The 72089-nt window shown below is 32.1% G+C and overlaps 6 protein-coding genes, 1 long non-coding RNA gene and 2 pseudogenes across 9 annotated transcripts; 1 reads left to right on the forward strand and 8 right to left on the reverse strand.

The window, feature by feature from the left end:
• Positions 1–2415: 2415 nt before the first annotated feature.
• LOC144546806 (1-acyl-sn-glycerol-3-phosphate acyltransferase) lies at positions 2416–4017 on the reverse strand. The gene is made up of 3 exons (XM_078295368.1): positions 3640–4017; positions 3220–3237; positions 2416–2872 (listed from the first exon to the last, which is right to left on the reverse strand). Exons 1-3 carry the CDS (start codon positions 3962–3964, stop codon positions 2679–2681), a joined length of 537 nt encoding a protein of 178 aa, XP_078151494.1. The 5' UTR covers positions 3965–4017; the 3' UTR covers positions 2416–2678.
• A 674-nt stretch (positions 4018–4691) lies between these two features.
• Positions 4692–6062, reverse strand: LOC144546645 (hydroquinone glucosyltransferase pseudogene; annotated as a pseudogene).
• A 2498-nt stretch (positions 6063–8560) lies between these two features.
• Positions 8561–12376, reverse strand: LOC144547105 (F-box protein At5g52880-like). The gene is made up of 6 exons (XM_078295713.1): positions 12153–12376; positions 11814–11965; positions 11224–11311; positions 9964–10100; positions 9168–9319; positions 8561–9053 (listed from the first exon to the last, which is right to left on the reverse strand). Exons 1-6 carry the CDS (start codon positions 12329–12331, stop codon positions 8931–8933), a joined length of 831 nt encoding a protein of 276 aa, XP_078151839.1. The 5' UTR covers positions 12332–12376; the 3' UTR covers positions 8561–8930.
• A 2560-nt stretch (positions 12377–14936) lies between these two features.
• Positions 14937–34610, reverse strand: LOC144546647 (F-box protein At5g52880-like). The gene is made up of 6 exons (XM_078295180.1): positions 34601–34610; positions 17638–17825; positions 17300–17454; positions 16701–16788; positions 15953–16138; positions 14937–15069 (listed from the first exon to the last, which is right to left on the reverse strand). Exons 2-6 carry the CDS (start codon positions 17814–17816, stop codon positions 14937–14939), a joined length of 741 nt encoding a protein of 246 aa, XP_078151306.1. The 5' UTR covers positions 17817–17825; positions 34601–34610.
• On the reverse strand, positions 26550–45741 carry LOC144546648 (F-box protein At5g52880-like; annotated as a pseudogene).
• On the forward strand, positions 34613–37806 carry LOC144547032 (large ribosomal subunit protein eL37y-like). 2 transcript variants are annotated; one of them, XM_078295635.1, is made up of 4 exons: positions 34613–34834; positions 35815–36018; positions 36961–37062; positions 37585–37806. In XM_078295635.1, the coding sequence occupies exons 2-4, from the start codon at positions 35886–35888 to the stop codon at positions 37677–37679; spliced, it is 330 nt and encodes a 109-aa protein (XP_078151761.1). In that variant the 5' UTR covers positions 34613–34834; positions 35815–35885; the 3' UTR covers positions 37680–37806. The 2 variants fall into 2 exon arrangements, 1 of the variants encoding a protein (XP_078151761.1); XR_013508958.1 differs by lacking the exons at positions 34613–34834; positions 35815–36018 and adding an exon at positions 36038–36887.
• Positions 43171–44757, reverse strand: LOC144547033 (uncharacterized). The gene is made up of 3 exons (XR_013508959.1): positions 44668–44757; positions 43960–44096; positions 43171–43296 (listed from the first exon to the last, which is right to left on the reverse strand). It is a non-coding gene; the product is annotated as an uncharacterized LOC144547033 (long non-coding RNA).
• Positions 45742–50343: 4602 nt separating the features above from the next.
• LOC144546649 (F-box protein At5g52880-like) lies at positions 50344–59022 on the reverse strand. Its single transcript, XM_078295181.1, has 6 exons — positions 58959–59022; positions 52501–52682; positions 52163–52317; positions 51564–51651; positions 50860–51001; positions 50344–50442 (listed from the first exon to the last, which is right to left on the reverse strand). Exons 2-6 carry the CDS (start codon positions 52677–52679, stop codon positions 50344–50346), a joined length of 663 nt encoding a protein of 220 aa, XP_078151307.1. The 5' UTR covers positions 52680–52682; positions 58959–59022.
• Positions 59023–69643: 10621 nt separating this feature from the next.
• Positions 69644–71349, reverse strand: LOC144547028 (uncharacterized). Of its 2 annotated transcripts, none has more exons than XM_078295631.1 (2): positions 70427–71349; positions 69644–69885 (listed from the first exon to the last, which is right to left on the reverse strand). In XM_078295631.1, exons 1-2 carry the CDS (start codon positions 71342–71344, stop codon positions 69844–69846), a joined length of 960 nt encoding a protein of 319 aa, XP_078151757.1. In that variant the 5' UTR covers positions 71345–71349; the 3' UTR covers positions 69644–69843. The 2 variants fall into 2 exon arrangements, with proteins under 2 accessions (XP_078151757.1, XP_078151758.1); XM_078295632.1 differs by having other exon boundaries at positions 69866–69941.
• Between the last annotated feature and the right edge of the window lie 740 nt (positions 71350–72089).

Consider the following 72089-nt stretch of genomic DNA (forward strand, 5'->3'; position numbering starts at 1 on the left):
ACATGGAAAAACCACATAGGCATTCTGAACACGGCTGTCGACCGCATACACATATGCGGCCCATGCGGCCGCATTTTAAAACACTGTATATAATCGTGGAATTTCATGAGTATTTGACATTCTGACTCAATATTTGAATTTGTACCGCATCAATCAACAAAACGACCAAGTTTCCAAGTTCTTCATGTGGTATTAAATCTGGTCATGAAAGAAATTCCATTCTTAAATTAAAAAAAGTTGCTACAATGGTCAAAAGGTTGGTAGGTATATACCTCTTGTACAGTTGTACGTACATGCACCAGAAATTCTTGATGGAATGAAACAGATTATTTTTCCTCATTCCCTTTCTTTCTCTTCAATTCCTCAAATTATCAGATGATTAAAACCGATTATGAAGAGATAATTTTGACTGTTGAGTTCTTTTTTCTAAAGAAAACTTTAAGAAATAAATTAAAATATTTAGATGAGTTGAAGGATTTTAATATTCATCTCATACTCAGAGAAAATAAGTTAGAAGATGCCGTTTCGTGTGTCCAAAGTGACGACACATGGGAGAAACGTTTTTCTGTTGATAAAATTTATTCTTATGAAAAGATAGATCAAAGAAATATCAAATAACGACACAACAATCAGAAGAATAATGATAAGGTACCAAATTGAAAATTGCAAAAGTACCGAGGGCTAAGGCCGAAAAATGTTATATAAAGTTAGATCCTACATCCATAATAAAAACATACTATCGAAAATCTAATTATCCAGTTTGTTATCAGACACCCCACCAATTATTGTAGGCAGGAAATCAAACTGCCATTAATTTTTTCTAGGAAGACATTTAATTATTCCGTAACTTTGTTTCACCAGAATCCAGATCCTCTATGTTAACTTATATGTTATCATCCCTGTCACAAGTCATAAAACACTCAGGCCCCACAAGGCCACAATCAACCTACCTAGCTAAGTATAGGTCATCTTGTCAGTAACTTTTTATATATTATACTCAGATAATTCTTGTAAAAGAAAAAAGAAGCTGGAGTCATTTTTATATCATGCCCCCATGTGGTCATGTTACAGTACCGCACGTAACACGGGGAATTAAATACCTCCTGCTTCTGATTAGACATTAGTTCGTCTGTTGTTTCCTGTGCAAATTACACGGCAACTTCTTGACACCCTATTTAATCAATTGAATTACAAGGAAATTTCTCCCTGGCAATGCATGTACTTATGTTTGTTTAACATGTTGACTTGGATAATAATCTCTGTGAAGTCAACTACTGATCCCGGTTTACAATCGAGCACAATTTCAAAATTTCTGGCTTAAAATTCACTGCTATTCATGAGGTTATCAATGAAATTCGGACAGGTTGGACCGTTGGATACGACTGATGGCTCAAACTTATACAGTGTTAACCCACCTTTATGAACTTTTTGGATTGAAAGAAACAAATTTTGTTTCCAAGTCACTTGCATCCTTTAGGGGATATGGATGGTGCACTATTAGTCAGGGAATATGAAGATCAACAAGTTGAAAATCCAAGTGATGGTGATGGTGATGGTGCCAAGGGGGAAGGAATTCGGATCCTCTAAAATAATCCAAAGTTTCAGTTTAGTTCGAGACCGTCCAATCAAAATCCACACAAATATTAAAGTGACCCCGTGAATTCCAACCTCAGCCGAATTTAGGGTTATATGGGGACTCACTCTGCAGTGACTCTGGGGATAGAAAATTCCTGCCCCTAGGGAGGCAGACGATTCGGTTCCTGTGCAAAAACTGGCAAATTGCCAGAGACAGACAAATCTGGTTGTATTGTTTGATGCCTAATAATTGTAGTCTGATTCTCTAATAAATAGAGTGACATTATTCAAAACTGTAGTTTACTGGTACCTGGTTTATTTAATAAAGATCAGCACCAATACACTGCCTTATTGTGATATTAAGTTCGAGTTTGACTGAAGCGCAGGCAATGAGGGACCCAACTAAGGTGCTTGTATTTACTGCTGCTTCTCACTCCCACTGAATTTGGAGTTTAGTTCCAGTGCAGTACCCGACCGAGTAGAATGAGATATGCATCATTATTTTAACATGTCACAAATCTCAAAGCAGACCGACTGAATTCTAAATATGCACTGATATTGTTTTGGCTCAGCTGGGAGATATTCCAGTCTGGGGCTCTTTAAATTTGGGATCCTGATGGTTTTGAGATTGTTTTCATCTTTTATACTGTAGTTGTAATGAAAGCAGGTAGCCAATTGTAGGTTACTTCGACTCAAAACAAAAGCATTTTCTTCAAACCTCTCTAAACTTTTTACTTGTGACAATCACTTCTATATTTTAATTTTGACATAAAGTTTCTTTGAAGTTTCAAAACTTAATTGAGAAAATAACACAACAAATTACCAAAATACCCAGTTGACTGAACTGAAAATCTGGACTCATGCCCACCACTGACCTTCTTTCAAAAATGAGAAATAAAAAATAAGTCCATGCTTTAGAACATTTTTTTTAAAGTAGGTTTAAGCTTACTTTAAACTTTGATCAAACATGTCCAAGAACATTATACAATTCTGGATTTAATTGACAGAGCTGGGGCTCTCTACCAAAATGTATCTACTAACTAAAGATTCAAAATTTACACCAGTCAAATATAACTAAACTAAAATCGTAGAATAATTTACAATTAACTAGACATACTCTTTTCTTTACTATCCGAAGTGATTTGATCGGAAGTAGTTTTCTTTGAATCATCCTTCAATTTCCTCAAGGCCTCTCTCAGGCCAAGCACAATAAACAAATTTGTAAGTGTCAGTAATGATTCAGCGCTTCCATGAAGCCAATCCACATTAGATAATGAGGTCCCGTAGTGCAACTTAGCTGCCAATATCAACACTTTATAAGATTGTGTTTATTAAATGCATTGTTGTGTGTCAAATAACCAAGGGTTTCATTATTATCATATTTTGCCTGGTCAATTAAGCATCATCAAATATCCCTTATTTTTGCAGTTTAAGGCTTAACTAAACCCTAAAACTGATCCTAGATGTGCAATTTGGCCACAATTATCAAGTAATCAACCCCAATTAATGTTCAATTGAACATAAAAATGAATAAGCAATGAGAAAACAAGAGGGAGCATAGATGCACTGGCTAATTATAAAAGGTTACATAAATGTTTGATTTAATTCTTCTTAACAAAGTGGAGACTACAAGAGAAAACTCACCATATATACCCGCTGGAACTTCAAATAGAGCAGGAAGGGAAGGACAAGCAAAGATGAAAAGAAAAGAAAAGAGTCAATTAGGAGAAATTAATATCAACAAACAGATATAAGAAATCAGATAAGCTTATGCATATGACAGCCCACCTTTTGGTTTATTTTTCACATAGATATGTTTATATACACAATTGTTTCTGCAATTACAACAACATTTGTTATCACTATGCCCAATTTTTTGTTCATAGATTGAGGCTTAAATATTAATTTCTGGACAGAAAAAGAAAATCACCAGAATCTAGTGACATAACCAAACCAGCTTGGTACAGTAAATAAATACTAATAGAAATTGAACAGTTTTAGATATACAGTCCCGAGTTTTAAATTTCATAAAGATATTGAGTTTTTAAATAAATAATGACATACTCGTGGCTCCTACAAACGCAAGGAGGAAATAAAACCCAAAAAGGGTGAGCTTTGGCGCAGTCTTGGATTTAGTGATAAAATACAAGAAACCCAGATATGGAAACAGAGAAACAGCGAAGAGCTGAGAAGCAATGCTTTGCGAGTCTATGGTAGGTGCCCAAGGATCTACTGGTAAAAGCCCACACCTTATCTTATTAACGTTGAAAGATCTAACTCTCCTCCTTTGAACGGTTGTTGAAAAAGCATTTCTCTTTTGGTTTCTGGTTTTGGGTTGGGGAAGACGAGTGAGAGAGGCGGTACACCATGGAGAGTGGAGAGAGAGCATTTGGTACAGACAAGTGGTTCTCCGCTAGAAAGCTATCTAGTATTTTATTTCTCAGTTATGTGACTTGTGTCTGATACACTGGTTTTGTTCATTGTATAACTGGGCTTTAGTGACTATGCTCATTTTAATGGGCTTTAGGGAAAATATTTGGGCTAAATAATAAAAGGGTAAACTGGGTCGCTCTTTTCTCCTGTCTTTATTTATTTATTTATTAAAGTTATGATAACGTGCATATTTCGGAATTCGGATCTTCATATCAAATATACTTGGAGAGAAAATTTATATTTTAAAAAAAAAAATAGTATTTTTTAGGTAGTTAGAAACCATTTGATCTAAAAATTCTGGACTATTCAAAAACAGTATTTTTCAATCTTTTTAGAAAAATGATAAAAATATCTGTAAAATATAAAATTTGGTCCCGAAATATATTTTCATGTGTAGTTTTATATTTAACGGTTTGGATTGACTATTTGAATTTTGAAAATATAGCACGGGTTGATCCATAGTATATATGCATATTACCATAGCCTTGCTAGTATTTATTTATCAAGAACTAGTGGTTATTAATTTGATTTTGTTGTGAGGAAATTTTATTAATATACCTGGATCAACATAGAAATTAACTATCTGCAAAAATGAAAGCTAGCTAAAATTCATTCTAATGAGCAAAGTTCAATACATAGTTCACATGCAGAAGCTGATCCAAACTAAGATATAAAACAAGTATTTACATAACAATTGAGCTTTTCCATTTAGCAAAATCCTTGAAGGAAGTTCCATCTTCAGACAAAGCCTTGCCACCGGCCGCCTTCAACTCCAGCGCTTTCTTTCGAGCATCTCGACCACCTTCCCCCTGCATCAGTTCTTTCACAACCGTTGCTATCGCATCTCTACTCACAACACTTCCATCCTTCACTTCCGGCCTAAACGCCACTCCAATCCCGTTTACTAGTTTTTTTGCATTTAATTTTTGCTCAGCATTCAGTGGCCAAGTGATCATAGGTACGCCACTCATGATGCTTTCCAGCACCGAGTTCCATCCGCAATGTGTCAGAAACCCGCCAGTTGATATGTGGCCTAGAATTTCCATTTGTGGGACCCATGCTTGTACAACCAATCCTACTTCTTTGTTTCTTCCGATAAATCCTTCAGGTAATAATGTGGCGTTGCTCGAGTCACTTTGACTTCTAATGACCCATAAAAAGTGTTGCCGGCTTAGCTCCAATCCCCAGGCAAGCTCGACTAGTTGCTCTGATGAAAGGGTCCCTTCACTTCCAAAAGAAACAAATAATACTGAGCCACTTGTTTGATGATCCAACCACTCCAAGCAACCTGACACGTTTACTTGTTGATCCGATATGCTCCGAACAAGTGGTCCAATTGTATAAACTGGCGGGCGGCTAGGATTGTCTTCCTTCAAGATATTAGCTAATGCTGGTTCGAGCTCGCAAAAGCTATTGCTAAGAATGCCATCGGCCTTGCTAATCTGTTTTGCCATGTGCAATGACATCCTATAAGCCTCACTTTTCCTATCTTGAAACGATTCACCAAGGTCGACACCATTAATTGCCACGCACCAGCCTGGCAATTGAATTACAGGCATATCCGGGAACTCTGTTGTGGTCTCATGATCAATTCTGGTTACATTTAGAAGGAAAGATAAAGCCATGAGATTTGTAGGAAAAAATACAAAGAAAGGTATACTGAACTCCCTCGCAACTGCAATTGCATCAACGCTTAAAAAATCAGTTATCAATGCAACAACTCTAGACGAGGATTGCAGCGACCGTAGGGCTTCGCGTAATTCCGGTAGAGAGTTCAATGCGGAAAGGAATACGTCATTTACTTTTAACGAATTGATGGAATTGTCATGATTTGTAGGAAGGAAATCGATGGTCACGGAAGCGGGGAGAGATGAGAGAAAAGATCCTTTATCATTTTCAGATGATGAAACCGTCAGTGCTTTGGTGATTATGGTGACGGTGCAATTGTGTCGAGGCGATGCTAGCAACCTGGCAAGCTCAGACATAGGGATAAGGTGGCCCATGCCGGGGCTTGCGAATAAAACAACACGAGGTTGCATGGTTTCATGTGCCATGGTTCTTGATCAATTTGTAGGATGTTCTCAAGCCTCAGTAGATAATGAAGAAGAAATTATAAATTGGAATTTATAAAATTGAGTTGTCTAGCTATATAATGGATGAGGAGATTGTTTTTTTTGTGTGTGTGTGGTGTCAACGCCTGTGGGTAGGAGGTTCCTATCTATAGATCAGAAAACCATAGCCGATGCTATTTTTTTTTGCCCCAAATTAATCGTGGGGTAAATCCAATAAATATTACATTAAAGAGTAGATTAGTAATGATCACATGTGATTGCAAAAAAAAAAAAGTAATGATCACATGAATTTGCAAATAAGAAAGGTATCATATACCCTCATTCTGTAATACCGTTCATGTACTTGAACACAATTATATAATCAATTATCCTATTACAAAGGCTATATTTTTACCTAAATATGTACCTTCCAGATGCGACCCCAAATTGGTTTCCAGTTAATTTTTTTGGCACTTCTAAACTTCCATAGTTGTTTTCTAATTTGTTTGAGCAATCTCCAATATATTTAGAAACTCCAATAAATTAACCATTGAGAACCATTTCTCCAGATGTTAAAACTAGAGGCTAGCATAGTCTATACTTCGACGGTTTGCAAGTCCTATCAAGCTTACATTATTGGGCATTACTTAACCTTCGGATTTTAGCGACTAGTACAGCTACTAATTAAACATGAGGAGGGATCAAGTTACAACACTTGAAAGTTACAACAAAGTTACAACATCATTTTTTTTCATTTTCAAAGTCCAAATCGTCGATCCAAACCGTTAGATATTCAATCTATATTAAAATGTGCTTACAGACCAAATTTTACATTTTTTGAAATTTTTTTGCTATTTATTAAGATGGGTACAAAATTGCTGTTTTTAATGGTGCAGAATTTTAATAAAAACAGCGATTTTGTACCCATCTTAATAAATAGCAAAAAAATTTCAAAAAATGTAAAATTTGGTCTGCAAGCACATTTTAATATAGATTGAATATCTAACGGTTTGGATCGACGATTTGGACTTTGAAAATGAAAAAAAATGATGTTGTAACTTTGTTGTAACTTTCAAGTGTTGTAACTTGATCCCTCCTCATTAAACATATCCTTTACAAGTCAATAGTGCGCATTATATAATGATCGACTCGTAACTAACAAAGAAAACCATTGTTGGAATATTTATTTTCTTATTCTTGACAATTATTTAGATGTGATATATACAATGAACTAGTAACTAACGAAGAAAACTAGTGTAGGAATATTTGTTTTTTTTATTATTGACAACCACTTTAAAGGTGATACGATATATGATATATTAACATGAAATGTGCCAGACGTTGTCTTTAATTACATTCTTATTTTAGATGTATGGTAGATGTTCATGGTGTGAATTATTTTAGAATGAATTCCGGATCGTGCGATCAGAATTCCGCATCTTTTACAAAGTCTAACGTTGAAGAGAAACAACATTCATGGCTAATTCACTTGTCGTGAATGTTAATTTCAGGCTAAAACAAAAGATTTGACCAAGCACAATTCAAACTAAGAAGATGTCTATGGAATATTTATGGTTTTTGAAAAAGGTATTTTGCAATTCTTTTTATCAATAAGAACGTCCAAAAGACCTATTTATAGGTAAACCAGAGAAATAATAAAAGTTTAAAATCAGATAATCATTACAGCGGTTCCAGTTTTCTTTATAACAGTTTCAGTAACTGTTACAACTAGGGCTGCAAACGAATCAAACCGAATTGAACTTCAATTTGAGTTTGGTTTGAAATAATTTCGAACTAAGTTTGGTTTGAATTAATTTTGAGTCAAATTTTTACGAACTCAATTTTGAATCTTTTACGAATTTTTTTATGACAATGAAGAGTGATCGTAGTCGCCGAAAGCGGGAGATAAAAGTCGTCTAGAATTTTAGAACTGAGAATGAGAGTTATGACTTATAGCTGAGCGGCCTTATGTTTTAACTTTTAAGTCATCAGCGAAAATTAACAATTCACGTTACTTTGAATTTCGAACTAGAATAGTTCGCGAACCTATTTCGAACGAATCAAGTCCAGTTTGAATTTTATTTGAATTAATTTCAAACTATTTCGAATCAATTTTTTTACAAACTTTTTCGAATCAAACTCGAATCGAATCACGAACTACGAATTTTTTGTGCAGCCCTAGTTACAACAGTTTAAAAACGAATTCAACAATCTAGTAAAGTATTCCAACGATTTGTGCAAATTTCATAATATATCAATTTGTTTGTCAGCAAACTAGCTGTTATGTCCAAATATTATAAAAATGACCTTTCTAAAAGAAAAAGAAAGCCAACAAATCAGTGCTGATGATTTATCTACATAGATAAATACTTAGTAACGGTGGATTCTCGAGAGTAGAAAACGACAAAACGGTTTATAAAATCGCTGCCAGGTTCATCATTTTGCTGGCTTAGATAAATGTAATCTGAGCATACCATTAGCAACAGAATAACCAATACAAGTAACAGTTTACAAAATTCGTTGTATAGCAATATCTTGAATAATCCATGGGCTGCTTACTAACAAGCGTTATAAGCGGCATTCAATATTATTTTAAAATCCTTAAAACTTAGGTTCATCAACACAGAGATTATTTACAAGCATTAATTATCCTTTCTTGGACTAAATAAATAAAACAATACCAAAGAAATATAGAAGTTTTTTTTTTTGAAAATCTTCGCAGAAGTTGCGAAATCGTGAGAGGGAATCGAACTCACGACCTTTGGGTATAACAACTCTAAGACGTTTTCCTAGCCAATTGTACTACCTCCCCTTTAAAGATATATAGAAGTTACAAAGGAAATTATGACCCATCACTTAAAAAAGCCTTTACTAGGCCCATAACTTGCGAAACCTGTATTGACTGCGTGAAATTTCATCCGAATCACTATCTTGATCATCAGAATCAAAACCAAGCTCACTCCATAAATCCTCTCCCAGAACATGTTTGGGAAACTGATAATGAAAATATATTTATAGTCAATATGCAGTGCAAAAATGAGATATGTTACCACTAGCTGTTATGTCCCAACTTGGCACAAGATTAATAGGTGTAGAATCCATGAGTACCTTTCTAGGTGATATTAATTTTAGTTTTGGTTCGTTTTGTCCCAACTTGGCACAAGAATGAGGTGCTCTGCTTGTCAATGTGCTGAGCCAAACTACTGAATGACAGTTCATGCAAACTGCTCTATTTGTTGGTGCTCCAACTGCCAACTCAGCTGTAAACAATAATCAATTCAGATTTAATGCTGTAAGAAAATAAACAACGTATAATAAAATTTGACTATCTTTGATCTTATACTTTTAGCCTTTTTCGGTTTATTTGCTCGGTTTGTGTGAGTAGGTATAATCAAGGCCAATCTAAGGTTTAGGCACCACTGTAGAACTACCAACAGCTATGAAATTTCTATCAAGTATCCACATTATGGGACCAAAATTAGGAATTTTGTACAACATTCTCTTTTTGAAAAATAATGGAAAAGAAATGTAGGCTTAAACCCCAATTAAGTAAGAAAATATGGTGCTTTCTGCTAATTCTGCATCCATCTCTGTGTGGTAGTTATAATAGGATCTCTATCCATCTTGGAGAGGTAGTTAAATATTGCACCAATTTGTTATAATTTGGAAGTTAGAACCTTCACAAGCAAATGGGGACGATAACTCACTGAAGTAACAAATCTATTAGAAATATAAGCTACTTTTAGTAACTAAATCTAACAAAAGTGAAACATGCCACTCATATTAATTTATGGTGATTGGGCTCTCCTAGCTTTTCGACCAGATATGGTAAATTGAATTCAAAATATTACATACTTTTGAACATAAACTGACATACCTAAAATTTGGGACAACAGTACCGTACCTTTATATTTCTCTTGAAAACAATCCTGCCAATCAAAATCGTATGGAGTATCAATCTCCTTTACACCGGAACTACCAAAGAAAAGGGAATATTCTATCTTCCAGAGGGTATTTTCTTTGGCAGCAGAGTTCCATGATCTTTGTACGTAGAAGTACAACAATGTTAGTATAGACTTGGATTTATTCATGCTAAATGAAATCAAAGGATTACTCTTGAATTTCTGTATAGTTTCAACATATTTTATTTCACAATCAAATTTCTTCACTATAATGCCCAGAAAACAACCAAAGGAACAATTTTAAATTAGCACCAATAACTGTTGTAATTGACCTAAACCAATTAAATGTTGTCCTATATGGAGCACTGGGTCATAATTTCTTGCCCGGCTGGTGCAACTGGTAGGATTCAATCCAGTGCCTAATTTTACTCCTCTATTAAATGTACACGGAACGCTCAACTTAATGGTAAGAATTTATAAAAGATGACCAAAATGTAATATGCACTCTATGGCAACAGTAAGATTTTTAGAATTTAGCAACAGCAACCTTAACTGTTAGTTTTGGTTACACACACACACATCTTGGCACTCTAGCAGATTGGGTCAGACCTGGCCCACTTTAAGTTGTAAACAAAAGACTGCCATGAAGAGACAAAAAAAAACCTCCACTGTACCTATGCCACCGATAAATTAAGAAAACCCAAAACTCTCCCTTGGTTGGTAGTTTCTTCACAGGCAATAGAGGAGGGTTCAATGCCTCATGATGACTCATATCCTTTATCTCTATTTTCAAATTCCAAACAGTCAATCCGAACTGATCAATATGACTTATTAAAATGTGCTTGGAGACCAAATTATATATTTTTTGGAATGTTTTTACTATTTTTGTAGATAGGGACAATGAGATCAATATGATTTTTTTTTACTATTTTTTTGGAAATTTGTACCTCCTATCAATATGGCTATTTTTTGGAAGTTTTTGGATGGTTCAGACAGTGATTTTATACCTATCTAAAAAAAATAAGAAAGTTTCCCAAAAAATATAAAATTTGATCTCCAAGCACATTTTTATATGGAGATCATGTTGATCGGATCGGATTGACTGTTTGAACTTTGAAATAGAGACAAAGGATGTGAGGCGCGATGATGCATCAAAGACATGAAGCATCTTTACCCTCCTCAAAAGAGAATTACTGCTCCTAAACGAACCCAATTCAACCAAATTAACATATTTGTAAAAACAAGCCAAGGAAAAGACATACTTGCAAACTAAGCCGGCAGCCACTAGCGATCGCATATCAAGGAAACTGAATAAACAAATGAGCACGTCTTGTGACAACTCCACCGTATCTGACGTATACAAAACATATTATCAAACAGAAAAATAAAAGAGAAAAACATCCCATTATTCTTGTAATAAAAAGTTTCATGCTCTTCGGATAATAGTAAATGCCTTTTAAGTATAACTTATTGGGTACCAGTAGGCAGTTTTTACAGAAAGACCAATTAAATAATAGAATCTCCAATTGCTTGTTGAATTTGTGAATTTATATGGGTTATGTAAATTAAAAACTGATCACTCCAGCACAACTTCAGGTTGTTTGTTTGTCCCATGATAACATTTATCCAGTATTTATCTAATTACCAGTTGTACCAGCTCAAGTAGAATACCAGAAACAGCACGGTATGATAATTTACTGTACCAGCTCAAGTAGAATACCAGAAAAGTTGCTTCAAACCTAAGCTCAAATTTTCCTGGGATTTTTCTATTTTATCTTTTGCAAGATTAACTGTGCCTCAATTGAACCTTAATTGCCAGCAAACCAAAAAGACAAAATAACACAATTTGTACCTCCATCATAGTTAGACTTAGAACGTCTCTTGTGTGCGACAACTGAACGCTTGAACTCTGAAACAGCAGCTGCCTTCTTCTGTTTTGGTAAAACAGCTTCTGCTGCTTGCAAAAGCGAATTAGTAGCTGCAACTCCATATCCCGTCTGTATACTGCAACATTCATCTTTCAATCAGCACGAGTTCTCTTAAAAAATGTATATTAATTTTGATAATTTTTGCCAATTCTTACCAATAATTGCAATCTAAAACTTCACTACTATCTTAGAATGTTGAAATTGGCACAGAAACAAGGAAACAAATAAAAGAATAAAAAAGAGAGAGCAATTTGGGAGTTTACTCGGGGAGGATGCGAAAGGCGAGAAGCGTGTCTTGAAAAACGAGAAATTGGAGGGGCTTTGAGAGATGGGAATAGCCGAGGCGAAGCATGGCGCTGAGTTCGTCGCAAGCCGTGGGGTAATCCCACGGCCGTGAAAGCGCTGCTGCTATTCCCAGCTCTTCGTATCCACCACTTTCCATTTCCTTTACTCTACCTTCACCTTCTGTCCTTCTCGCTCTTCGAAAAACTCGGCTGTCAGATGCTCCCTCTCTCTCCCGGTACCGCAAAAAGGAATCTTTTACAATTAGTTGATCTGGAACGTTCTTTTAACTTTACACGAATCACAATCACAAATAGGCACCGGCTGAGGAGTAATCTGGACCGTTATTATGGTACTTGTAAAAGATTACCTTTTACGGTACCGGGGAGAATATGGATTCCTATCTCTCCGCGCCGATCGATGGCAGAGTATTTTGAATATTGAGAGTTTAGATTATTTTTCTCTTTTTATATTCATACTAATTTCTAATTTTATAATTTACTCAAAATGAATACAACATAAAAGGAAACAAAAAATATATTATAATATGATTAAAACAACATTTTACAAGAAATAATGCACCTTAAAAAAACAACTAATTAATGCACCTTAAAAAAATAACTTAAAGAAAATAGTTTACAATGCAAAATTAAAAAGATAGTAACATTTTCAGAGTAACAAATAGAGAAATTTCTCTATTCATATCCAATTTACTTTTTTATATATTTCTCCTAATTATGATAGAAATTTAATAAAAGCTTGTATTATATATGTAAAAAGAAATTATTAAAAGCTATTAAAAGAGAATAAACGATTTTTTTAGCTTATTGTTTATTTTTTTTCTTTTTTATTCTTTTAAGGTGATATTGTTTTTTGAGAGTTGAACTGAATAAAAAGTAATAAGTAACTTCAGAAAGAAAGAATAAATAGAATACATTTTGCTGCAAATACTAAAAACATTGTCTATGTAAAAAATATGACCTCATCTATGAAGTTTAGATGTCCAAGTTTAACATTAACATCACATAATGAAGTAACAACTTACTAAATTGAAGGAACAAAATTCCAATTTGGAAAACATCAGGGTTATGTTGTAATACATTATATTATAACTACAGTTTTTTCAGTTGTGTTAAATGTGCAGTCGTAACCAATGTTATCAGAACTGGATCGGACATTGAACTAGTAAACTTCCGGGTCAACGATTTACTAGTCGGACCAGTGGGTCAACTGGTTGAACCGCTGATTTTTTAAATAATTACAATTTATTAATTTATAATCTGAAAATCCAAAATATCATTTATTGTAATATACTTGAGACATTTAACATGACCATACCACGTTCAAGCTCATCAAAAATTCACTTGTAAGTCGAGTTCGTAATTTTTATGGCTAATGAACAGACTTAAATAATCATATTAACGTAATATAACGTAAAAAGAAACAGAGAAAGTTAAAAATGTAAAGGTCTGAACCATTCAACAATTTTTAATTCCTCTAGAGCTAATTCTGTTGTTAATTTAAAATGTACATTTGATTAAAATTGAGTTTCGGGTCATTTGTTTAAATGTACATTTTCAATAATTTAATTTATAATTGAGCTTCGGGTCAATTGATAAAATTGCTAAAATGGCTTCGAGCCAATTGAAATTTGAGAATTTATTATTAGCAGATGGCTTCGGGCCATTTTGATTAGCATGATAAAAATAAAATATTAACAAAATATAGTATAAAGGTAAATAATTAAAATATCAAAATGTTACCTTGAATCTTTAATTAGTAGAGCTCTCGTGCTGATAACGTGTTATAAAATAAAGTAAAAGAATAATAAACAAGATATTGAGAATGTATAAAGATGGTTATGCTTTATTCATATGCTTTTGTTGTGTGTAATACATCCATACAAAGCCTCTATTTATAGGCTAGAAAATGTAAATTACAAGCCATCTAATATTAACTCTATTGATAAATGTGGGAGAGAAATGTACTCTTTTAAAGAGAAGTTTTGAAGTAATTGCTCAGAAAAGTTGCAACATGCATGGACATCCATAAATACTTTATTCATAACAACCTCCTTTTTTTCTTGTAAATATATAGTTTATTATCCATTACCATAGAATGAAATGAGAATATGAATGCTCAGTTTGTTTTTTCCCTCTCTGTCTGTATGTTTATTTTCAAGCTCTCTAAGAAATTACATTGGAATTTTGTCTAACAGGAATCGTGGCGCTAATCATCAATTAAAGTTATTTCAAATTTCCAATATGATATGTTTATGGAAGAACGATATATTACAATTAAAATTTTGTTAGAGATAAACGGAAAGCTTATAAATCCAATGCCATACATCCAAATTATTATGTTTTCAAAATTAAATCCTGAAATATCCAACTTATCCTTGATTTCATATAATTGTTCTCAGATAATGCCTTATTTGAATTATTTCTCATCTAATTAATTAAGATCGTATATGCTTGTGCTCCTGTCAACGGATTTGTAGAAGAATGAAAAAAAAAAAATCTAAGATTAACAAATAATACAAATAACATATATACATTAATTGAGGATGGATTAGAAAAAAAAAAAAAAAAAAAAAAAACCCACCTTTGGACTTCCTTTTGAGGCTTCGTTCAATATTGTTTTAAAATAATTAAAACTTGAGTTTATCAACACAAAAAAAAACTTACAAGCAGTATCCTTTCTTGGACTAAATAAATAAAACAATAGCAAAGATATATAGAAATTACAAACAAAATTATGAACTATCACTTTGAAAACTCTTGAGTAGGCCCACTTGGGAAGTTGGTATTGACTCCATGATGGTTCCTCCGAATCACTTTCAGCAGTATCAAAACCAAACTCTCTCCATAGAGCCTCTCCAAGAACATGCTTGGGAAACTGATCATTCAAATATATTTGGACTCAATATGCAGTGCAAAGTATGACATATGTTACCACTAGCTCTGATGTCCCAACTTGGCACAAGAATACCAGGTGTAAAATTCCCGAGTACCTCTCTAGGTGATATTAATTTTAGTTTCGGGTCCTTTTGTCCAAACATGGAACAAGAATGCGGCGCTCTGCCTGTCAATGTGCTGAGCCAAACAATTGAATGACAGTTTTTGCAAACTGCCCTATTCGTTGGTGATCCAATTGCCAACTCTGCTATATATAAATAATAATCAATTTAAATTTTAATGTTGTAAAAAAAAAATTTGTATTATAATTTGATTATTTTTTATCAGATACTTTTAGTCATTTCTGATTTATTTGCTCAGTTTGTGTGAGAAAGTATAATCAATGCCAATCTAGGGTAAAGACACAACCGTTGAACTACCAACCGCTATGAAATTACTATCAAGTATCCACAATATGGGACCAAAACTAGGAATTTTGTACACCATTCTCTTTTTGAAAATAATGGAATATAAATGTAAGCATAAACGATAAACCCCAATAAAGTTAGCAAATCTGGTGTGAATTTTTTTTTCTCTATCCATCTCTGTGGGGTAGTTAAATAGTATCTCTTTCCATCTCTCTGAGAATGTTGCACCAATTTGACATAATTCGGAATCATCACGAGCAGATGGGAAAGGATAATATATGAACTAGTATTATAACTAACTGAAATCACATTTCTATTAATTAGATATATAAGACCATTTTAGTAACTAAATCTAACACCAAGTGAAACATGCCACTCATATTGATTTAGGGGGGCGACCAGACTCATATAGCTTTCAAACCAGATATGGTAATTTGAATTCAAAATATTACATACTTTCGAACATAAACTGGCATATCTAAAATTTGAAACAAAAATACCATACCTTTATATTTCTCTCGAAAAGTTCCCTTCCAATCAAAATCGTATGGAGTATCAATCTCCTTTACATCGGAACTACCAAAGAAAATAGAATAATCTATCTTCCAAAGGGTAGTTTCATTGGCAGCTGAGTTCCATGACCTTTGTACAAAGAAGTACAACAAATGTTAGTATAGACTTGGATTACTATTTATGAAAAATGAAATCCATTGATTACTTTCAAATTTTTGTATAATTTTGAACAAATCGGCTTTCACATTCAAATTTCTCCACTATAATGTCCAAAAAAACAACTAAAGGAACAATTTTAAATTAGCACCAATAACTATTGTACCTGACCTAAACCAATTAAATGTTGTCCTGTATGGAAGGATTTGACCCAGTGCCTAATTTTACTCCATTAAATGTGCAAGGAACAAACTCTCAACTTACTATTCAAAATGTATAAAATATGATCACATGCAATATACACCATATGACAACAATAAGATATTAGAATTTAGCAACAGCAACATTAACTGTTAGTTCTTGATATAAAATACATCTTAGTAAATTGTCACCATGCCACCAATAAATTAAGCAAAACCAAAACCCTCCGTTGGTTGGTGGTTTCTTCTCAAGCAATAAGAGAATTACTGCCCCTAAATGAACCCAATTGAATAAATTAACATGTTTGTAAAAACAAGCCAAAGAAAAGACGTACCGGCAAACTAAGCTGGCAGCCACCCATGACCGCATATTAAGGAAACTGAAAACATTAACAAGCAAGTCGTGTGGCAAATCCACAATATCTGACATATACAAAATATATTATCAAATTAAAAGAGAAAAATTTCCTACTATTCTTGTAATATAAAGTTTCATGCTCTTCGGGTGATATAAAGTTTCCGACTATTCTTTAAGTAGACAACTTATTGAATACCAGTAGACAGTAAGGATATTCATTTTTTACAATTACTTGTTGAATTTGTGAACTTTATCTGGGTTATATAAAAACTGATCACGCCAAAACACAATTTTGAGTAGAATAATCTCTCACTATGAAAATATAAACGAAGGTTGTTTGTCCCACGAAAAGCTGTATCCAGTATTATCTCATCTGTACCAGATCAACGAAAATAGCAGGATCAACAAGATACAATGATTTTCGTTACAGCGCCCAGACAAAGAAGACTTTCTTCAAACCCAAGTCGAATTTTCCCACTGATTTTTTTAATCTTACCTTTCTAGGTCAGATTAACTGTGCCTCAATTAAACTTAACTGCCTGAGAACCAAAAAGACCAAAATATCATAATTTGTACCTCCATCGTAGTGATGAGATTTACAATGTCTCTTGTGTGCAATAATCGAATGCTTGAACTCTGAAACAGCAGCCGCCTTCTTCTGTTTTGGTAAAACAGCTTCTGCTGCTTGTAAAAGCGAATTAGCAGCTGCAACTCCATATGTCGTCTGTATACTACAACATACATCTTTCAATCAGCATGAATTCTCTTGAAAAACGTTTATTAATTTTGATATTTTTTTCTCCAATTCTTACCAATAATTTCAATCTAAAACTTCACTACTATCTTAGTATATTAAAATTGATACAAAAACAAGGAAATAAAGAATTAAATAGAGAGAAATTTTGGAAGTTTACTCGGGGAGGATGCGGAGGGCGAAAAGCGTGTCTTGAAAAACGAGAAATTGGAGGCGCTTAGGCAGATGGGAATAGCCGAGGCGAAGCATGCCGCTGATATCATCACAAGCCGTGGGGTAATCCCATGGCCGTGAAAGTGCTGCTGCTATTCCCAGCTCTTCATATCCACCACTTTCCATTTCCTAACTCTTACCTTCGTCTTCTCTCTTCTCTCTTTTTGAAAAACTTGGCTGTCAAGTGCACCTACTCTCTCTGCTCTTTTCAGAACGATGCTAAGAGTATTTTGAATATGGAGAGTTGAGACTAATTTTCTCTTTTTATATTCAGACTAATTATCTATTTTTATATTGTACGTACTATTTATTAATTTTTTTTTCTATTTTCTATTTTATTTCAATATAGACACAACAGAAAAAAGAAACAACAAAATATAGTATAATGAGACTAAAAATGCACTTTTAAAAATTAATTATTGTATCTTAAAAGGAAACAACTACTGCAACTCAAAACAAAATAACTATATAAAAACATTTACTAATGTAAAATAAAATAAAACTGTGTTATTTTGAGAACAATAATTAGATTATTGAGTGATGACAATTTTTTTCTCTATTCATACCCAATTTAATAGTTTTTTCTTTTATATATAGAATTTTTCTAATTATGGAGAAACTTAATAAAAGCTTGCATTATATATGTAAAAGGGAACTATTAATTAAATGTTACTGAAAAAGAATGAAAAAATTTCTTAAGCCTTTTTTATTTTGTTCTTTAAGGTGACATTGCTATTTGGCGAGTTGAATTGAATAGGACAAGTCATTCTTCCAATCTTTAATGAATTGAACAAAAATTTATAAATAACTTCAAAAAGAAAGAATAAATTGAATAAATTTTGCTACAAATAGTAAAAAGTTGTCTATGTTAAAAAATATCTATCTTTATAGAATAAATTATTTTTGTTGCAAACAGTTGTCTATGTAAATAAATTGTATATGTGAATAAATTTTGCTGCTTATTTTTGTCTATCCGGAAAGATTTGAAACCCGCAATAATTTGAATAATGGAATCATAATTATATGGTTCATAAGGAAGCTGAAACAACCGAAACACGAGGATCAGAACGACGGGATCTAGAAAACAATTTTTTTATTCTAGATACCGAAAAAAAAATGCAGTATTGAGCTTAAAGAATGTTTATTTATACAATATTATCATTAATCTTGTTATATTTATTTTTCTTATATATTATAATCAGAAGAATCTTATTTTTCATATTTTTTATTTAAAAAATATGTAGGGTTTCGACTGTTCGGATCCCAATCTAATAAATTTTAGAGTTGAGTTCACAAAATAATTTGATTTGATGAATTTAAGAACATCTTAGTTTTGATATAATTTAGTATAATTAATTTGGGAGGTATTTAAATATGAGGAGGGTTCAAATGTCTCCATTTTTTGTGTTTCCATCATGCCTCTATTTTTAAAAACTTAAATAACTCAACGTTTAAAACTTAAAATTCAAAATAAAACCGTTAGATGTGATCTATGTTATTTTATCTGTGTGCCCATAAAAAATTATCACATTTTGATTTTGCTTTTATATGAATCAATAAGTTGAAAAATCAACGTCTATAAATCATCCACAATAGTATAGATTTTTACAAGCTCAAGATGACAACCAAAACAACGTTGAAATGCCATAATTTTTTACACGTGCATAGATAAAATGATGTTGTTCATATCTAACGGTTTTATTTTGAATTTTAAGATTTAACTTTTGAGTTATTAAAATTTTTAAAAATGGAGGCATGATGGAGGCACAAAAAATGGAGGCATTTGAACCCTCCTCTTTAAATATTGCACCAATTAATTTGATATAATTTGGATCTTTCACAAGCAAATGGAGAAAGGATAATTTATGAACTATTATTATTACTAATGTCAAATATCTATTAGAAACATAAGATAATTTTAGTAACTAAATCTAACAGAAGTGAAACATGCCACTCATATTGATTTACTGTGATTGGGCTCTCCTAGCTTTTCAACAAGATATGGTTATTTGAATTCAAAATATTACATACCTTTGAATATAAACTGGCATATCTAAAATTTGAAATAAAAGTACCGTATCTTTATATTTCTGTTGAAAAGTTTCCTTCCAATAAAATCCGTATCAATCTCTTTTAAACTGGCCAAACTACCAAAGAAAGGGAATATTTTATTCTATCTTATTCCCATTAGCAGCAAAGTTCCATGAGTCCATGACCTTTGTACATAGAAGTACAACAATGTTAGTATAGACTTGGATTACTATTAATGCAAAATAGAATACAAGGATTACTCTTTAATTTCTGTACAGTTTTAGCAAATTTGCTTTCACATTCAAATTTCTCTACTATAAGTCTATAATACACAGAATAATTACTTAAAGGGATAATAAATTAGCGACAACAACTACTTTACCTGACCTAAACTAATTAAATATTGTCTTAAATGGAGCACTGGGTCATAATTTCTTGCCCAGCTGGTGCATTCAGTGGCGAAGCTAGAAATTTTGTCAGATCGATCAGGTAGGTGCATATTTGTGACATGTAGCAAAACCTAGTTTAAACAAGGATACAAGGGTATGAATAAACAATGTAGAAATGTATTATTGTAACATTTGCATGCCTCTCTAGAGAGATTCAATACTACACCAATAGATAAATTAATGAACGAAAACACAACATTTTTTTTATTGTAACATTTGGCCAATGCTCACACCAGAATGAATTAGACCATTGCAATAATATATTAGAATTAACAAGTGACCCAGGAGCCTTGTACAATTTGATATGACAATAAATTCTTCAAACTACCTTGATCTGTGATTGCTACTATAATTCTCAATCCAATAACAAAGAAGCCATCAAAAGCAAAAATGTTGGCCTGATACTAACATTGAAGCATTATTATTATATTTGTTATACCAACTAACATATTTTGTTTCATATGAAACCAATAAAATATGATTTTATATAATTATGTAATGATTGCTTACAATATATAAATCACATTCTGTCATATGAGTCTATAAAGGAAAAGGAGAGAAATATCAATTGAAGTCGACAAATTTAATATAGCTGCATGGCTATAAATCCATTAAAATTTATAATTGTTGCTTCTTGATTTTGTTATTTTGTTTCTAGAAAATTGATCTTCTTCATCAAAGTGAAAAACTAGCTTTTGATATCGATACCAGTGGTGAAAGACAGAGAGCAACTTGTGCTACTAATTGACTTTCAAAATAGAAAATAAATAATAAAGCAAGAACTAGAGTAATTGAGAATTGAGATGGATAAAATAAAAAAATTGAGAAGATGAAACAAATCTCTGCTCTGATATTAAGAAAAATCAGATATCAATGACCTTGATTTAGATTTCTAGATTTTGATTGAAAAATAAATTAGCAACAAAACTTACTATAAATCAAATATGAAATTGACTTCAGCGACAGACAAATAAAAATGAAAATCTTTTTCGAGAGTATACAGGCGGCAATCAGCGGCTAGGGCTAGCGGGCACAGGCGGCCATCAACGGGCATAGGCGGCGAATTGGTGGCGATCCTTCTCCTTCACACAGTGGCGATCCTTTCTTCTTTCTCCTTCGCGTATTGCGCACTGGAACGCATACTCTTAACACAGCGGAGGAGGGTTATTATTTTTTTTTTTTCTGAATGATCTCCCTTGTTTGGGCGCTAAATCAAGGGTAGGCAACTTCATTATTCAGGGATAAGCAAGTTCAATAAAAAGTCCGGTCCAAAATAAATTTTTCTTCCAAGAGTAGACAAATGCCTACCCCCGTTCTATGATAGCTTCGCCCTTGGATGCATCTGGATCAATCCAGTGCCTAATTTACTCTTCTATTTAGAAGGAACAAAATCTCAAATTACTGGTGAGAATTTATAAAAGATGACTAAAACGTAATATACACCATGACAACAGTAAAAATTTAAATTTAGGAGTATATAAAACACATTACTATTTAAAGAGTGTTATGTCAAATAAATGAAAAAAGAATGCAGTCCCACAGTTTCTTTGTTGCATGCTCACCTAAATAAATTGAAATATTTAATTCGAAATCCAAAAAAAAAAAATTTAATTCATGACTAAATTATTTCACGTGCAGAAGTTGTCATTTCCGGCCACACAAATAGATGCATATTTTCACTAGGTCATGCTTATATCATAATTTTGCTATGTTTCCTTCAAATTTATAGAATGGTGATAGTAAAATATACACAAGTATTAAACCCATTCAAAAAATTTAACTCATGTTGTCAGTTACCAAGGCATAAATGAAAAAAAAGGAGATCAAATTAAAATACAAATACACGCACAAATAAATAGTATGAAAATTTTGCAAAAAAATAATTATAAAGGAGATGCCATAAATCATAATGACACTAACATGATAATACCTCATACAATTTAACATCTATACAAAATTACTTTGATATTTTTTTAAAATTATTTATTTGTCAAAGGAAAAATGACAGTGGCATTTGACTAAACTAGTATGTTATAGAGAAGATCTGAGAAGATTTAGAATAGCACCACAAAACATTTTATAAGATAAAATTTGACATTAATTCAGAAATTATTTAAATTCTTTATACTTCAAATTTTTAATTAACTTAGATAAAAGCAGAAGGGCGCAAACAGAAATATCGCCAAATAGATATAGTAGCCAACCTGGCCTCTCATTATCTCATAAAAATATATATGTATACATATATATGTATACATATAGAGATGAGCTATGGTGCATTGCAATGCATGGAGGGGTTTGTGCATTGAATTATAAATATAAAATTCAAAATCCAAATGACCGATCCAAACCGTTCATCTTGTTCTCCATATTAATATGTGCTTGGAGACCAAATTTTACATTTTTCTGATTTTTTTTACTATTTATTAAGTATTTTACAAAATTGCTGATCCAACGGTAACTTAACAAAACAGTAAAATCAGCAGCCACCGTTGGATCAACAATTTTGTAAAATACTTAATAAATAGTAAAAAAATTCAGAAAAATGTAAAATTTGGTCTCCAAGCACATATTAATATGGAGAACAAGATGAACGGTTTCGATCGGCCATTTGGATTTTGGATTTTGGATTTTGGATTTTAGATTTATGGTCCAATGCACAAATCCCTCCATGCATTGCAATGCACCATAGCCCATCTCTATACATATATATGTATACATATATATCTATATATGTATACATAGAGAGAGAGAGAGTGGCTAATATGCATTCCGTTGCATATGGACCGAAGTGTTACCGGTCCAAATTTGATTTTTCAAAATCCAAATGGTCAATCTGAACCGTTCATCTTGTTCTCCATATTTAATATGTGCTTGGAGACAAAATTTTATATTTTTCTGAATTTTTTTTACTATTTATTAAGTATTTTACAAAATTGTTGATCCAACGGTGGCTGCTGATTTTACTGTTTTGTTAAGCCACCGTTGGATCAACAATTTTGTAAAATACTTAATAAATAGTAAAAAAATTCAGAACAATATAAAATTTGGTCTCCAAGCACATATTAATATGGAGAACAAGATGAACGGTTCAGATTGACCATTTGGATTTTGAAAAATAAAATTTGGACCGGTAGCACTTCGGTCCATATACAACCGAATGCATATTAGCCCCTCTCTCTCTCTCTCTCTCTCTCTATATATATATAGTTGGAAGAATTAATCCAGTTCTATATCCGGTGTGCCTATTATAGGAATCCGGACCGTTCAAGTCCCATCTTATGAATCTTTGCTTAGAAGTACTAGAGCAAACTGCGGCAACTTTGGAGGCGATCAAACCTATTTTTCCAAGGAAAAAGGTGAGAAGTGAGAGCGTTTCCTCTGTGATATCTCATATTTTGCGTGACCGACGTGTCCGGTGCTTATTCGGGGATAGCGCAGGGCTAGAATTATATGAGCATTGATATTCGTGCAGAACATGTTTGAACGGTTGAAACTTTCCAAAAATTCACGCAAATTAAATATGAGATATCTCAGAGGACGTGAATTCGAATTGAGAAGCAACACGGAATCAGATCTCCTGTCCCTGGGTGCAGGAAATACCTGCCCCCTGGCAGAGTCACTGCGAGGTGGGCCCGGTTACTGTTAAAGGGTTTAGGATTAAAATAGTTTTGGGTTTAGGTTTTAATGGGGACTCACAATGTAGTGACTCTGGGGGCAGACGATTCGGTTCCGAAGCAACACCATTTGAGGTCTTACATGATCTCATATGATCAACCTTATAAAAGATCTGTCGAGTTGTGGGCTTGTGGATATTATCTGTTTGCATGAATTGCTCGTTTACAGATAGCTTCCCAGGATATGTAACACTCTTATTTAGAAAAAAGAAAAGAAAAAGAGAAATATATTATATGGTGGTTAGAGCATCTACATCCCTAAAACTATTAGAGTTTCTAATATGACGTGGCAGTTTCTAATCCAGTTTCAGGGATGTGGGAGAGTTTCTTATTTAAAAACTATGCAGGAACGTTTCTTATTAAGAAACTGTTTATAAACTCTATGTTGGCCAAATTATTGGCTCAAATTGTTTTTCCTTTTTAATTTGTTGCTGACGTGGCTTAATAGAAACTCTAAAATGAGTTTCATGGATGTGAGAGTTAAAAACTTTAAAAACCATAATTTCTAAAAAATAGTTAACAGTTATTTAGAAATCCTGTTGAATTTTAGGGATGTAGATGCTCTTAGAGTGGAAAAAACGTGTACTGCCATACCGTGATTAATACGCTGTGACTTTAGTCTCGTGCCGTGCCGTACCAAGCATGCCGTGATCAAGTGAACAGTGACACGTGTCGTGTCGTGCTGTGACCAAAATGTTGAGGGGTGGTCACGGCACGCAAGTCACGCCGTGACTATTCGCGTGCTGTGTCCAAACGTAGTTGGTCGCATTTCTCACGTATAACTATTTTTTCATAATTTAAGTTAGTTTATTTAAGATTCATCATTTGATTGAGACCTAACGGTCCTAATTACACGTGACTTGCGTGATTACGTGTAGTGCCGCAGCCGGATCTTTCGCATGAAGTGCCGCACCGTGTTGAATTTTCAAGGCTGGTCACCGTACGCGAATGATCACGACACGGAACACACGAGTCACAGCACGGAACAGTTACACGTACCGTGCCGTTCCGTAACGGAGCCGGATCTGCCATGCCATTTTCCCACTCTAATGGTGGTACCTTTTAATCTTCCAAGTTCCAACCAGATAATAACTTGTTAATCTTAAAATCAGTAGCACATCAAAGGTTTTTATTTAAATTTTTGCTGGAACGACGAGGCTAGCTGTACATAAATGCGCAGATGATGACTACTAAATATGAAAGTTTCTTTGAGCTACGCATTTAGCTATCAAAATAGCAATGTTACCATAAGAAAAAAAGAAAAAGGCACTAATTTGTTTTATTCTCTCTCCATAGCATTTAAGAGCTAGTTTCCATTTACATATTTGATACAAGATTTTATTAAATTTCTACCATAATTAGGAGAACAATTAGAAGAGTATTTGGGTATAGGAAGAGAGGAAATATTCTCTGCACTCAATAATATAATTTTTTACTCTCAAATTAGCACAGCCCAATCAAAAATACACAAGCAAAAATTAACAGTATACTTAGTTCTGTTTTTCTGTCAGTATGTTTTTTCAAGCTATTTTTTAAATTATATTGAAATTTTGTCTGAGAGGGAATCATGGTCCTAATAATCAATTAAAATTATTCAAATTTTCAATATGATATATTTAAGTAATTAAGAACAATATATCACAGATAAATTTTAATTAGAGATAAACAGGGAAGTTTATAAATCCAATGCCACTAGGGGTGGCAACGAATCAAACCAAATCGAACCTATCCTAGTTTGAGTTTGATTTGAATAAGATTTGAATCGAACTGGGTTTGATTTATTTCGAATCGAATTAATTGCAAACTACATATTTTTCGAATCGAATTACGAACTAAATTTTTTTTAGCAATCCCAGTTATACTAGTAGTTTATACATTAATTTTCTTCTCGCGGGACAATTCAAACAGCTTTCTTTTACCTTTCACGAATTCACACTAATGGATTATGGGCTAGTTTATTAGCTGTTAGCTGCTATAATCCTACCAACTGGGCATAGATAAGTGCAAGACTGATAGCTACTACATTAACTCTCACAATTGCCACTACGGTACTCAAAAAAGAGCTTCAGTGTGACATCAAAGTATGAAATGTGTGTTTTTAAGTTGAAAATTTATTCATGAAAAAAATACATCACAACAAATAATCGTAAAAAGATGATTAAATATAAGAACTGAAATATGCAGTAAAACAAGTAATCGTACAAGAACTGGGTGTTTTGAGAACCAGGGAGTGTCGGCTAGGTTAAATTATGATTCTCTATCTTGAGTTCTAGTTTTATCAGGTAAATGAATGACCGATGTTATTAGGAGATTCGAAGCATAAAAGTTTGCGAACCCATTTCGATCAAACCAGACCTACTTTGAATTTGGTTTGAATTAATTTCGAACCGAACCTGGTTTGGTTCGTTTTAGTTTGAACTAATTTCGAATCGAATCACGAACTACGAATTTTTTTGCCAGTCCTAAATGCCACATACATACGTCCAAATTATTATGTTTTCCAAAATTAAATTCCGAACAAAGTTATCCTTGATTTTCTTATTCTTGTTCTTAGATAATGCATTATTTGAATTATCCATCCAATGATTATATATGCTTGTGCTCCTGTCAATGGAGTTGTAGGAGTGAAAAAAAAAAAATCTAAGATGAGCAAATAATGCAAATAACATATATATACATTAATTAAGGATGGATCTGAATCACTATCTACATGATGGTTCATCCGAATCACTTTCAGCAGTATCAAAACCAAAATCTCTCCATAAAGCCTCTCCCAGAACATGCTTGGGAAACTGATCATTCAAATATATTTGGACTCAATATGCAGTGCAAAGTATGACATATGTTACCACTAGCTGTGATGTCCCAACTTGGCACAAGAATACCAGGTGTAAAATTCCCGAGTACCTCTCTAGGTGATATTAATTTTAGTTTCGGGTCCTTTTGTCCGAACATGGAACAAGAATGCGGCGCTCTACCTGTCAATGTGCTGAGCCAAACAATTGAATGACAGTTTCTGCAAACTGCCCTATTCGTTGGTGATCCAATTGCCAACTCTGCTATATATAAATAATAATCAATTTAAATTTTAATGTTGTAAAAAAAAATTGTATTATAATTTGATTATTTTTTATCATATACTTTTAGTCATTTCTGATTTATTTGCTTGGTTTGTGTGAGAAAGTATAATTAATGCCAATCTAGGGTAAAGGCACAACCGTCGAACTACCAACCGCTATGAAATTACTATCAAGTATCCACAATATGGGACCAAAATTAGGAATTTTGTACATAATTCTCTTTTTGAAAATAATGGAATATAAATGTAAGCATAAACCCCAATAAAGTTAGCAAATCTGGTGTGAATTTTTTTCAGTATCCATCTCTGTGGGGTAGTTAAATAGTATCTCTTTCCATCTCTCTGAGAGGTAGTTGAATGTTGCACCAATTTGACATAATTCGGAATCATCTCAAGCAGATGGAAAAGGATAATATATGAACTAGTATTATAACCAACTGAAATCACATTTCTATTAATTAGATATATAAGACCATTTTAGTAACTAAATCTAACACCAAGTGAAACATGCCACTCATATTGATTTAGGGGGGCGACCAGACTCACATAGCTTTCAAACCAGATATGGTAATTTGAATTCAAAATATTACATACTTTTGAACATAAACTGCATATCTAAAATTTGAAACAAAAATACCATACCTTTATATTTCTCTTGAAAAGTTTCCTTCCAATCAAAATCGTATGGAGTATCAATCTCCTTTACACCGGAACTACCAAAGAAAATAGAATAATCTATCTTCCAAAGGGCATTTTCATTGGCAGCTGAGTTCCATGACCTTTGTACAAAGAAGTACAACAAATGTTAGTATAGACTTGGATTACTATTTATGAAAAATGAAATCCATTAATTGATTACTTTCAAATTTTTGTATAATTTCAACAAATCGGCTTTCACATTCAAATTTCTCCACTATAATGTCCAAAAAAACAACTAAAGGAACAATTTTAAATTATCACCAACAACTATTGTACCTGACCTAAACCAATTAAATGTTGTCCTGTATGGAAGGATTTGACCCAGTGCCTAATTTTACTCCATTAAATTTACAAGGAACAAACTCTCAACTTACTATTCAGAATGTATAAAAGATGATCACATGTAATATACACCATATGACAACAATAAGATATTAGAATTTAGCAACAGCAGCTTTAACTGTTAGTTCTTGATATAAATACATCTTGGTAAATTGTCACCATGCCACCAATAAATTAAGCAAAACCAAAACCCTCCCTTGGTGGTTTCTTCTCAAGCAATAAGAGAATTACTGCCCCTAAATGAACCCAATTGAATAAATTAACATGTTTGTAAAAACAAGCCAAAGAAAAGACGTACCAGCAAACTAAGCTCGCAGCCACCCGTGACCGCATATCAAAGAGACTGAAAACACTAACAAGCATGTCGTATGGCAAATCCACAGTATCTGACGTATACAAAACATGTTCTCAAACCACTGTACTTATTTGATTTTCTCAAATATCCTAATATATAAAATCATGTTTGAAGAAACAAGCTCTACTGTTGTATTAATTAAGTTGCTCTGGTGGATATCGTGTATATAGAACACGTTACTATTTAAAGAGTATTATGTCAAATAAATGAGAAAAGAATGCAGTCACACAGTTTCTTTGTTGCTCACCTAAACAAATTGAAATATTTAATTTATGACTAAATTATTTCACATGCAAAAGTTGTCATTTCCGGCCACAAATAGATGCATATCTTCACTACGTCATGCTTATATCATAATTTTGCTATGTACACAAGTATTAAACCCATTCAAAAAATTTAACTTTGTTGTCAGTTACCAAGGCAAAAATGAAAAAAAAGGAGATCAAATTAAAATACAAATACACGCATAAATAAATAGTATGGAAATTTTGCAACAAAAAAATTATAAAGGAGATGCCATAAATCATAATGACACTACCATGATAATACCTCATATAATTTAACATCTATACAAAATTACTTTGATATTTTTTTTAAATTATTTATTTGTCAAAGGAAAAATGACAGTGGCATTTGACTAAACTAGTATGTTATAGAGAAGATCTGAGAAGATTTAGAATAGCACCACAAAACATTTTATAAGATAAAATTTGACATTAATTCAGAAATTATTTAAATTCTTTATACTTCAAATTTTTAATTAACTTAGATAAAAGCAGAAGGGCGCAAACAGAAATATCGCCAAATAGATATAGTAGCCAACCTGGCCTCTCATTATCTCATAAATATATATATATATATATGAGTTAGGCTGGGGTGCTATGGATAGCATAGTGGCCTCCCGTGCTACGGCTCAATATTCAAGTTTTCAAAATCCAAACGGTCGATCCAAACCGTTCATTGTTTAATCCATATTGAAATGTGCTTGGAGACCAAATTTTACATTTTTTGAAATTTTTTTGCTATTTATTAAGATGGTTTAAAAATCGCTGTTTTTATTAAAATTCTGCACCACTGGAAAACAGCGATTTCAAACCATCTTAATAAATAGCAAAAAAATTCCAAAAAATGTAAAATTTGGTCTCCAAGCACATTTCAATATGGATTAAACAATGAACGGTTCGGATCGACCTTTTGGATTTTGAAAACTTGAATATTGAGCCGTAGCACGGGAGGCCACTATGCTATCCATAGCACCCCAGCCTAACTCTATATATATATATATATATATATACAGAGAGAGAGAGAGAGAGAGTGTGGCTAATATGCATTCGGTTGCATATGGACCGAAGTGCTACCGGTCCAAATTTGATTTTTCAAAATCCAAACGGTCAATCTGAACCGTTCATCTTGTTCTCCATATTAATATGTGCTTGGAGACCAAATTTTATATTTTTCTGAATTTTTTTACTATTTATTAAGTATTTTACAAAATTGTTGATCCAACGGTGGCTTAACAAAACAGTAAAATCAGCAGCCAGCCAGCCACCGTTGGATCAACAATTTTGTAAAATACTTAATAAATAGTAAAAAAATTCAGAAAAATATAAAATTTGGTCTCCAAGCACATATTAATATGGAGAACAAGATGAACGGTTCAGATTGACCGTTTAGATTTTGAAAAATCAAATTTGGACCAGTAGCACTTCGGTCCATATGCAACCGAATTCATATTAGCCACACTCTCTCTCTCTCTCTCTCTCTATATATAGTTGGAAGAATTAATCCAGTTCTATATCCGGTGTGCCTATTATAGGAATCCGGACCGTTCAAGTCCCATCTTATGAATCTTTGCTTAGAAGTACTAGAGCATCCTGCGGCAACTTTGGAGGCGATCAAACCTATTTTTCCAAGGCAAAAGGTGAGAAGTGAGAGCGTTTCCTCTGTGATATCTCATATTTTGCGTGACCGACGTGTCCGGTGCTTATTCGGGGATAGCGCAGGGCTAGAATTATATGAGCATTGATATTCGTGTAGAACATGTTTGCCGTTGAAACTTTCCAAAAATTCACGCAAATTAAATATGAGATATCTCAGAGGACGTGAATTCGAATTGAGAAGCAACACGGAATCAGATCTCCTGCCCCCAGAGTCACTGCGGGGTGGACCCGGTTACTGTTAAAGAATTTAGGATTAAAATAGTTTTGGGTTTTGGTTTTAATGGGGACCCACTCTGTAGTGACTCTGGGGGCAGACGATTCGGTTCCAAAGCAACACCATTTGAGGTCTTACAGGATCTCATATGATCAACCTTATAAAAGATCTGTCGAGTTGTGGGCTTGTGGATATTATCTGTTTGCATGAATTGCTCGTTTACAGATAGCTTCCCAGGATATGTAACACTCTTATTTAGAAAAAGAAAAGAAAAAGAGAAATATATTATATGGTGGTTAGAGTGGAAAAAACGTGTACTGCCATACCGTGATTAATACGCTGTGACTTTAGTCTCGTGCCGTGCCGTGCCGTACCAAGCATGCCGTGATCAAGTGAACAGTGACGCGTGTCATGTCGTGCTGTGACCAAAATGTTGAGGGGTGGTCACGGCACGCAAGTCACGCTGTGACTATTCGCGTGCTGTGTCCAAACGTAGCTGGTCGCATTTCTCACGTATAACTATTTTTACATAATTTAAGTTAGTTTATTTAAGATTCATCATTTGATTGAGACCTAACGGTCCTAATTACACGTGACTTGCGTGATTACGTGTAGTGCCGCAGCCGGATCTTTCGCATGAAGTGCCGCACCGTGTTGAATTTTCAAGACTGGTCACCGTACGCGAATGATCACGACACGGAACACACGAGTCACAGCACGAAACAGTTACACGTACCGTGCCGTTCAGTAACGGAGCCGGATCCGCCATGCCATTTTCCCACTCTAATGGTGGTACCTTTTAATCTTCCAAGTTCCAACCAGATAATAACTTGTTAATCTTAAAATCAGTAGCACATCAAAGGTTTTTATTTAAATTTTTGCTGGAACGACGAGGCTAGCTGTACATAAATGCGCAGATGATGACTACTAACAAGAATGAGGCGCTCTGCTTGTCAATGTGCTGAGCCAAACTACTGAATATTATAGTTCCTGCAAACTGCTCTATTTGTTGGTGCTCCAATTGCCAACTCTGCTGCAAACAATAATCAATTCAAATTTTAAAGTTGTAACAAATTAACAACTTGTATTATAATTTGATTATTCTTTAATAGATACTTTTAGTCATTTCTGGTATATTTGCTCGTTTGTGTGAGTGGGTATAATCAATGCCAATCTAGGGTAAGGCACAACTGTTGAACTACCAGCAGCTATGAAATTACTATCAAGTATCCACATTGTGGGGCCAAAATTAGGAATTTTGTACAACATTCACTTTTTGAAAATAATGGAAAAGAAATGTAAGCATAAACCCCAATAAAGTTAGCAAATCTGGCATGAATTGTTTTCTGTATCCATCTCTGCGTGGTAGTTAACTAGTATCTCTTTCCATCTCTCTGAGAGGTAGTTAAATGTTGCACCAATTTGATATAATTAGGAATCATCACAAACAGATGGGAAAAGATAATACATGAACTAGTATTATAACTTACTGAAATCACAATTCTATTAATTAGAGATATAAGACCATTTTAGTAACTAAATCTAACACTAAGTGAAACATGCCACTCATATTGATTTAGGGGGGCGACCAGACTCACATAGCTTTCAAACCAGATATGGTAATTTGAATTCAAAATATTACATACTTTCGAACATAAACTGGCATATCTAAAATTTGAAACAAAAATACCATACCTTTATATTTCTCTTGAAAAGTTTCCTTCCAATCAAAATCGTATGGAGTATCAATCTCCTTTACACCGGAACTACCAAAGAAAATAGAATAATCTATCTTCCAAAGGGCATTTTCATTGGCAGCTGAGTTCCATGACCTTTGTACAAAGAAGTACAACAAATGTTAGTATAGACTTGGATTACTATTTATGAAAAATGAAATCCATTGATTACTTTCAAATTTTTGTATAATTTCAACAAATCGGCTTTCACATTCAAATTTCTCCACTATAATGTCCAAAACAACAACTAAAGGAACAATTTTAAATTAGCACCAACAACTATATATTGTACCTGACCTAAACCAATTAAATGTTGTCCTGTATGGAAGGATTTGACCCAGTGCCTAATTTTACTTCATTAAATGTACAAGGATCAAACTCTCAACTTACTATTCAGAATGTATAAAAGATGATCACATGTAATATACACCATATGACAACAATAAGATATTAGAATTTAACAACAGCAGCATTAACTGTTAGTTCTTGATATAAATACATCTTGGTAAATTGTCACCATGCCACCAATAAATTAAGCAAAAGCAAAACCCTCCCTTGGTTGGTGGTTTCTTCTCAAGCAATAAGAGAATTACTGCCCCTAAATGAACCCAATTGAATAAATTAACATGTTTGTAAAAACAAGCCAAAGAAAAGACGTACCGACAAACTAAGCTGGCAGCCACCCGTGACCGCATATCAAGGAGACTGAAAACACTAACAAGCATGTCGTATGGCAAATCCACAGTATCTGACGTGTACAAAACATGTTCTCAAACCACTGTACTTGTTTGATTTTCTCAAATATCCTAATAAATAAAATCATGTTTGAAGAAACAAGCTCTACTGTTGTATTAATTAAGTTGCTCTGGTACGGTGGATATCGTGTATATAGAACACGTTACTATATATTTATTTAAATAGTATTATGTCAAATAAATGAAAAAAGAATGCAGTCACACAGTTTCTTTGTTGCTCACCTAAACAAATTTCAAATATTTAATTTATGACTAAATTATTTCACATGCAAAAGTTGTCATTTCCGGCCACAAATAGATGCATCTTCACTACGTCATGCTTATATCATAATTTTGCTATGTACACAAGTATTAAACCCATTCAAAAAATTTAACTTTGTTGTCAGTTACCAAGGCAAAAATGAAAAAAAAAGGAGATCAAATTAAAATACAAATACACGCACAAATAAATAGTATGGAAATTTTGCAACAAAAAAATTATAAAGGAGATGCCATAAATCATAATGACACTACCATGATAATACCTCATACAATTTAACATCTATACAAAATTACTTTGATATTTTTTTTAAATTATTTATTTGTCAAAGGAAAAATGACAGTGGCATTTGACTAAACTAGTATGTTATAGAGAAGATCTGAGAAGATTTAGAATAGCACCACAAAACATTTTATAAGATAAAATTTGACATTAATTCAGAAATTATTTAAATTCTTTCTACTTCAATTTTTTAATTAACTTAGATAAAAGCAGAAGGGCGCAAACAGAAATATCGCCAAATAGATATAGTAGCCAACCTGGCCTCTCATTATCTTCAATATATATATATATACAGAGGTAGGCTAATAAACAATCGATTGTTCCTAGCCTCCCGTGCAACCAAGTCGTTTTTCAATTTTTAAAGTCTAAATGATCGATCCAAACCGTTAGATGTGATCTCCATATTAAAATGTGCTAGAAGACCAAATTTTATCTTTTTTGGAATTTGTTTACTATTTATTAAGCCACTTTGAAAATCGCTGATCCAACGGTAGCTTCTGATTTTACTATTTGGTTAAGCCACCGTTGGATCAGCGATTTTCAAAGTGGCTTAATAAATAGTAAACAAATTCCAAAAAAGATAAAATTTGGTCTTCTAGCACATTTTAATATGGAGATCACATCTAACGGTTTGGATCAATCATTTGGACTTTAGAAATTGAAAAACGACTTGGTTGCACGGGAGGCTAGGAACAATCGATTGTTTATTAGCCTACCTCTCTCTCTCTCTCTCTCTCTCTCTGTATCTCCCTACCTTATTAAGGAGCTTAATGTCTAGATCCTGCAAGGGTTGTAATTAAAAGTTAAATTTTCGGAATTAATATCAGCCATTCAATTTTCAGATCAGATACAGCAGAATTTTCTAAATTTTACTCTTCAACACTTAAGACCCCACTGTTCGCGCCACATAAGATCCCTAAAAACCTAAAACAATTCCTGGCGCTCCATCACTTCACCAGCGAAATTTCTCTCTCCATCCCCGACCCTCTCTTTCTTTCTCGCCAGCGAAACTTTTCTCCCCAGCCCCGGCCTTCTCTTCCTCTCCCAGTCCCGACCTAACCCTCTCTTTCTCTCTTCCTCACGCAATTTCACATACCTCGCCGCCACCTCCAGCCTGACCCCTCTCTTTCTCTCTCACGAACCCCATGCCCAAACCTCCTCTCACTTGTCAGATCGGAAGAGGAAACCCTAGATTCGGAAGAGGAAATTTAGAGGCGCAGCACAGTCAGATCGTTCAAAGAAGAAACAATCCCTCTGCCTTGCGATCAGGAAATCAAGGAGGCTTCTCAGTTTTCTCTCAAGAAAGCCTAGATTGGATCTGTACAGGTAATCTTTTTGTTGATTTTTTCTTTTCTTTTTTTCCGAATTGACTGCATGATTAAGTTGAACTCCTTGAAGTATCAATTGTACCAAAAATTAGTAGAATTGTTTTTTTTTACGAGATATAGATATTTGATTCATATAAGTATTAGCAACCATACTTAGTGGCATGATATAAAAAATAACATTGAAATATTCAATTTAGATAAGACCGGATTAGCACAACTGACAGAAAAAACAGAAGCAAACTTATCTTCCTTCATCAGTCATATTATGTTGCCTTCTCTGTGTGGTTCATGTCTGCCACTGCAAGGGTTCTATTCCTTTGGCAGATTATTTTGAAGTGTTTGGGCACGGTGCCATTAGATTCATGTGTTTTTCCTCACTGCAAATGGGTCACTTCTGTCAGGTTGAAATGTTGGTTTGGGGTATTCTGATAGACTATGGTTTGATGTTTTTGTGATGCTTTGACTGTATTCTGATAGGTCCAGTTTTTAGTATTAATCAATCTAAATTTCAGTTGTTAAGTTCAGCAGGGTATGCATTGTGAATTTGTCAAAGACCTTGAGTTTTGTTAGAATTCTTGCATTGAAATTTCAATTGTTTAGTCTTAATTTCAGAAGGATTTTTTATTAATTAGTTTGACCATGTGTGTGTATTTTGTGCTTAACTACTATATGGAAATATAAAACGAGTACCAAGTAGCAGTTGTTGTTTCATAATGTTATGGTGTAGCTCAACGGTATACAACTCATGTGGTATTAATATGGAAATGGCACAAGGTACTAATACATGTAGTTGAATCTGTCCCTGGTATGCGACTCATGTGGCATTAAAGTTTTATTAAGTTGTCTTGGTTGTTATGGGTTTATTCTTGCTTTTCTTCAAACATTGCGAAGAATCTTGGTTACTAAGATAATTCAATTGCAAGATTAAAATTTGAGGCTATATAAATAATATTATTTGTATTTGTTTGTTTGCACTAGACCCAGAATAGGATTTCGGGGAGGGGTATGAGGGGAAGGATGTCGTAATAGAAAATTTGCGGCAGCTGTGTATGCACCGTGTGGCAAATGAGAGTGGTCGGCTATGGCCGTGGTGGGATTTTGTGGTCGATTATAATGCGCGCTGCTCTATGAAGGCGAAGAAGTACAGCAAGGAATGTGCTGAGACTGTGGTCAGAGATCTTGGTAAGTTTTAACTGATTATTGGTGCAAGTTCGACTGGTACATGTTGTACTTGTTCAGTTTTGGTACATACTATACCAGTCATGATGTCCCTACCATAAACTTGGTTGGTATGAGTGAGGAGTCTATGTGCAATTTTGAATTGAAGCGACACATTAAAACAAAATGACAAATTGGGTACAGTGAATCTGACCTAGCTATAAAAGACGACAATATAAAAAATATAAGAAATTGGGTATAGTAAATTCTATAATTACCTAAATATTAGTAATATTTCTCTGGTTTACCTGTGGATAAAGTACAGAAATGCATGGGTGATCCAGAAGCTAATACTGAGAACGCCATGTTAAAGAAAGAACAGGAAGATCAGGTTACTCAATACTTCTAAAAAATCATATATGTCTGTACAAATAAACAATTTTCATTCCAAATTTCATTTAAGCCAATAAGGAATTAATAAACCAAAAGAGCATGGTAAGAAACAGTCAATAGCTACTGACATCGAAGCCAAGAAGGTATTAATAAACCAAAAGAACATGGTAAGATACAGTCAATAGGTACTGGCACCTGAACCTGGTGTGTCTATATCTGTAATTATTTTGAATAAGATAATCTCCATGTCTTCACAACAATAAATAATTTGAAACATAGATATATATGGTGTAACTGGAGAGGATCACTGGTCCTTTGGCTTTGGCTGGTACAGTAGTTTGATTTCGTGTATTCTATTTTAATTTTGCAAACTTAAACACCCCTACTTACTGAATTGCAACTTAATATCTTTTGTATTATTTGCAAGAGTTACCACTATGTTTTAGAAGATTGAATATCTTGTACATTGTCCTTGAAAAAAATGTGCACTTGAAATTAAGGTTTTCACCCATCTGATTGGCCTTCTTCTAAGATTTTTGCATTTATTTGAAGCTAATTTAATTCATTGTGCAGATAATTGGAGTGTGAAGGCAATCAGGAGGAAGACAACTGGCACGGGAAGGATGAGATACCTTCGTCATTTGCCTAGGAGATTCAAGAGTAACTTCAGAGAAGGTAAACTCCATTTTTTTTCATTGAGGTTTTGTAAATTGTGCATAATCAAGTACATGAAGACTTGACCAAGTTATTGCCGCTGTAAAGTGGTATTCGTTTAAGCTGAAACTGAAGTGAATTGAAGCCAAAATATTTTTCAGAGTTTGCATTAACAAATCTGGGGCAATTCATCTTGTCAATATGAACCCAAATTCCAAGTCATTTTATTTTAGACTTAATATTAATTTAATTAATTGTCACATGTACAAGTTTTTATAAAAAGTGGGATCTAGTTGGCAAAATGTGAGGTTGCCCTAATGAAGCAATATAGTTATTAGAATTGTCCCAGAAAATTTTCCGAATTGAATTTGATAAAGCACTTAAATTTCTTAAGCAAATTTAATTTGATAAGATTATTCCATCTTAATCATATTTTTTGTTCTTATGTCTCCCCGTGTATTTTGTAAAAGCTTTTGCACTTAGGTGACAGGTTATCAGTTTTTGAAATAGAAAATAAAGTGATTTTTCATTGAAATGTTACAGGAGCGGAGGCAGCACCAAAGAAGAGAGCTGTTGCAGCTTCTTCAAGTTATATTTTGGATCTATATTGCACAAAGCTCAGAAGCATTTTGTTTTGATTCTGTTTGGGATTTGCGAAAATCTGTATTAGTTTTTTTTAAGATGATAGTAACTATCATTTTTTTTCTTTTTATGCTCCATCCCAAAAGTTTTGACTTGCATGAATTTGGGTGAATTTATTTCTATGCAAGTGTATGTGTTACTGTTATGCCAACACTTGGTTTGTTGTTTTGCCACCCCGAGTAAGTACTCCACTCATCCTCTGCAGTTAACTATTTAAGTGAAGATGCATTATTTGCCTGAAGCAAATTGTGGTTGTATGTATAATATTATATGTATAAAAAAATACTTTAGTAAATTAGATTTTCTACTACATAATTTGCTCCCGTTGCTGTGCACGGGCACGATTACTAGTATATATATATATATATATATATTAATATGCTAGCATGCTATGCATAGCATAGAACCCCTCCATGCAACGGTTTGGATTTCAAATCCTAATGGTCGATCCGAATTGTTCATCTTGTTCTCCATATTAATATGTATTTGGAGACCAAATTTTACATTTTTTGGAATTTTTTTACTATTTCTTTAGATTTATTGAAAATCGCTGTTTTCAGCAAATCTGGACCATAAAAAAACAACGATTTTCAATAAATCTAAAGAAATAGTAAAAAAATTCCAAAAAATGTAAAATTTGATCCCCAAACACATATTAATATGGAGAACAAGATAAACGGTTCGGATCGACCATTAGGATTTTGAAAACTCGAAATCCAAGGCATTGCATGGAGGGGCTCTATGCTATGCATAGCATGCTACCATATTCCTATATATATATAGGAATATGCTAGCAATAGCATGCTACGTGTAGCACAGCTCCCCACCCTGCAATGGCTCAATATTTGACTTTTCAAAATTCTAACGGTCGATCCGAACCGTTCATCTTGTTCTTCATATTAATATGTCTTTGGAGACCAAATTTTACATTTTTTGAAATATTTTTACTATTTTTTTAGATTTATTGAAAATCGCTGTTTTTTGTGGCCCAGATTTGCTGAAAACAGCGATTTTCAATAAATCTAAAAAAATAGTAAAACAATTCCAAAAAATGTAAAATTTGGTCTCCAAAGACATATTAATATGAAGAACAAGATGAACGGTTCGGATCGACCGTTAGAATTTTGAAAAGTCAAATATTGAGCTGTTGCAGGGTGGGGAGCTATGCTACGCGTAGCATGCTAGCATATTCCTATATATATATATATATATATAGAGGAGGGATCAAGTTACAACAATTTTTGAGTTACAACAAGTTACAACAAGTTACAACAAGCATTTTCTACATTTTCAAAGTCCAAATCGTCAATCCAAACCGTTAGATGTGATCTCTACAATAAAATGTGTTTGGAGACCAAATTTTACATTTTTTGGAATTTTTTTACAATTTATTAAGATGGGTACAAAATTCAATGGTCTGAATTTGACTAGTTTTTGTACCCATCTTAATAAATAGTAAAAAAATTCCAAAAAATATAAAATTTGGTCTCCGAGCACATTTTATAGTAGAGATCACATCTAACGGTTTGGATCGACGATTTGGACTTTGAAAATGTAGAAAATGCTTGTTGTAACTTGATCCCTCCTCATATATATATATATATATATATACAGAGAGAGAGAGAGAGAGTGGCTAAGCTCAAATCGTTTGTTCCTGGGCTCAGGAACAAACGATTGGGTTCTCCAATTTCTGAAGTTCAAACGGTCGATCCAAACCGTTAGATGTTTAATCTATATTAAAATGTGCTTGGAGACAAAATTTTATATTTTTTGGAATTTTTTTACTATTTATTAAGAGGGTTTGAAAGTCGCTGTTTTTTTATGGTGCAGAATTTTAATAAAAACAGCAACTTTCAAACCCTCTTTATAAATAGTAAAAAAATTCCAAAAAATATGAAATTTTGTCTCCAAGCACATTTTAATATAGATTAAACATCTAATAGTTTGGATCGGTCGTTTGAACTTCGGAAATTGGAGAACCCAATCGTTTGTTCCTGAGCCCAGGAACAAACGATTTGAGCTTAGCCATTCTCTATAGATATATATATATATATATATATATATAGAGAGAGAGAGAGAGAGAGTGGCTAAGCTCAAATCGATTTTTCCTGAGCCCAGGAACAAACGACTCGGTTCTCTAATTTTCAAAGTTCAAACGGCCGATCCAAACCGTTAGATGTTTAATCTATATTAAAATGTGCTTGGAGACAAAATTTTACATTTTTTGGAATTTTTTTACTATTTATTAAGATAGTTTGAAAGTCGCTGTTTTTTTATGGTGCAGAATTTTAATAAAAACAGCGATTTTCAAACCATCTTAATAAATAGTAAAAAAATTCCAAAAAATATAAAATTTGGTCTCCAAGCACATTTTAATATAGATTAAACATCTAACGGTTTGGATCGACTGTTTGAACTTTGAAAATATGAAAACCGAGTCGTTTGTTCCTGGGCCCAGGAAAAATCGATTTGAGCATAGCTACTCTCTCTCTCTCTCTCTATATATATATATAGAGAGAGAGAGATAGACTAATGTGCTTTCAATAGCATATGGGCCAAAATACACACGGTCCAAATTTGAAATTTCAAAATCCAAACGGTCGATCCGAACCGTTCATCTTCTTCTCCATATTAATATCTGCTTGGAGACCAAATTTTACATTTTTATGAATTTTTTTACTATTTATTAAGTATTTTACAAAATTGTTGATCCAACGGTGGCTGCATAAAACAGTAAAACCGTTGGATTAGTGATTTTCAAAGTGGCTTAATAAATAGTAAAAAAATTCAGAAAAATGTAAAATTTGGTCTCCAAGCAGATATTAATATGGAGAATAAGATGAACGGTTCGGATCGACCGTTTGGATTTTGAAATTTCAAATTTGGACCGTGTGTATTTCGGTCCATATGCTACCAAAAGCACATTAGCCTATCTCTCTCTCTATATATATATATAGAGTGTGGCTAATTTGCTACCTGAAGCACTTCGGCCGAGGTGCTTCCGGGGTTATATTTTAGTGTGTGATGATCAAACAACAAATCTAAACCGTTAGATGTTCAATCTATTATAAAATCTGCTTGGAGACCAAATTTTACATTTTTTTGGAATTTTTTTACTATTTATTAAGATGGTTTGAAAATCGCTGTTTTTATTGAAATTCTACACCATTAAAAAACAGCGATTTCAAACCATCTTAATAAATAGTAAAAAAATTCCAAAAAATGTAAAATTTGGTCTCCAAGCAGATTTTATAATAGATTGAACATCTAACGGTTTAGATTTGTTATTTGATCATCACACACTAAAATATAACCCCGGAAGCACCTCGGCCGAAGTGCTTCCGGTAGCAAATTAGGCACACTATATATATATATATATAGATATATATATATATATATATATATAGATAGATATAGAGTACGGCTAACGCGCTTCCTCTAGCATATGGGCCGAAATGCTTCCGGTGGAAAGTTGAAATTTCAAAATCCAAAAAGTCGATCTGAACCGTTCAACTTCTTCTCCATATTAATATCTGCTTGGAGACCAAATTTTACATTTTTCTGAAATTTTTTACTATTTATTAAGCCACTTTGAAAATTGCTGATCCAACGGTGGCTTACCAAACAGTAAAAATCAGAAGCTACCGTTGGATCAGCGATTTTCAAAATGGCTTAATAAATAGTAAAAAATTTCAGAAAAATGTAAAATTTGGTCTCCAAGCAGATATTAATATGGAGAAGAAGATGAACGGTTCAGATCGACTTTTTGGATTTTGAAATTTCAACTTTCCACCGGAAGCATTTCGGCCCATATGCTAGAGGAAGCGCGTTAGCCGTACTCTATAGATATATATATATATATATATAGTTGGGCTACGGTGCTATGCATATATAGTGTCATCTTGTGGTATGCAATTTTTAACCGTCTGATCGGCTTTAATAACCGTGCTGAGATGGAACGTTGATACGCTGAGGTAACTTCCCCAAATTCAAATCTGCAACGTATTATCTATCTGCATCAATTGCTCGTTTACAGATAGCTTCACAGGATATGTAACACTCTTATTTAGAAAGAAAGAAAGACAAAAAAAAAAAACAGAGAGAATTATATTCTATGGTGGTACCTTCTAATCTTCCAAGTTTCAACCAGATAATAACTTGTTAATCTTAAAATCAGTGGCACATCAAAGGTTTTTATTTAATTTTTGCTGGAACGAGGCTGTACCTAAATGCGCAGTTGATGACTACTAAATTTGATATAAAACTATAAAAGTTTCTGGGAGCTACGCATTTAGCTATCAAAATAGCAATGTTACCATAAGAAAGAAAAGCCAATAATTTTTTTTATTCTCTCTCCATAGCATTTAATAGTTTCCATTTACATATTTGATACAAGATTCTATTAAATTTCTACACTAATTAGGAGAACAATTAGAAGAGTAAATTGGGTATAGGAAGAGAGGAATTATTCTCTCTGCACCAAATAATATATTTTTTTTTACTCTCAAATTAGCACAGCCCAATCAACAATGCACAATAAAATATTAACAGTATACTTAGTTCTGTTTTTTTTTCTGTCAGTATTGTTTTTTTCAAGCTCTTTTAGAAATTATATTGAAATTTTTTCTGACAGGGAATCATGGTCCTAAATCCTAATTATCAATTAAAATTATTTCAAATAAATATATCACAGATAAATTATCAATTATCAATTAAAATTATTTCAAAATTTCAATATGATATATTTAAGTAATTAAGAACAATATATCACAGATAAATATTTATTAGAGATAAACTGCAAGCTTATAAATCCAATGCCATACATCCAAATTATTATGTCAAAATTAAATTCCGAACTAAGTTATCCTTGATTTTCTTATTCTTGTTCTTAGATAATGCATTATTTGAATTATCCATCCAATGATTATATATGCTTGTGCTCCTGTCAATGGAGTTGTAGGAGTGAAAAAACAAAACTAAGATGAGCAAATAATACAAATAACATATATATACATTAATTGAGGATGGATCAAAAAAAGAATAAAAAAAAAAAGACCTTTCGACTTTCTTTTAAGGCTTCGTTCAATATTGTTTTTTAAATTCATTAAAACTTGAGTTCATCAACACAAAAAACTTATTTACAAGCAGTATCCTTTTTTGGACTAAATAAATAAAACAATACTAAAGATATACAGAAGTTACAAAAAAAAATTATGAACTATCGCATTGAAAACTCGAGCAGGCCCACTTGGGAAGCCGATATTGACTCCATGATGGTTCATCCGAATCACTATCTCCAATAGCAAAACCAAGCTCACTCCATAAATCCTCTCCCAGGACATGCTTCGGGAACTGATCATTCAAATATATATGGTGTCAATATGCAAGCCAAATTACATATGTTACCACTAGCTGTAATGTCCTAACTTGGCACAAGAATATCAGATGTAAATTTTATGAGTACCTTTTTAGGTGATATTAATTTTAGTTTCGGTTCCTTTTCTCCGAATATGGAACAAGAATGCGGTGCTCTGCTATTCAATGTGCTGAGCCAAACAATTGAATGACAGTTTCTGCAAACTGCCCTATTTGTTGGTGATCCAACTGCCAACTCTGCTATAAATAATAATCAATTCAAATTTTAATGTTGTAAAAAAATAAATTTGTATTCTAATTTGATTATTTTTATCAGATACTTTTAGTCATTTCTGGTATATTTGCTCGGTTTTTGTTAGAAACTATAATCAATGCCAATCTAGGGTAAAGGCACAACCGTCGAACTACCAACCACTATGAAATTACTATCAAGTATCCACAATATGGGACAAAAATTAGGAATTTTGTACAACATTCACTTTTTGGAAATAATGGAAAAGAAATGTAAGCATAAAACCAAATTAAGTTAGCAAATCTGGCGTGAATTGTTTTCTGTATCCATCTGTGTGGTAGTTAATAGTATCTCTTTTCATCTCCTTGAAAGGTAGTTAAATGTTGCACCAATTTGATATAATTCGGAATCTTCACAAGCAGATGGGAAAAAGAAAATACATGAACTAGTATTATAACTTACTGAAATCACATATCTATTAATCAGAGATATAAGACCATTTTAGTAACTAAATCTAACACCAAGTGAAACATGCCACTCATATTGATTTAGGGGGGCGATCAGACTCACATAGCTTTTCAAACCATATATGATAATTTGAATTCAAAATATTACATACTTTTAAACATAAACTTACATATCTAAAATTTGAAACAAAAATACCATACCTTTATATTTCTCTTTAAAAGTTTCCTTCCAATCAAAATCGTATGGAGTATCAATCTCCTTTACACCGGAACTACCAAAGAAAATAGAATAATCTATCTTCCAAAGGGTATTTTCATTGGCAGCAGAGTTCCAAGACCTTTGTGCAAAGAAGTACAACAAATGTTAGTATAGACTTGGATTACTATTCATGCAAAATGAAATCCAAGGATTACTCTCAATTTTTTGTATAATTTCAACAAATCTGCTTTCACATTCAAATTTCTCCACTATAATGCCCAAAAATACAACTAAAGGAACAATTTTAATTAGCACCAACAACTGTTGTACTTGACCTAAACCAATTAAATGTTGTCCTGTATGGATGGATTCGATTCAGTGCCTAATTTGCCTAATTTAACTCCTTTACTAAATGTAGAAGGAACAAACTCTCAACTTACTGGTGAGAATGTATAAAAGATGACCAAATGTAATATACACTATATGACAACAATAAGATATTAGAATTTAGCAACAACAACCTTTAACTGTTATTTCTTGATATAAATACATCTTGGTAGGCTGTCACCATGCACCAATAATTTAGGAAAAATCAAAACCCTCCCTTGGTTGGTGGTTTCTTGTCAAGCAATAAGAAAATTACTACTCCTAAACGAACCCAATTGAATAAATTAACATGTTTGTAAAAACAAGCCAAAGAAAAGACTTACCGGCAAACTAAGCTGGCAGCCACCCGTGACCGCATATCAAGGAGACTGAAAACACTAAGAAGCATGTCGTATGACATATCCACAGTATCTGACGTATACAAAACATATTATCAAACATACAAAAATAAAAGAGAAAATTTTCCTACTATTCTTGTAATTATATAAAGTATCCTACTATTTTTTTAAGTAGAAAACTTATTGAATACCAATAGACAGTAAGGATATTTATTTTTTACAATTGCTTGTTGAATTTGCTAATTTTATCCGGGTTATATAAAAATTGATCATGCCAAAACACAATTTTGGGTAGAATAATCTCTCACTATGAAATAGAAACGAAGGTTGTTTGTCCCATGGAAAGATGTATCCAGTATTATTTCATCTGTACTAGCTCAAGTAAAATAGCAGCAACAGAAATGTACGATTATTTCCGGTACAACACCAGACAAAGACGACTTTCTTGAAACCCAAGTCAAATTTCCCACTATTTTCTTTTATCTTATCTTTCTAGGACAGATTAACTGCCCGAGAACCAAAAAGACCAAAATATCACAATTTGTACCTCCATCATTGTGATGAGATTTAGAACGTCTCTTGTGTGCAATAATCGAATGCTTATACTCTGAAACAACCATTGCCTTCTTCTGTTTGGGTAAAACAACTTATGCTGCTTGTAAAAGCGAATTGGCAGCTTCAACTCCATATCCCGTCTGTATACTGCAACATACATTTTTCAATCAGCATGAATTCTCTTGAAAAATGTTTAATTTTGATATTATTTTGCCAATTTTTACCAATAATTGCAATCTAAAACATTACAACTATCTTACAATGTTGAAATTGGTAAAGAAACAAGGAAATAAAGAATTAAATAGAGAGAAATTTGGAAGTTTACTCGGGGAGGATGCGAAGGGCGAGAAGCGTGTCTTGAAAAACAAGAAATTGGAGGCGCTTAGGCAAATGGGAATAGCCGAGGCGAAGCATAGCGCTGAGCTCATCGCAAGCCGTGGGGTAGTCCCACGGCCGTGAAAGTGTTGCTGCTATTCCCAGCTCTTCATATCCACCACTTTCCATTTCCTTCGCTTTCTCTCTCTCTCTTTTGGAAAAAATTGGCTGTCAAGTGCGCCTTCTCTCTCTGCACCTTTTCGACCGATGATAGAGTATTTTGAATATGGAGAATTGAGACTATTTATTCCCTTTTTTATAATCATACTAATTTTCTATTTTTATATCCATACTATTTTTTATTATTTATATTTTATATTGTACTCAATATAGACATAATATAAAGGGAAACAACAAATTATAGTATAATGAGACTAAAAATATATTTTAAAAGAAAATAATTGTAGGAAACAACTACTGTAGTTTAAAAGGAAATAACTATATAAAATAGTTTACTGATATAAATTAATAAAAAAAGGTGCTATTTGGAGAGCAACAATTAAATTATTGAGGCAGGGAATTTCTTTTCTCTATTCATACCCGGACAATTTATTTGTCCACAAAAAATTCTAATTATGGTAAAAACTTAATAAAATCTTACATTATATTTGTAAAAGGAAACTATAAAATCATTTTGCAAAATAATGAAATTTTTTCTTAACTTATTGGTATATTCACTTCTTGACTGTAGTTGTCGATCCAATAAAAGATAGCGATCAGCTAAAAAAAAAGACAATTAGCAAAAATAAAGAACCACCACCAACATATAATCAACAACTTGAGTCTAGTTTAGGCTTTAATCATTCTCATGAGGCTGAATTGTTGGATCTATTGAAAATTTTGTATTTATTTTTGGAATGTTGGACTTATTAGGTCAATAAATAAATTATTAAATTTATCGAAATTTTCATATTTATTGTTGATTTTTGTTATGTCAAATCTTGACTCAAATTTTGACTATGTCACTGAAAATGTACATATGATGACTACTAAAAATGATATAAAAATATTAAAGTTTATTTGAGTTGTGCATTTAGCTCTCAAAATAGCGGTGTCATCGTAAAAATAAAATAAAATAATTGGAGGTTATTTTCAGTGTCGTATTCTTAATTTTAAGAGCACAGAGAATTTTTTTTGTTTGCTATACCAATATTTTCTCTAATTAACACTCTCTTGTAATGTCATCCAAATTTTGTTATTTTATTGTCTGGACTCTATTTATTAAATGCCCTTAAAAAATGGTTAGTTTGCACAATTTATTCCGAGGGGGAGCACATGCAACTAGCTAAAGGTTGCGGGAATGATGTTAAAGGTCACATGTTTATTTTTTTTTAATATGGATTAAGTTAATTACTTTATCTTACTTTTATATTTTATATCATGATTTAAATTATTGTTTAGATTAATCAATATAGAAGAGTAATATGTTAGAAAATGATTGTCTATGACAGTGAGCTCTATATACAAAGTAAGTATGGAGTAAATTAATCTATCCAAAGAGCAAAATAATTTATTGCAGATTAACTCATATTTTTATCTATGTTGTTCCTTCTGTTTTACTTCATATTGATTGTGGAGTAAAATTAATGTGTATTAAATTGCTTGCTCTATTTTATTTCTCATAATTTACATCTCATGAGTAGTTTTAAGTTATAGTATAAATTAATGCACTTGAAATAGTAAAATGTTGGTAAATATTTTTTTTTCCTATGACAGTGGGTCTTATAAGTGGAGTAAGTGTGGAGTATGTTAATCCACTGAAGTAATTTAATTAATTCACATTTTACTCTATCTTATTCTTATTTTACTCCTCATTTGACTACTTAGGGTCTGCTCTAGAACATCATCATTAAAGAGAATGAAAGGGAAGGGAGGTAGCACATGCTCAGATCGGAGCTGCTCGGCATTCACTCGCTCCACAAGCGAGGAGATCGGAGAGAAAAGGAAGGAAAATGTCACTGTCCCATGAGGAAGTGAATCTGCTGCTAACTAGTTTCCAAAATTATAGCTTAAGGTCTGTTTATAACCTTTAGAACAAATAAATTTGAACTTTTATAAAATTTATGATTTAGAGCAAATAAAATAAAGTTTAAGATTAAGTTCTATAAAAAATTGAACTTTTATAAACAGAGTTCTAGCCGCATAGTTTCAAAGCAAAAATCACTCTCTATAGTTCATAAAATACCACAAAAAAGGTACAGAATCATAATTCTGAATAGTGATGCATAATATATATACATGTATAGGGAAAAAAACTGAAATTTTCAAATATGCCCCTACCAAAAAAAGATAAACAAAAAACTACTAAATTCTGAGAATTCCAAATTTAGCACGTCCGTCATTTGAGGTTGCAGATACCAAAGGGGTGTCCGTCATTTCAAATAGCGGACATCCAAAAAAACTAAAAAAATTAGAATTCAACAGCCGAATGAATTTATTTGTTTATTATTTTTCAAAAAAATATATAATTTGAATATACTTGAACTTAGAAGGAACATCAAACAAAATATATAAAGTATCTTGCTATACTAGAAGCACTACGAAATATTTTTCAGGCAAGATGTTTTCCGGCTGTAAAAATAATAAATTATTTTTTGGTGTGTTACTGGAAAAAAAAATTAAAAACTGTTTTGAATATGAGTTATTGATCTTAGTTCAAAAGTCACTTTTAGGTAAATAAAGAAATTATCGTGATAGATGGAGTGCCTTATAATTTAAATGTACTAGAATGATCACGATAATTTCTTTATTTATCTAAAAGTGACTTTTGAACCGAGATCAATAACTCTGATTCAAAATATTTTTAATTTTTTCCAGTAACATACCACGAAATAGTTTTTTTTTCAATTTTTGCTGGAAAGAGGCTGTACCTAAATGCGCAGATGATGACTAGTAAAATTTGTTTGAGCTACGCATTTTAGCTATCAAAATAGCAGTGTTACCAAAAAAGAAGAAGTAATAAGCCAATAATATTTTTTATTCTCTCTCCATAGAATTTAATAGTTTCATTTACATACTTGATATAAAATTTATTAAATTTCTACCATAATCAAAATCAGTCTTTGGTCTAGCAGCAAAGATACATGATCTCTATGTAAGAGGTCATGAGTTCAAAATCCGGACGGAGGAAATCCTTTGTTATTACAAGTTGGGTGACTTGACCTCCAACCTTTACTCAAAAAAGGTTTTCTACCATAATTAGAAAAATAAATAGAAGAGTAAACTGGGTATATATAAAGCGAGCAAATATTCGCTTTTCCACTTAATAATCTAATTTCTACAAGATATAGAAATATGAACCAATTTCAATGAAAAGACATAATAAATTAGATCGGTAATTAGTAATACTACACCTAGACCTCCGAATGCAATAACGGATCCCAGAAATACCACAAAAATATCATGTATTGGTCTAGGTAAATTCATTATGCATAACAAAAAAAAAACAAAGAACGAAAAAGATATCATGACCATACTAAAAGCTCAAGGAAAGGAAAAGGGGTTACCTCCTTTTTTTCTTGTAAATATATAGTTTATTATCCATTACCACAGAATAAAATGAGAATATGAATGCTCAGTTTTTTTCTTTCCCCTCTCTGTCTGTATGTTTATTTTCAAGCTCTAAGAAATTACATTGGAATTTTGTCTAACAGGAATCGTGGCGCTAATCATCAATTAAAGTTATTTCAAATTTCCAATATGATATGTTTATGGAAGAACGATATATTACAATTAAAATTTTGTTAGAGATAAACGGAAAGCTTATAAATCCAATGCCATACATCCAAATTATTATGTTTTCAAAATTAAATCCTGAAATATCCAACTTATCCTTGATTTCATATAATTATTCTCAGATAATGCCTTATTTGAATTATTTCTCATCCAATTAATTATGATCGTATATGCTTGTGCTCCTGTCAACGGAGTTGTAGAAGAATGAAAAAAAAAAAATCTAAGATTAACAAATAATGCAAATAACATATATACATTAATTGGGGATGGATCAGAAAAAAAAAAAAAAAAAAACCCACCTTTGGACTTCCATTTGAGGCTTCGTTCAATATTGTTTTAAAATGATTAAAACTTGAGTTCATCAACACAAAAAAAATACTTACAAGCAGTATCCTTTCTTGGACTAATTAAATAAATAAAATAATACCAAAGATATATAAACAAAATTATGAACTATCACTTTGAAAACTCTTGAGTAGGCCCACTTGGGAAGCTGATATTGACTCCATGATGGTTCCTCCGAATCACTTTCAGCAGTACCAAAACCAAACTCTCCATAAAGCCTCTCCCAGAACATGCTTGGGAAACTGATCATTCAAATATGTTTGGACTAAATATGCAGTGCAAAGTATGACATATGTTACCACTAGCTGTGATGTCCCAACTTGGCACAAGAGTACCAGGTGTAAAATTCCCAAGTACCTTTCTAGGTGATATTAATTTTAGTTTCGGTTCCTTTTGTCCAAACATAGAACAAGAATGCGGCGCTCTGCCTGTCAATGTGCTGAGCCAAACAATTGAATGACAGTTTTTGCAAACTGCCCTATTCGTTGGTGATCCAATTGCCAACTCTGCTATATATAAATAATAATCAATTTAAATTTTAATGTTGTAAAAAAAAAATTGTATTATAATTTGATTATTTTTTATCAGATACTTTTAGTCATTTCTGATTTATTTGCTCAGTTTGTATGAGAAAGTATAATCAATGCCAATCTAGGGTAAAGACACAACCGTCGAACTACCAACCGCTATGAAATTACTATCAAGTATCCACAATATGGGACCAAAACTAGGAATTTTGTACACCATTCTCTTTTTGAAAATAATGGAATATAAATGTAAGCATAAACGATAAACCCCAATAAAGTTAGCAAATCTGGTGTGAATTTTTTTTCTGTATCCATCTCTGTGGGGTAGTTAAATAGTATCTCTTTCCATCTCTCTGAGAATGTTGCACCAATTTGACATAATTCGGAATCATCACGAGCAGATGGGAAAGGATAATATATGAACTAGTATTATAACTAACTGAAATCACATTTCTATTAATTAGATATATAAGACCATTTTAGTAACTAAATCTAACACCAAGTGAAACATGCCACTCATATTGATTTAGGGGGGCGACCAGACTCATATAGCTTTCAAACCAGATATGGTAATTTGAATTCAAAATATTACATACTTTCGAACATAAACTGGCATATCTAAAATTTGAAACAAAAATACCATACCTTTATATTTCTCTCGAAAAGTTCCCTTCCAATCAAAATCGTATGGAGTATCAATCTCTTTTACATCGGAACTACCAAAGAAAATAGAATAATCTATCTTCCAAAGGGTAGTTTCATTGGCAGCTGAGTTCCATGACCTTTGTACAAAGAAGTACAACAAATGTTAGTATAGACTTGGATTACTATTTATGAAAAATGAAATCCATTGATTACTTTCAAATTTTTGTATAATTTTGAACAAATCGGCTTTCACATTCAAATTTCTCCACTATAATGTCCAAAAAAACAACTAAAGGAACAATTTTAAATTAGCACCAACAACTATTGTACCTGACCTAAACCAATTAAATGTTGTCCTGTATGGAAGGATTTGACCCAGTGCCTAATTTTACTCCATTAAATGTGCAAGGAACAAACTCTCAACTTACTATTCAGAATGTATAAAAGATGATCACATGCAATATACACCATATGACAACAATAAGATATTAGAATTTAGCAACAACAACATTAACTGTTAGTTCTTGATATAAAATACATCTTAGTAAATTGTCACCATGCCACCAATAAATTAAGCAAAACCAAAACCCTCCGTTGGTTGGTGGTTTCTTCTCAAGCAATAAGAGAATTACTGCCCCTAAATGAACCCAATTGAATAAATTAACATGTTTGTAAAAACAAGCCAAAGAAAAGACGTACCGGCAAACTAAGCTAGCAGCCACCCGTGACCGCATATTAAGGAAACTGAAAACATTAACAAGCAAGTCGTGTGGCAAATCCACAATATCTGACATATACAAAATATATTATCAAATTAAAAGAGAAAAATTTCCTACTATTCTTGTAATATAAAGTTTCATGCTCTTCAGGTGATATAAAGTTTCCGACTATTCTTTAAGTAGACAACTTATTGAATACCAGTAGACAGTAAGGATATTCATTTTTTACAATTATTTGTTGAATTTGTGAACTTTATCTGGGTTATATAAAAACTGATCACGCCAAAACACAATTTTGAGTAGAATAATCTCTCACTATGAAAATATAAACGAAGGTTGTTTGTCCCACGAAAAGCTGTATCCAGTATTATCTCATCTGTACCAGATCAACGAAAATAGCAGGATCAACAAGATACAATGATTTTCGTTACAGCGCCCAGACAAAGAAGACTTTCTTCAAACCCAAGTCAAATTTTCCCACTGATTTTTTTAATCTTATCTTTCTAGGTCAGATTAACTGTGCCTCAATTAAACTTAACTGTCTGAGAACCAAAGAAACCAAAATATCATAATTTGTACCTCCATCGTAGTGATGAGATTTAGAATGTCTCTTGTGTGCAATAATCGAATGCTTGAACTCTGAAACAGCAGCCGCCTTCTTCTGTTTTGGTAAAACAGCTTCTGCTGCCTGTAAAAGCGAATTAGCAGCTGCAACTCCATATGTCGTCTGTATACTGCAACATACATCTTTCAATCAGCATGAATTCTCTTGAAAAACGTTTATTAATTTTGATATTTTTTTCTCCAATTCTTACCAATAATTTCAATCTAAAACTTCACTACTATCTTAGTATATTAAAATTGATACAAAAACAAGGAAATAAAGAATTAAATAGAGAGAAAATTTGGAAGTTTACTCGGGGAGGATGCGGAGGGCGAAAAGCGTGTCTTGAAAAATGAGAAATTGGAGGCGCTTAGGCAGATGGGAATAGACGAGGCGAAGCATGCCGCTGAGATCATCACAAGCCGTGGGGTAATCCCATGGCCGTGAAAGTGCTGCTGCTATACCCAGCTCTTCATATCCACCACTTTCCATTTCCTAACTCTTACCTTCGTCTTCTCTCTCCTCTCTTTTTGAAAAACTTGGTTGTCAAGTGCACCTACTCTCTCTGCTCTTTTCAGAACGATGCTAAGAGTATTTTGAATATGGAGAGTTGAGACTAATTTTCTCTTTTTATATTCAGACTAATTATCTATTTTTATATTGTACGTACTATTTATTAATTTTTTTTTCTATTTTCTATTTTATTTCAATATAGACACAACAGAAAAAAGAAACAACAAAATATAGTATAATGAGACTAAAAATGCACTTTTAAAAATTAATTATTGTATCTTGAAAGGAAACAACTACTGCAACTCAAAACAAAATAACTATATAAAAATATTTACTAATGTAAAATAAAATAAAACTGTGTTATTTTGAGAACAATAATTAGATTATTGAGTGATGACAATTTTTTTCTCTATTCATACCCAATTTAATAGTTTTTTCTTTTATATATAGAATTTTTCTAATTATGGAGAAACTTAATAAAAGCTTGCATTATATATGTAAAGGGAACTATTAATTAAATGTTACTGAAAAAGAATGAAAAATTTTCTTAAGCCTTTTTTATTTTGTTCTTTAAGGTGACATTGCTATTTGGCGAGTTGAATTGAATAGGACAAGTCATTCTTCCAATCTTTAATGAATTGAACAAAAATTTATAAATAACTTCAAAAAGAAAGAATAAATTGAATAAATTTTGCTACAAATAGTAGAAAGTTGTCTATGTTAAAAAATATCTTTCTCTATAGAATAAATTATTTTTATTGCAAACAGTTGTCTATGTTAACAAATTGTATATGTGAATAAATTTTGCTGCTTATTTTTGTCTATCCGAAAAGATTTGAAACCCGCAATAATTTGAATAATGGAATCATAATTATATGGTTGATAAGGAAGCTGAAACAACCGAAACACGAGGATCAGAACGACGGGATCTTGAAAACAATTTTTTTTATTGTAGATACCGAAAAAAATGCAGTATTGAGCTTAAAGAATGTTTATTTATACAATATTATCATCAATCTTGTTATATTTAGTTTTCTTATATATTATAATCAGGAGAATCTTATTTTTCATAGTTTTTATTTAAAAAGAGGAGGGTTCAAATGCTTCCATTTTTTGTGCTTCCACCATGCCTTTATTTTTTAAAACTTTAATAATTTAAAATTTAAAACTTAAAAGTCAAAATAAAACCATTGGATATGATCTACATCATTTTATTTATGCACGTGTAAAAAATTATGACATTTCAATTTTATTTTGATTGTTATCAAGAGCTTATAAAAAATGCACTAATGTGGAAAAAGAAATTCTAATTCAATACAATTCTAATTGATTCTTAATTAAGCTTAAGAAAGAGATATTCTAATACTTGTGACAAGAGATCCTCTAGAATTGATTATTGATTTTTCATGCTGGTTCCATAGATACAAAACCCTTGCATAGGCGATACAATTTTAATTCGAAATATCTAATTTCACTTGGTAATTAACACTATTCACTCATTAATCGTCTCTTACGGTGAATCGCCTATACAAGGGTTCTAGTGAAATAACACTATTCACTCATTAATCGTCTCTTACGATGTATCGCCTATACAAGGGTTGGCTACGTATTTTTTGAATTTGAGGAAGAAGACGCTGAAATAAGATAAAAGAAGTTAACAGAGACGGAGAGGTTGATTTTAAGTTTTCGTTCCGTCAGCGCATCAGCGCTCCATCTCAGCACGGTTATTAAAGCCGATCAGACGGTTAAAAAATACATAGCACAAGATGACACTATATATGCATAGCACCGTAGCCCAACTCTCTCTCTCTATATATATATATAGTTGAATTAATCCAGTTCTATGTCCGGTGTGCCCATTATAGGAATCCGGACCGTTCAAATCCCATCTTATGAATCTTTGCTTAGAAGTACTAGAGCATCCTACGGCAACTTTGGAGGCCATCAAATCTATTTTTCCAAGGAAAAAGGTGAGAAGTGAGAGTGTTTCCTCTGTGATATCTCATATTTTGTGTGACCGACGTGTCCGGTGGTTATTCGGGGCTAGAATTATATGAGCTTAATTTGATATTCATGTAGAACATGTTTGAACGGTTGAAACTTTCCAAACATTCACGCAAAATATGAGATATCTCAGAGGACGTGAATTCTAATTGAGAAGCAAACACCATTTGAGGTCTCACAGGATCTCATATTATTCTCATATGGGGGGGATTATCTGTCTGCATCAATTGCTCGTTTACAGATAGCTTCACAGGATATGTAACACTCTTATTTAGAAAGAAAGAAAGACAAAAAAAAAAAAGACAAAAAAAACAGAGAGAATTATATTCTATGGTGGTACCTTCTAATCTTCCAAGTTTCAACCAGATAATAACTTGTTAATCTTAAAATCAGTGGCACATCAAAGGTTTTTATTTAATTTTTGCTGGAACGAGGCTGTACCTAAATGCGCAGTTGATGACTACTAAATTTGATAAAAAACTATAAAAGTTTCTTGGAGCTACGCATTTAGCTATCAAAATAGCAATGTTACCATAAGAAAGAAAAGCCAATAATTTTTTTTATTCTCTCTCCATAGCATTTAATAGTTTCCATTTACATATTTGATACAAGATTCTATTAAATTTCTACCCTAATTAGGAGAACAATTAGAAGAGTAAATTGGGTATAGGAAGAGAGGAATTATTCTCTCTGCACCAAATAATATTTTTTTTTTTTACTCTCAAATTAGCACAGCCCAATCAACAATGCACAATAAAATATTAACAGTATACTTAGTTCTGTTTTTTCTGTCAGTATTGTTTTTTTCAAGCTCTTTTAGAAATTATATTGAAATTTTGTCTGACAGGGAATCATGGTCCTAAATCCAAATTATCAATTAAAATTATTTCAAATAAATATATCACAAATAAATTATCAATTAAAATTATTTCAAATTTTCAATATGATATATTTAAGTAATTAAGAACAATATATCACAGATAAATATTTATTAGAGATAAACTGCAAGATTATAAATCCAATGCCATACATCCAAATTATTATGTCAAAATTAAATTCCGAACTAAGTTATCCTTGATTTTCTTATTCTTGTTCTTAGATAATGCATTATTTGAATTATCCATCCAATGATGGTACATCCTTGTGCTCCTGTCAATGGAGTTGTAGGAGTAAAAAAACAAAACTAAGATGAGCAAATAATACAAATAACATATATATACATTAATTGAGGATGGATCAAAAAAAGAATAAAAAAAAAAGACCTTTCGACTTTCTTTTAAGGCTTCGTTCAATATTGTTTTTTAAATTCATTAAAACTTGAGTTCATCAACACAAAAAACTTATTTACAAGCAGTATCCTTTTTTGGACTAAATAAATAAAACAATACTAAAGATATACAGAAGTTACAAAAAAAATTATGAACTATCGCATTGAAAACTCGAGCAGGCCCACTTGGGAAGCCGATATTGACTCCATGATGGTTCATCCGAATCACCATCTCCAATAGCAAAACCAAGCTCACTCCATAAATCCTCTCCCAGGACATGCTTCGGGAACTGATCATTCAAATATATATGGTGTCAATATGCAAGGCAAATTACATATGTTACCACTAGCTGTAATGTCCTAACTTGGCACAAGAATACCAGATGTAAATTTTATGAGTACCTTTTTAGGTGATATTAATTTTAGTTTTGGTTCCTTTTCTCCAAATATGGAACAAGAATGCGGCGCTCTGCTATTCAATGTGCTGAGCCAAACAATTGAATGACAGTTTCTGCAAACTGCCCTATTTGTTGGTGATCCAACTGCCAACTCTGCTATAAATAGTAATCAATTCAAATTTTAATGTTGTAAAAAAATAAATTTGTATTCTAATTTGATTATTTTTATCATATACTTTTAGTCATTTCTGGTATATTTGCTCGGTTTGTGTTAGAAACTATAATCAATGCCAATCTAGGGTTAAGGCACAACCGTCGAACTTCCAACCACTATGAAATTACTATCAAGTATCCACAATATGGGACAAAAATTAGGAATTTTGTACAACATTCACTTTTTGGAAATAATGGAAAAGAAATGTAAGCATAAAACCAAATTAAGTTAGCAAATCTGGCGTGAATTGTTTTATGTATCCATCTGTGTGGTAGTTAATAGTATCTCTTTTCATCTCCTTGAAAGGTAGTTAAATGTTGCACCAATTTGATATAATTCGGAATTTTCACAAGCAGATGGGAAAAAGAAAATACATGAACTAGTATTATAACTCACTGAAATCACATATCTATTAATCAGAGATATAAGACCATTTTAGTAACTAAATCTAACACCAAGTGAAACATGCCACTCATATTGATTTAGGGGGGCGACCAGACTCACATAGCTTTTCAAACCAGATATGATAATTTGAATTCAAAATATTACCTACTTTTAAACATAAACTTACATATCTAAAATTTGGAACAAAAATACCATACCTTTATATTTCTCTTTAAAAGTTTCCTTCCAATCAAAATCGTATGGAGTATCAATCTCCTTTACACCGGAACTACCAAAGAAAATAGAATAATCTATCTTCCAAAGGGTATTTTCATTGGCAGCAGAGTTCCAAGACCTTTGTGCGAAGAAGTACAACAAATGTTAGTATAGACTTGGATTACTATTCATGCAAACTGAAATCCAAGGATTACTCTCAATTTTTTGTATAATTTCAACAAATCTGCTTTAACATTCAAATTTCTCCACCATAATGCCCAAAAATACAACTAAAGGAACAATTTTAATTAGCACCAACAACTGTTGTACCTGACCTAAACCAATTAAATGTTGTCCTGTATGGATGGATTCGATTCAGTGCCTAATTTGCCTAATTTTACTCCTTTACTAAATGTAGAAGGAACAAATTCTCAACTTACTGGTGAGAATGTATAAAAGATGACCAAATATAATATACACTATATGACAACAATAAGATATTAGAATTTAGCAACAACAACCTTTAACTGTTATTTCTTGATATAAATACATCTTGGTAGGCTGTCACCATGCACCAATAATTTAGGAAAAATTAAAACCCTCCCTTGGTTGGTGGTTTCTTGTCAAGCAATAAGAAAATTACTACTCCTAAACGAACCCAATTGAATAAATTAACATGTTTGTTAAAACAAGCCAAAGAAAAGACGTACCGGCAAATTAAGCTAGCAGCCACCCGTGACCGCATATCAAGGAGACTGAAAACACTAACAAGCATGTCGTATGACATATCCACAGTATCTGACGTATACAAAACATATTATCAAACATACAAAAATAAAAGAGAAAATTTTCCTATTATTCTTGTTATATAAAGTATCCTACTATTTTTTTTAAGTAGAAAACTTATTGAATACCAATAGACAGTAAGGATATTTATTTTTTACAATTACTTGTTGAATTTGCGAATTTTATCCGGGTTATATAAAAATTGATCATGCCAAAACACAATTTTGGGTAGAATAATCTCTCACTATGAAATAGAAACGAAGGTTGTTTGTCCCATGAAAAGATGTATCCAGTATTATTTCATCTGTACTAGCTCAAGTAAAATAGCAACAACAGAAATGTACGATTATTTCTGATACAACACCAGACAAAGACGACTTTCTTCAAACCCAAGTCAAATTTCCCACTATTTTCTTTTATCTTATCTTCCTAGGACAGATTAACTGCCCGAGAACCAAAAAGACCAAAATATCACAATTTGTACCTCCATCATTGTGATGAGATTTAGAACGTCTCTTGTGTGCAATAATCGAATGCTTATACTCTGAAACAACCATTGCCTTCTTCTGTTTGGGTAAAACAGCTTCTGCTGCTTGTAAAAGCGAATTGGCAGCTTCAACTCCATATCCTGTCTGTATACTGCAACATACATTTTTTAATCAGCATGAATTCTCTTGAAAAATGTTTAATTTTGATATTATTTTGCCAATCTTTACCAATAATTGCAATCTAAAACATTACAGCTATCTTACAATGTTGAAATTGGTAAAGAAACAAGGAAATAAAGAATTAAATAGAGAGAAATTTGGAAGTTTACTCGGGGAGAATGCGAAGGGCGAGAAGCGTGTCTTGAAAAACAAGAAATTGGAGGCGCTTAGGCAAATGGGAATAGCCGAGGCGAAGCATGGCGCTGAGCTCATCGCAAGCCGTGGGGTAGTCCCACGGCCGTGAAAGTGCTGCTGCTATTCCCAGCTCTTCATATCCACCACTTTCCATTTCCTTCGCCTTCTCTCTCTCTCTTTTCGAAAAACTTGGCTGTCAAGTGCGCCTTCTCTCTCTGCACCTTTTCGACCGATGGTAGAGTATTTTGAATATGGAGAATTGAGACTATTTATTCCCTTTTTTATAATCATACTAATTTTCTATTTTTATATCCATACTATTTTTTATTATTTATATTTTATATTGTACTCAATATAGACATAATATAAAGGGAAACAACAAATTATAGTATAATGAGACTAAAAATATATTTTACAAGAAAATAATTGTAGGAAACAACTACTGTAGTTTAAAAGGAAATAACTATATAAAATAGTTTACTGATATAAATTAATAAAAAAAGGTGCTATTTGGAGAGCAACAATTAAATTATTGAGGCAGGGAATTTCTTTTCTCTATTCATACCCGGACAATTTATTTGTCCACAAAAAAATTCTAATTATGGTTAAAACTTAATAAAATCTTACATTATATTTGTAAAAGGAAACTATAAAATCCTTTTGCAAAAGAATGAATTTTTTTCTTAACTTATTGGTATATTTTTCTTTACGGTGACATTTCTATTTCAGAATTGAATTGAATAAGCCAAGTCTTTCTTGTATAAATTGAATGAATTGAATAAATTATTAAGTAACTTCAAAAAGAAAGAATAAATTAAATTAATTTTGCTGAAAATATTAAAAAAATTGTCTATGTGAAAAATGTAACTTTATCTATGAAATTTAGATGTCAAAGTCTAACATCACATAATGAATTTTTTTATGTCTTCTACCATAAATACTTTTATTGATATCCTCAGTGCATTGTTAAAAAAAAAAAGGTAAAATATGATATATGAAATAAAGTATTCTTATTTTTGACATTTAATGGAGATATATTAATTTGTAACTTTTCTTCTAATTTAATATGAAAAAAAAATCTTTAAAATGCACAGAGACGGAGCTGATATTTAGCAGGGCAGCTGGAATTTGATTTTTATTTTTTGATTAATATGCTAATTAATTATTGCCCCACCCTAAAATCCGTTTGCAACATTAGTCTATATTTATTTTCTTATTTCACCAGCCGTGTGCATTTCTTGACTGTAGTTGTCGATCCAATAAAAGATAGCGATCAGCTCAAAAAAAAAAAAAGACAAGTAGCAAAAATAAAGAACCACCACCAACATATAATTAACAACTTGAGTCTAGCTTAGGCTTTAATCATTCTCATGAGGTTGAATTGTTGGATCTATTGAAAATTTTGTATTTATTTTTGGAATGTTGGACTTATTAGGTCAATAAATAAATTATTAAATTTATCGAAATTTTCATATTTATTATTGATTTTTGTTATGTCAAATCTTGACTCAAATTTTGACTATGTCACTGAAACTGTACATATGATGACTACTAAAAATAATATAAAAATATTAAAGTTTATTTGAGTTGTGCATTTAGCTCTCAAAATAGCGGTGTCATCGTAAAAATAAAATAAAATAATTGGAGGTTGTTATTTTCAGCGTCATATTCTTAATTTTAAGAGCACAGAGAATTTTTTTTTGTTTGCTATACCAATATTTTCTCTAATTAACACTCTCTTGTAATGCCATCCAAATTTTGTTATTTTATTGTCTGGACTCTATTTATTAAATGCCCTTAAAAATGGTTAGCTTGCACAATTTATTCCGGAAGTGAATCTGCTGCTAACTAGTTTGCAAAATTATAGCTTAAGGTCTGTTTATAACCTTTAGAACAAATAAATTTGAACTTTTATAAAATTTATGATTTAGAGCAAATAAAATAAAGTTTAAGATTAAGTTCTATAAAAAATTGAACTTTTATAAACAGAGTTCTAGCCGCATAATTTCAAAACAAAAATCACTCTCTATAGTTCATTAAATACCACAAAAAAGGTGCAGAATCATAATTCTGAATAGTGATGCATAATATATATACATGTATATGTATAGGGAAAAAAAACTGAAATTTACAAATATGCCCCTGCCAAAAAAAAAGATAAACAAAAAACTACTAAATTCTGAGAATTTCAAATTTGGCACGTCCGCCATTTGAGGTTGCAGCTACCAAAGGGGTATCCGTCATTTCAAATAGCGGACATTCAAACAAACTAAAAAAATTAGAATTCAATGGCCGAATGAATTTATTTGTTTATTATTTAAAAAAAAATTATAATTTGAATATGTTAGAAAGAACATCAAACAAAATATATAAAGTATCTTGCTATACTATAAGCACTACGAAATATTTTTCAGGCAAAATTTTTTCTGGCTATAAAAAATTAAACTATTTTTTGGTGTGTTACTGGAAAAAAAAAATTAAAAACTGTTTTGGATATGAGTTATTGATCTTAGTTCAAAAGTCAATTTTAGATAAATAAAGAAATTATCATGATCCTTTTAGTACATTCAAATTCTAAGGTAGTCCATTTATTTCTCTTGAAGGAATTTTAGGAATATATTAAAATAGATGGAGTGCCTTATAACTTAAATGTACTAAAATGATCAGGATAATTTCTTTATTTACCTAAAAGTGACTTTTGAACCGAGATTAATAACTCAGATTCAAAATATTTTTAATTTTTTCAAGTAACATACCAAAAAATAGTTTTTTTTTTTTACAACCAAGAAAAAACTTGCCTGAAAAATATTTCATAGTGCTTCTAGTATATCTAAATTGTAAGATATTTCATCTATTTTGTTTGATGTTTTCTAACATATTCAAATTATATGTTGTTCTTTCTATTTTTAAAAAATAATAAATTAATTAATTTATTTCAGCCGTCAAATGGGAATTTTGATTTTTTTTTTTTTTTGGTTGTTTGCCATTTGAAATGGTGGATATCAAAAAAATAGTGTCCGCCATTTCAAATGGTGGACATGCTAAATATGAAATTTTCAGATTTTAATTGTCTTTTGGTTTATTATTTTTTGAACAGTACTATTTTTAAAAATTTCGAGGGAAAAAATTGTGCCATCTGAAATTTTGAGGTTTTTTTTTTTTTTGGTGAAGTCTGGGATTATCGAAATAAGAGTTTGATTGAAGTCGCTAATTATGACAAATGCTGGACATCACTCATCAGGAGTCGTTTATATTTAATATAATAAAACAAAACCCTTTAAACAGTGAGCATTTAATAAGTGATATTCTTTAAGTCTTTAGTCTAATGTTAAAGTTAATAATTTTTGTATGGAAAGTTGTAAATTAAAATTATTGTGAATAATAAATAATTTGATGAAATAAAAAAGAAAATATTGAGCATTTTCTATATTACACGTATTTGAGAAAGTGAATTACTATATATTCTCTTTTAAATGCTTTACAAGAGGAATTTACATTCTCCTTCTGTTACTGTACAAGAGAATTTTTTTGAATTAGTGGATCCGGATTATCCTTTTAACTTTGTATGAATCTCAAAGCTCAAATAATACTGCCCTTGTGTTAGTTTGAATCTCAAAGCGACTGAGAATAAATCTCAAACTATAAAGTGAAGGGAATTAGTGGCGAAGCTAGGAATTTTGTCAGGGATAGGTGCATATTTGTGGCATGTAGCAAAATCTAGTTTAAATAAGGATCCAAGGGGTATGAATAAACAATGTAGAAATGTATTATATGTATTTTGCATAATGTTACAACAAGGGTATGAATAAACAATGTAGAAATGTATTATTGTAACATTTGGATGCATCTCTAGGGAGATTCAAAACTACAACAATAAATAAATTAATGAATAAAAGCACAATATTTTTTTTCTGTAATAGTTGGCCGATGCTCACACCAGAATGGATTAGACTATTGCAATAATATATTAGAATTTCCAAGTGACCTAGGAGCCTTTTTACAATTTGATATGATAGTAAATTCTTCAAACTACCTTGATTTGTGATTGCTACTATAATTCTTAGTCCAATAACAAAGAAGCCATCACAAGTAAAAATGTTGGCCTAATACTGGCATCGAAACAGTATTATTATATTTGTTATTCCAACTAACATATTTTGTTTCATATGAAACTAATAAAATATGGTTTCATATAATCCTTTAATGACTGCTTACAATATATAAACCGCATTCTGTCATATGAGTCTATAAAAGGAAAAGGAGAGAAATATCAATTGAAGTTGACAAATTTAATACAACTGTATGGCTATAAATTCATTAAAATTTATAATTGTTGCTTCTTGATTTTATTATTTTCTTTCTTAAAAATTAATCTTCTTCATCAAAGTCATTTTCTTCCATTCTCTTAACAATTTAAAATGATGCACCAGTGAAAAACTAGCTTTTGATATCAATACTAGTGGCGAAAGACAGAGAGAAACTTACGCTACTAAATGACCTTCAAAATTGAAAATAAAAAACGAAGCAAGAACTAGAGTAATTGAGAATTGAGATGGATAAAATAAAAATTGAGAAGATGAAACAGATCTCTACTCTAATATCAAGAAAAATAAGATATCAATGACCTTGATTCATACTTCCATATTTTGATTGAAAAATAAATTAGCAACAAAACCTTACTATAATTCAAATAGGAAATTGACTTCAGTAACAGACAAATAATAATGAAAACCTTTTTCTACAGTACACATGTGGCGATCAGCGGGCACAGGCGGCGATCCTTTTCCTTCGCGCAGTGGCAATCCTGTCTTCTTTTTTTTTTCCGTCATGTACCGCGCACAGGGACACGTACTCTCAGCACAGGGGAGGAGGGTTATTTTTTTTCTGAATGATCTCCCTTGTTTGGGCTCTGAGTCAGAGGCATTATTTAGGGATAAGCAAGCCCAATAAAAAGTCTGGTCCAAAATTAAAAAAAAGTTTCTTGGATGCCTACCCCTGTCATGGTAGTTTCGCCCTTGAAGGGAATCGTTTACACATATTGAAGAGGATACTTGTCTCTACAAGGGATTTGTATCCTCATAGAGGATTGTCCTCATTTTATAATTTGAGATTAAATCTCAGCCGGTAAGGTATCCAGGCTAGTGCAGGGGGTAGTATTCTTGGACTTTGAGATTCATGCCAAGTTAAAAAGAACGGTCCAGATCTACTAATTGTAATTCCCTTACAAGAGTGTAGAGTTGAAAACGGATATTTTTTGAAAAAAAAAAAGAGTCATGTCCTCATTTCATTTAACATATTAACTTTATACAAGAGAACTAGTTTTTGGTCTAGTGACAAAACAATACTCTTATTGTGAAAAGTTGCAAGTTCGAAATCCAGACTCCTTAGTAGATATTAAATAAATGAATGCCTTGACCTCTAATATTTACTTACAAAAAACTTTATACAAGATGTATATCCGATTTTAAATAAAATACAAGTAACTCAATATAATTGAGCTAGTAAAATAAAGAACAATAATAAGAAAAAAAAAATGGAAAGTGCAAATAACTCAAAACGTAAACAAAACTAGTATACTGATAAGTAGTGTTGTAAAAAAATGGCCTTAACGGCTGATTAAATGGCTGTTTAATCATTAACGGCGGCCAGACTGTTATGAATACACTTAACGGATAATTATTTGCGGATGAAAATGATTAATTAGCCATTTTACCGTTTAATCATCCGTTTATTCCCGTTTATTTCAGTGAATATTTATTTTCACATGGATTATTTTTTCTGTGATTGTGTGCGATAATAAGTTTTATAAATCATATATTGTATTTTTATTTGTACTTGGACATAAATCAAATATTTTATATATATATTTTTTCTTCTTACTTTGAAATTGATTAATTCTTTTGGTATTTATATACTATGTATTTTTCTTACTTACTGATGTTATTTTTTTTAATTAGTACGATGTGTTCATTATGAAACTAAGTTGTTATCGTAAACTAAATTTAGTAATTTTATGGTGGAATGTTTCATTTCTTTCAAATAATATATTATTAGTATTTGAAAAAGCTTAAATCTTGAATTTATTTTTTCATTAAATAAATGTGTTACTTACACATGTAAAGGGCTTATGCGTTAAGAAAAAATAAGCGTAGTGTCATGTTATAATTTCATAAGTTTAATGAGTTAAATAAATTGTTTTTAATAAATTATGATATATATACATAAATTTAATAAAAAATATTAAATTGTTTGCATAATTCCGATTAATCGGTCACATAACGATTGATCGCTTGGCGGTACTTTGTCCGTCCGATGACTGCATACTGTTATTTACAACATTGCTGATCAGTATACTTGATAGTGATCCATGCCATCAGTTTCTCGCATAGTGTTTCTCATTTTTCCCATGTCAACTCCACGCAGTGGCGGAGCCAGCTTAATCCAGGGGTAGGCGACTGCCTACCCCTGGATTTTGGAATACAGTACCAAGTTTGTATATAATTGTTTTGGATTTGGGGTTTGTCCATCTCTGAATTTGGGTTTTGCCTATCTCTGAATTTCAGTTTTGCCTACTCTTGAATGAGTCAAAGCTCTCGATTAGTGAAATTGGCCGAGTCGTCATTACAAATTTGGTAGTCTTTCATCAATTTATTTTGAAATATACCGACAAGAGGAAGGTGATTAAGAATGGTATGATAGTGAAACCACAGTAAACATGTTTTTTTTTTTTTAGTAGAATAGACTAAAATGTTTTATAAAGTAATATACTGAAATTTAATGTAATATATTAAATTATTTTTATTAGGTTTAACTACAAGTATACATGTATGTATACATGTATACATATATGTATATTTGTACATATATACATATGTGTATGTATGTATGTATGTATGTATGTATGTATGTATGTATGTATGTATGTATGTATGTATGTATGTATGTATGTATGTATGTATGTATGTATGTATGTATGTATGTATGTATGTTTGTATATATATATAGAGAGAGAGATAGGCTACGGTGAGTTGCAAAGTAAAGCGACTATTTTACTTCACACTCATATTTTGCGATTTGAAAATCCAAACGACTGATTCAAATCGCTCAACATGATCTCCATATTGAAATGTGCTTGGAGAACAAATTTTACATTTTTTGGAATTTGTTTACTATTTATTAAGCAATTTTATAAATCGCTGATCCGATAGTCCAGAAATTATTACTGTTTTTTACTGTTCACAGCAAAACAACAATTTTCAAAATTGCTTAATAAATAGTAAAAACATTCCAAAAAATGTAAAATTTGGTCTCCAAGTACATTTCAATATGTAGATCACATCTAATGGTTCGGATCGGTCGTTTGGACTTTCAAAATGAAAATACGGCGTGAAGTAGAAACGCGTTTTACTTCACAACTCATCGTAGCTCATCTCTCTCTCTCTATATATAGAGAGAGAGAGAGATACTAATGTGCATTCGTATGCATATGACCCGATATGCATACGGTCCAAATTTGAAATTTCAAAATCCAAAACGTCGATCCGAACCGTTCATCATGTTCTCCACATTAATATGTGCTTGGAGACCAAATTTTATATTTTTCTGAATTTTTTTTACTATTTATTAAGACACTTTGAAAATTTTTGATCCAACGGTGGCTTAACAAAACAGTAAAATTAGCAGCCATCGTTGGATCAACAATTTTCAAAATGGCTTAATAAATAGTAAAAAAATTCATAAAAATATAAAATTTGGTCTCCAAGCACATATTAACGTGGAGAACAAGATGAACGTTTTGAATTTTAAAATTTCAAATTTGGACCGTACACATATCGGAGCATATGCCTACGAATGCACATTAGTCTCTCTCTCTCTATATATATATATTCAAAATGGACTGAATTTTAATAGAAGAATCTTGTGAACTATGCTTCAAAGTGAAATTTAATACTTCAATATTTCAAAAAAAAAATTATCTTAATAATTTAAAAAAAAAATGAGATTTCGATCTAATTCGGTTGATTTATATCGATTTTCTCTATTTTAATTCATGATCAATTACCGATTCTGCTTCCAATGAAAATTATTTAGTAATTTAAATAAAATAATAATAATTAATTTTGTCTATCTGTAATAAAAATTCTGACTACGTCACTGACTCCATGTGCTCAGTTTGGCCGTTTATCAGAACAACAATGCACGCACCTGACTTAGGTGATGGATGTTGGTTTCTGATGGCATGGATCGCTATCAAGTATACCAATTGGAGAAACACTGTACGAGAAACTGTTCGCTATGGGGCCTTAAAAAAGTAATAGGATGTGGCTGCGGCGCTGCGCCATGGCAACAAAAAGTTGTTCAATGATTTTACAAAATTGCTACACGTACAGGATTCGTACGGATCATATCTCTATGAATAGAAGAGAGATTATATGGTCTAGAAAGTTCGATGGAATGCCGAATGCGTGATGTACGTAATTAGTAGTTCGATCACCTCCACGGCTCCACCCGGCATTTGCCAAGTATTTGTCATCTTCTTTATTATTCAGAAATTTATCATCTTCTTTATTATTGAAAGTGAAGGGACCGATATGAATATATTGTACAAATGTTCCATGTACAAAGCCGTACTCGCACGTGTGTGCGATACGTACTAAATGCATTACCCTGAATACAGTCTTAGATACGCCACGACACGTACTGACACGCGGTGTGCTGACTATAGTAAATCCCTGTCGTGAGTTCGTCTGAAGGTTCTCTAGCTGCACAATGCCAGCAAGCCCAGGATACAGCCTCAGTCCGGAGCATCACACTAACAGCTCCCCTCGTGGGACTAATAAGGCGAATATCTTGATTTTTTTTGTTAAAATTTTTTTGGGCACTGTTCGTGTGTTTGACCGTTACCTTTTTTTAAATAAAACAGTACAAGTCTTTCTTAATTAATAAAAAATTCTCCAACTATACTAATGATATCCAATTTTCTTTTTTAATTTTTTTTTGACAAGAAAAAGTGGAAGTCTAGCTTCCAATTTTCATTAATCAGGGCACCAGTGGTGTCCAGTTTTTACATTTTCTGACTGAATTTAATTTGCATAATATAAAACAAGATGACAGTAAGTAAGAAGTAATGTAAATTTAGAATAAAGTAGAGGAATGTCTCCTATCCTTGTTTGCTGCATGCTCTATGAAAACCAATCCTTGAATTCGCTGATAATCTCCATTGCCAAATACGTTGGCAACTTGTTCTCATCTCTAAAATTTTCTTTTTTAATTAAATGATCCTTATTAACAGTTTTCTTTACTTTGTGATATATTTTGACGATTATGTTAATCATAAGCAGTCATCTTAAATCATTAATTAAGCTCTAAATAATTAAGATGATAACAGATTTAAACAAAAATATTTTATTTTTCACGGAATCTGAGGCCTTCTAATTTTCAGAATTTCGGCGTACATTTTTCAGAAATTTGATTAATTGTCATTATCAGTTTATACCTTTTTTCAAGCTTAGCGTTTGTATTATACAAAACTTGCGATCATATAATTTCTTTTCGTTATGTTTTAAATTAATTCTGAGATATACACACAATTTTTTTTGCATCTTAAGCTTTAGAGGGAAACTAGCTAATCGTACATACTTTTATCCATGCAATGTAGCAGAAAATTGAAATTGAGGTGCCGACTTAAGTGAATATATAGTGTAATATTTAATTTTTATGAAGAGAGGAGAATATATATTTTTTTCTAGAATTTTTATTTTTTTTAGATGGGTAGTAATCACTACTTTTGGATAGTTCAATATCTTTAGATAAAGTGATTTTATATCTAAAAGATATTAAAAATTTGTAAAAATGTAGAATTTGATCTCCAAGTTCATATGGAGATCATTTTGAGTTGTTCGAATGTTTGAATTTTGAAAATCAAGATATATATATCTATAACGCGTATTGCTCTATAATATGCATATTACCATAGCTTCACCAAATATTGTAAGTTGCTAAAACGCTAAAATAGTAAAATAGTAATAGCGCGACTACTTTTGAATCAAAAGTGTTATTATGTTTGAATGTTAATAGAAAAGAAATGGCATGTTTGAATTTTTCAAAGTTTTTAATTAAATTTGAGTGGAAGGAGGTACTTACATTTATTTTGCCTTATTGTAAATACAAAAGAATATTTGTTTTCTTTTAAAAATACAGAGCAAAATATGTTATTATAAATATAATATGACATTTATGTTGTGTATATATGTCTGTTAATAATAAAAGCTATACAAAGTAATTTCGACAGATGCATTAATAATGCTATGTGGATGCACCAATGAAAAGGTGAACATGAATGCATTGGTTAATGCGCGCGTGCATTAATAATCATAATGTTGACCATGAAATTGATTATCCATGCATTATAAACATATAAATAATTATGAATATTGTCATATTAGACCTCACATCAATAGCAAAAGGTCTTAAATATTTTATCAGCCATGCATGCATTGGTGTCTCTCGGTAATTAATAACATAATTTCTTGTTCGCCAAAACTGGTAATTGAAATAGTGTGTCATGAAAGAAAATATGAGTTGTGCAATCTAGCTCTTAATATCTCTCTAAAAAATATATAACTCTCTAGTATACCCATACAATTAATCATTTTTAATTTGAAATTTGGGAAGTAAAATAAAGTAAACTATTCTAGCAGCCATTCCCAAGTCTTGAGAAGAGGGGTAATGCTCCAAAAGACATAATACGCTAATAAATAAACGGATTGGTTCGATTTTTTTTATCGCTTTTGCAATTACTAGAGATAATATATATTTATCGTTCTCATTTACCAATAACAACAAATTACACAAATTAATACTTGCATACAAAACAAAGGTGGCAATATATCTGCCTATTTTATTACATAAAGGGAGCAAAATTATGACTAGGTAAATCGAAGAAAAATAACAATTATTATGACTAGTTAGCTATATTAATTATGGGAGCTATATATAAATTAATTTCTTAGAGCCGCATGATTTTGCGAAGCTACTTATTAGTTTCTTCATCTTGATCAGCTACCAAAGGTTCCTGTTAAACATATATTCAGCCAAAAATTCAGAGCCTGTAAGTCTTCACAGCAGCAGCTGGTACAAAAAAAAAAAAAAACCGGTATCCATATATATTTATATATGTAGCAATTAAGGGCTTGTTTGGCTAGAAGAGAAATCTCTCCAAATTCAAAGGAAAACATTATATTTGGTTGCAAAAGAAGTTCTTTGAAAACACCATGAAAAATTGTTGCATTAATTCACAGGAGATGATTTAAATAAAAGAAGTGATAAATACTTTGTCAATATAATTGAGGAGTTTAGCATAGAAATTTTTTTTGAGTTAAAGCACAAATGTTGAATCCCTTTTATGATAATATTTTTCTCCTAGAAATTGTTAGAAACATACTCTTCTTCTTTAAAAGTTAAAACGATGATGGTGAGCTGGTTCTTATTGAAACCTTAAAACAGAATGATTGTTGTTTGTGTAGTTTTATTTCCCATGACATCAATACATTACTAAATAGTTTCACTTGGCTTTAATGATTGTGTGAATTTAAACGGTGCATTTAGAGGTTTACCGAGTACTTCCTTGAAGAGGTCTTGCAGAACAAAATTGCTTCTCTAATGGCATTTTCTCTACCAGCATCATACAAGGGACTGCTGCAACCCGAATTCATTCTAAATGCGGTATCATTAATACTACTCGCTCTAGAGAAGGTACTACTGCAACCCGATCTTGTTCTAATTAACGCGCCATCATTACTCGCTCTAGGGAAGGGACTATTGCACCCCGATTTTGTTCTAAATGCGGCATCATCACATGCTCTAGGAGACACTCGTCGCACCATCATTCCAAATTTCTTTACCTTCTTACAAAAGTGCAGCAAAGTTTTCCAGTACTTCCGCATAACAATCCTTTTTGAAGGCTTCCCGGATCCTTCAAAACAATTCAACTTATGTTTGATGGCTCTCATGATACTCCTATTATTTGAGGCTCGTGAAGTGTTTACTGGGCTATAGATAGGTGAAGAATGTGGCGCAATAAGATGGTTTTGGTCTACACGGCCATATCGGGACGTCCTATGCATTATCAAAGTATCGATTGGATTATGTGACTCAATCAAACCCGAGTCTTCGGGGATAGCATTGTTTTCATTCTCATTATTTTGTTGGTTAATTAGGTTTAGAGGGACAAGTGACCCATTGAGGATCATGTGGTCAGCAACAGACATGTCGGCGGACCCGAAGCCTTGTAAATCGAAGTGGAATGAAGATCTGTCGGTGCATTTTGATACTCTTGCTGAGTGATCTCCTTCAAGATCAAGGGAGAAATTAAGGCTGTCAAGGCTAGGAGAGTCGACAAACATGGTCGGCTTTTTCGTGTCCATTAGCCAATTATCATAAAAGCTTCCATTATTTGAGAGGGGTTGGGTTTCTTCAATTTGTGTTTGTATGTTTTGTGATGGTGAGCAAGTGTGTGAAGAGTGAGAAGACATGGCAGGGAGCAAGATACAAATATGGCTACATCAAGGAGAAAAATATATGTACTGGATATTTATTGTCTGACCATGATGTGTGTGAGGTGTTATTGACCACAGAGACTGAGGTCCCTTTTTTAAGACAAATTCTATTATAGGAGGTTGCTCAATCACTTTTATTTTTATTTTATTTTGCCAACTTTTCAGTAATTAAATAGTAGTACAAGATATGTTCATTGTTTCACACACACCACAAAAAGTTTGATATATAATCTATGAAGAAATTAACCAGAGGTATATTATCTGATTTGTACTTGGGCATTAATTAGTCTCATAGCAATTTTGGTCCTTTTGGTTAAGTATGATATTAGTAACATCATCTGATGTCACAAGGATTTATCAATAGGGCATTTTATTTGAGGGGTTTTTATTATAACTAATTTCATGATTTGTCCTTCATTATTTAAATAGTATGCATGAATTAAACCAGTGTATTTTTGGTAGTTTCTACGAATTTATGACATTAGAGTTGTTTTTAAATTCTTCCCTAAAACACATAACACATGTTGAAATTTTTTTTTGAGATATAGGTTATTAAATAAAATACAGTAATAGAAAGATGCATAGAGATTTTAATATAAAATCATACAATATAGTCATTTTATACACTGAATGAGGTGGATATATCTCACACAATGATAGAGATCGAAGTTACAATTGTCTATCAAAGTATTTAAGGTAAAAAAAAGTACGTACCGCCAAT

This window comes from Carex rostrata, chromosome 30, assembly GCF_964058835.1.
Source record: "Carex rostrata chromosome 30, lpCarRost1.2, whole genome shotgun sequence".
Classification (NCBI taxonomy): Eukaryota; Viridiplantae; Streptophyta; class Magnoliopsida; order Poales; family Cyperaceae; genus Carex; species Carex rostrata.

Bases quoted from the DNA above. Each gene is read 5' to 3' on its own strand.
- LOC144546806 (XM_078295368.1), bottom strand. From the start codon at position 3,964: ATGCTCTCTCTCCACTCTCCATGGTGTACCGCCTCTCTCACTCGTCTT.
- LOC144547105 (XM_078295713.1), bottom strand. From the start codon at position 12,331: ATGGAAAGTGGTGGATACGAAGAGCTGGGAATAGCAGCAGCGCTTTCA. The intron at 11,312-11,813 runs GTACAAATTGTG...TGTATACGTCAG, and splicing joins TAAGTCTAACTATGATGGAG to ATACGGTGGAGTTGTCACAA. The intron at 9,320-9,963 runs GTACGGTACTGT...TATTGTTTACAG, and splicing joins TTTTCAAGAGAAATATAAAG to CTGAGTTGGCAGTTGGAGCA.
- LOC144546647 (XM_078295180.1), bottom strand. From the start codon at position 17,816: ATGGAAAGTGGTGGATATGAAGAGCTGGGAATAGCAGCAGCACTTTCA. The intron at 16,139-16,700 runs GTACGTCTTTTC...CTTTGTACAAAG, and splicing joins GCTGCCAGCTTAGTTTGCCG to GTCATGGAACTCAGCTGCCA. The intron at 15,070-15,952 runs GTATGTAATATT...TTGAATGATCAG, and splicing joins ATGCCAGTTTATGTTCGAAA to TTTCCCAAGCATGTTCTTGG.
- LOC144547032 (XM_078295635.1), top strand. From the start codon at position 35,886: ATGCACCGTGTGGCAAATGAGAGTGGTCGGCTATGGCCGTGGTGGGAT. The intron at 36,019-36,960 runs GTAAGTTTTAAC...TTCATTGTGCAG, and splicing joins GACTGTGGTCAGAGATCTTG to ATAATTGGAGTGTGAAGGCA. The intron at 37,063-37,584 runs GTAAACTCCATT...GAAATGTTACAG, and splicing joins CAAGAGTAACTTCAGAGAAG to GAGCGGAGGCAGCACCAAAG.
- LOC144546649 (XM_078295181.1), bottom strand. From the start codon at position 52,679: ATGGAAAGTGGTGGATATGAAGAGCTGGGTATAGCAGCAGCACTTTCA. The intron at 51,002-51,563 runs GTACGTCTTTTC...CTTTGTACAAAG, and splicing joins GCTGCTAGCTTAGTTTGCCG to GTCATGGAACTCAGCTGCCA. The intron at 50,443-50,859 runs GTATTTTTGTTT...ATTTTCAAAAAG, and splicing joins GAGAGAAATATAAAGGTATG to AGAATGGTGTACAAAATTCC.
- LOC144547028 (XM_078295631.1), bottom strand. From the start codon at position 71,344: ATGTCTTCTCACTCTTCACACACTTGCTCACCATCACAAAACATACAA. The intron at 69,886-70,426 runs GTAAACCTCTAA...TATGTTTAACAG, and splicing joins CCTCTTCAAGGAAGTACTCG to GAACCTTTGGTAGCTGATCA.